The following is a 72089-nucleotide window of genomic DNA, read 5'->3' as shown; positions in this document are numbered from 1 at the left end:
GAACGCCGACGTTGCCTGCTTTCTTCTCGACAGGTAATATTAATTCAGCCTATTTGTGTATATTGGAAGTTTTATTGTTGCTTGGCTAATTATATCATGGTGTGCTGTGCATAACACTAGAACGACGTCTAGGATAGTTTTCCTCGGGTCAATGATGAAAAAGTATTGTTTACCTTATAACATAAATCCGTGTTCTATGACGGATAACATGAGATTAATATTTTAATTGCATTATAATTTGTTTGCCTTACGCTAGTGATGTCGTACAATATACAGAATAACGATAGCACTGATAAAAGTTACGTTACTTTACTAAGAGCTTGCATTCGTCTGGGAACCTGATAGCTGATGTTAGCAATGAACTGGTTATTATTCAGTTCTATTATTCATTTTACATAGATTAACTTGATCATAGATCATTTGGTAAATTAAATAACTGCAAATTATAATAGTTTTCAAAAATTACCTCATCACTTGAGTTGATGCAACACTCACCGAAGAGGTCGAACTGGAAGCCATGACTAAATCGGCCACCGTAGGAGTTGAAACGAAATTGAAATTGAGAGGAACAGAAACTATTATACACTGGATGGTCATATTCCTTTTCACCACTAGATGGGGGAAAATATCACACAGTGTAGCTTTAAATAAACTTTTAAAGCTACAGTGTCACTTTTTTAGTTTATTCTTAGCTAAAAACACTTAGTTCTATCAAAAATGTGTGCTCATTAATGTATATTTACTTCTTTTAAGTAATAAAGTATTCTCGTAAGTTTATAATATGCCATTGAAAATACATACGGGTGAGGGGTTCGAACGCCGGTCGCCATGTTGCTCCTCCATCTTGAAAGTACATTAGCCAAAGAGGGACATACCCGTAAATTCAAGCTTCGCATTTTAACACTCGATGGCACCCGTTGACGAGGTCGAACTGGAAGCCATGTTAATCTTGGACTAAATCAGCCACCGTAGGAGTTAAAACAAAATCAGAATTGAGAGGAACAGAAACTATTATTCACTGGATGGTCATAAACCTTTACACCGCTAGATGGGGGAAAATATCACACAGTGGAGCTTTAGAAAAATGTATCCGGACAAGCTAATTTTTTACTTGGACAAGTGAATGACAGATTTACTTTATCCAACAGACAAGCACATGAACACACAGTACATAAACCAGGGCTCGACATTAAGTATTTTTGCAGAATGAGAGATGATTGCAATTGATCTCACTATTCACCGGGCAGGAAGGTGGTCTGTGCATTCGCAGGTTGTGTCATCTGAGGCCAAAGTTTGGTTAAAGAAAATATTTTTGACTAGAATATTTTTTGATGTGACAATACAAGGTCTGTAGTTCTGAAACTGTGTTTATAGTTGTGAGAACAGTGTGAATTGTTTTATGATTTGTGTTAGAAATAAAGCAAATGATATCTACTTATCTTTGAAAATATGTGCATTTCTATTAATATAAATTTTTTGAAAGAGTTCAATCGCAACATCTGAAGCAGGTCACATGGGGTGCGTTGATTTTCTGTTCAGATACAGTAGTTCTTCCAAATAATCCATGCATACAGAAAATGAGTAGTGCACTGTTCTCTACTCTCTCGTACTCTAGGGATGGATATGAAGATATTTGTCGGAGAAAAACACACAGCACTCTTGTCAGGGCAGTGTGTGGGCCGACGCAGAACTGAAGTGCAGGGGGACTAAAAATACAGCCGGCACGCCACTCACGAGGTGAAATTTCAATTAAGACACAAGCACTTCATCATTATTCCACTTGGCTGATGATTACGATCTGACATTTTAACGCACGCAAACACACTGATATATATTCTGCCACTTTCTTAGCGAGAGGAAGAAGGCAATCGTGCAATTATCACTTCAACCAGTCAATCATTTAACCTTTTCTTTGATAGATTGGCACACTTTTGATGAGGCCATAATAAGAGGGGGTCAAAAATGATACGCCCGGAAAGAAAACAACAGCTTTGAAAGGAAAGCGATCACGGATGCGCCCAGTAAAATGATAGAGGAGGGTTGTAAAATGCAAAGCGTATAATAAAATGGCCTTTATGCTAACTTTATGGTGGGTTTTTTGAGAGGATAAAAGGCGGCTGGCTTGATGCCCGTTTTAAGGAGAATTTCACTTTCTGCTTTAGGTTAGACTTGCTTTGTACAGTTGATGGCAATGCAGCTCTTCATGTCCATTCTCCTGATATCAGGGGTTTAATGCCTGACATACTGCTGACTATGGAGGTGAACCAAAGCTGATAAGACTGTGTGTGTGTGTGTACTGTAATATCTCTCACTGAACAGAAGAGCAGTGTCTCTCCTGCACTGCAGCAGAAATGGCACCGATACTTTAACTTAACTTGTGAAATCAACACTGTGTAAGATGAATAAATACTGTAGAGGTACAGGGCTTCATCTATGAAACAAATGTAGAATAGAAAACGGGGCATATGGCTGTTTACACGCAAAACTTGGCATTTATCCATAAAGAAATCACTTAAGTCCTCATGTTCCCCATCAATCCTCGTGTTCTGTTATGACCTGCAGTGCTTCTTTGAACCAAGAACAATTACATTAACTAGGTTACATTAAAGGAATAAAATAAATAGGCTTAAGTCCTCATGTTCCCCATCAATCCTGGAGTAAAGAAAAAAGTGGAGTACAGAGCCTAGTGAATAATAGTTTAGCAACCAAAAGTTACATGGCAAATATGGAAGTATTTGGATTTTTGCCGAATGAGAGAGGTGAGCCCAATGCCATTTCAGTAAAGCTTTAAATAAATTCATTCTGGCTTGATGTTTGTATGTCATTTATAATCAATGCCACTATGTTTTATTTTATATTTTAATATATAATGTAGAGCTACTTCATTTTCATTCCTGTTCTGCTCTGAATACCATTAAATTTGAAGGATTTGTGCATCATTCTTAATCCCATCCGGACAAAGTCTTTGACAAAAACACGATTTTCTCAGTTTTTGTTTAAAATGTTTTTGTTTTTTTTAAGTCAAACTTACCTACATTCAAATGTTAAAAAAGGATGCATGACACTATAATTAAATGTTTTTTAAATGGAAAGAATTATATTTCAACTAAAATTAATATCTAAATAGGAACATTGGAGTATACTTAAAGTGCAAAAATATTATATATATATATATATATATATATATATATATATATATATATAAAGTGTGATGTTATGTTCATTTAAAGAAAACTTTAAACAACTAAACTAGTAGTTTACTGAGAGTACAGTTCATCGTGTACTTTCATAAACTAAATAAAAAAATGTGCTACAAGTATTAAAATAGTAGTTAGTACAAATGCCTTACAAGTGAGAAATGTATATTTGTGCACTTAAAAGTTTACTACTGTTACACATAGTAAACATACTTTTATAAACTAAAGAGTGCCAAGCAGTCCCAAGCAGTATTGAAATACATTTACAAGTATACTATTAGTACATTGATAATATTATACTTACTTCATAAAGTAAACTTTGAGTTGATTATATGAAGTCAAGTTCAAGTATACTCAGTTTTCGCAAGGGAGTTGCTTTATGGTTGACTGTGTTTGTTGGTTTAAGACCTTTGCTAATGTAATGGAAGAATGAGTTGATTTGAGACGCATGTGAACAAGTTTTGGTGCGTTTTGAATGTGAAATTAACTGCAGTGCCAATCTTAAAGTTGGTTAGGAGAACTGTCTGAAGAGTTTTGAAAAAGTGACCCAAGGATTGAGAAATGTGTCCTAAACTCAGAGGTGGACAGTAACTAAGTACATTTACTCGAGTACTGTACTTAAGTACAGTCCCTGACAAAAGTCTTGTCGCTTGTGTACAAACGGACCTAAAGTGCCGCTGAAATATATTTCTAATCAAGATTTTTTTACAAGAAATGGTTCATTTTAATCCCACCAGCTTTTGTGATAATGTTTCAGTGAAAAACTAAACTTTCAAAAAGTATTCTAATATTCACAGCTTGGTAAAGCCCATTGAGCCAATTTTTGCAAAGACATAAGTGTTGTCACCTTGTCATATGAGCTTCACCTGTGACTAATAATGGATCAATTAGGTCTCAAGTGTGTATAAAAAGAACCCCAGTACGCTAGACCTTCACTCCAACTAGACCTCTGCAAACATGCCTAAGATTCACCCTGAGACTAAAGTTTTGATTATCAAGAGGCTGAAGACCAGATCCACTGCTGATGTGGCAGACACCTTCAATGTGTCTCAGCGTCAAGTACAGAGGATTAAAAAAAAGATTTGAAGAGACTGGAGACGTTTTTGACAAGCCCAGGTCAGGCAGACCCCGCAAGACAACTGCTCGAGAGGACTGTTTGTTTGCTCGAAAATCCAAGGCCAGCCTATTTTCCACTGCAGCAGAGCTCCACTAGACCTGGTCACCTGAAGTCCCTGTGTCAACCAGAACTGTTTGTCGGATTCTGTCTCGAAATGGCCTCCATGGTCGAATCAGTGCCCAGAAGCCAGCACTAAACAAAAGACAATTGAAAAACCGTGGCATTTGCCAAGGCCCACAGCCTGCTAAAAAGATGGACGCTGGAAAAGTGGCAGAAGGTGGATTTTTCAGATGAATCTTCTGTTGAATTACCCCACAGTCGCCGCAAATATTGCAGGAGACCTACTGGAGCCAGAATTGAACAAGATTCACCCAGAAAACAGTGAAGTTTGGTGGTGGAAAATTCATGGTCTGGGGTTACATCCAGTACGGGGGTGTGCGAGATCTGCAGGGTGGAAGGGAACATCAATAGTCTAAAATACCAAGAAATCTTAGCTACCTCTTATTCCCAACCATAAAAGAGGCCAAATTCTGCAGCAGGACGGTGCTCCATCGCATACTTCCATCTCCACATCAAAGTTCCTCAAGGCGAAGAAGATCAAGATGCTCCAGGATTGGCCAGCCCAGTCACCAGACATGAACATCATTTAGCATATGTGGGGTAGGATGAAAGAGGACGCATGGAAGACGAAACCAAAGAATATTGATGAACTCTGGGAGGCATGCAAGACTGCTTTCTTAGCTATTCCTGATGACTTCATCAATAAATTGTATGAATCCTTGCCAAACCGCATGGATGCAGTCCTTCAAGCTCATGGAAGTCATACAAGATATTAAATTTGGATCTCACAGCACCACAACTTAATTTGCTGACATATTTTTGTATTTGCAGTAAATTTGTTCAATTTCTGTATAGGCAACAAAACTTTTGTCTTGCCAAAATTTGACCTTTCTGTCTTGATTAAATAATAAATATTTTTTCTATGAAAATTATTTATTTCAGTGCATTAAACATCATTTGGGAGGGTTTTAGCTTTTTATATGAGCTATTTCTAACACCAATGAATTAATTAAAAGTCAGGTTAATATCAGGTATTTCTAGAAAATAGATAAGCGATAAGACTTTTGTCAGGGACTGTACACTTTTTGAGTATCTGTACTTTACTGGAAACTTATGACTTTTACTTCACTACATTTGAAAGACAAATATTGTACTTTTTACTTCACACAATTTCTATCAAGATCGAAAGTCGTTTCTGTAGCAGCTCTGAAAGTCAGAGGGTGATTTTTTCCATCTTTAAAAGGTTTTTTTGTTGTTGTTGTTGCTGACAGTCTATCAGGAATCACTCTTATAGAGTCATATACATTTCCCCAACTTTTTTTGAACACTGATCAGTTCATAGCAAAATGGAAGAAGACTGTTCTTAGGCACAAGTGTGTGCACCCATAGCCATACTTTGAAAGGATGTTTCAGTTTAAAACATTTTTTTTTTCACAATTTGTTTAGTTGGCATACACTTGATGTCTTATAAAATATACAAAAATATAAACGTCTGGGAGAAAGAGGAGTAAAGTTGTGAGAATATCAGATGTGTATCAGTGTATTGGATCCGTGCATTCGGCCTTAGAGTGACAGTGTTTATAAAGAGCTTTGTAACTTTTATACAAGTATTTAAACGAGTTTAAGTTAGTCGTATGCTAGTACGTCAGATGGAGCATCACTGAATGGCTTAAACCATGATGGCATAATGTGCATTTATACAACAATAATATAGGAAATTAAAAAAGGAAATTTACTTTGATACTTAGGAACTTTTAAAAACAAATACTTCTATACTTTTACTTGAGTAAAAATCTGTTTTTACAACTTTCACTTGTAATGGAGTATTATTTAACCAGTAGTACTTTTACTTTTACTCAAGTAATAGAGTAGTGTACTTTGTCCACCTCTGCCTAAACTTAAGGTGAAAATATATTGTCATGCAGTAGAGATTAAGCCTATATGATACAGGCTCTGTACTTTTAATTGAAAATAGCTGGGAATATTGCTTCAAACCTGGAGATGCTTCTGTTTCTTATATCACGTAATTACGTAATGGACACAGACATTTCTGTAACACAAAAAGGAGAAAATCTGCTTTTCAGATGAACAATAAAGCTTCAAAAGCAGCTCTATTCTACAGTTTTGTCACTTTTTTCTCATTACGGCCTCTACATACACAATCACATACAATTTACTATGAGCAGCCTGATGAATATAAATCACACACAAGACGATCGCTTGAACATGTAAAAACCCTCGTGTAACGTTTAGAGGAACTGTAGATACTGATGTGTTTGTGTTTCAGCACGATCCTGTACGGAAGAGTGAACTTAACAAGCTCGAGCGGACCTGCAGAAATGAAGATTAATCCAATATTTGCGCTTTCACTGCGACACACACATGAATATCTGACAGCAACGCCCGCTGAGAATGTTAAACAGGCTCAGGTTGATCAGACACAGGGCCGTTTCTCCCTTCTTCTTTAGATGGATTGTGCTTCAGTTCAAATGCAGTCTATTAAATGTTACAATCTGCAGTGGTGGACGTAACGGTTTACTTTGTTAGTGTGTAACAAAAATTTTCAAGTAGGCTAAATGGGGAAACTTTTAATTAGACTTCACTATATTCCAAAGCCAATTATTATATTTTTCTACTTCTCTACAGTTCATAAAAACACATCATTCCTCGTTATTTTGAACTGAATAAATCGCCACCCCCACTAAAACACAAGATGACGAGAGCACAAGCTGATTCTTTCAATTAACCTGTTGAAACAGTTCACAACTCACACTGACAAATCATCTGCGATTAGGACTGACCCTGCATCCCAATGTTCATACTATCAGGGCTTGACATGAACTTCACTGTGTTCTCATCAGTCACTGTGGCTAGTGGTTTTACAAAGTTACTAGCCACTCAGTATTTTCACTGGCCACAAATTTGGCAATCGATACCATGGGGGAAAACTGCCATATACAGTATTGTTCAAAATAATAGCAGTACAATGTGACTAACCAGAATAATCAAGGTTTTTAGTATATTTTTTATTGCTACGTGGCAAACAAGTTACCAGTAGGTTCAGTAGATTCTCAGAAAACAAACAAGACCCAGCATTCATGATATGCACGCTCTTAAGGCTGTGCAATTGGGCAATTAGTTGAAAGGGGTGTGTTCAAAAAAATAGCAGTGTCTACCTTTGACTGTACAAACTCAAAACTATTTTGTACAAACATTTTTTTTTCTGGGATTTAGCAATCCTGTGAATCACTAAACTAATATTTAGTTGTATGACCACAGTTTTTTAAAACTGCTTGACATCTGTGTGGCATGGAGTCAACCAACTTGTGGCACCTCTCAGCTGTTATTCCACTCCATGATTCTTTAACAACATTCCACAATTCATTCACATTTCTTGGTTTTGCTTCAGAAACAGCATTTTTGATATCACCCCACAAGTTCTCAATTGGATTAAGGTCTGGAGATTGGGCTGGCCACTCCATAACATTAATTTTGTTGGTTTGGCACCAAGACTTTGCCCGTTTACTAGTGTGTTTTGGGTCATTGTCTTGTTGAAACAACCGTTTCAAGGGCATGTCCTCTTCAGCATAGGGCAACATGACCTCTTCAAGTATTTTAACATATGCAAACTGATCCATGATCCCTGGTATGCGATAAATAGGCCCAACACCATAGTAGGAGAAACATGCCCATATCATGATGCTTGCACCTCCATGCTTCACTGTCTTCACTGTGTACTGTGGCTTGAATTCAGAGTTTGGGGGTCGTCTCACAAACTGCCTGTGGCCCTTGGACCCAAAAAGAACAATTTTACTCTCATCAGTCCACAAAATGTTCCTCCATTTCTCTTTAGGCCAGTTGATGTGTTCTTTGGCAAATTGTAACCTCTTCTGCACATGCCTTTTTTTTAACAGAGGGACTTTGCGGGGGATTCTTGAAAATAGATTAGCTTCACACAGACGTCTTCTAACTGTCACAGTACTTACAGGTAACTCCAGACTGTCTTTGATCATCCTGGAGGTGATCATTGGCTGAGCCTTTGCCATTCTGGTTATTCTTCTATCCATTTTGATGGTTGTGCTCCGTTTTCTTCCACGTCTCTCTGGTTTTGCTCTCCATTTTAAGGCATTGGAGATCATTTTAGCTGAACAGCCTATCATTTTTTGCACCTCTTTATAGGTTTTCCCCTCTCTAATCAACTTTTTAATCAAAGTACGCTGTTCTTCTGAACAATGTCTTGAACGACCCATTTTCCTCAGCTTTCAAATGCATGTTCAACAAGTGTTGGCTTCATCCTTAAATAGGGGCCACCTGATTCACACCTGTTTCTTCACAAAATTGATGACCTCAGTGATTGAATGCCACACTGCTATTTTTTTGAACGCACCCCTTTCAACTAATTCAACTAATTGCCCAATTGCACAGCCTTAAGAGCGTGCATATCATGAATGCTGGGTCTCATTTGTTTTCTGAGAATCTACTGAACCTACTGGTAACTTGTTTGCTACGTAGCAATAAAAAAATATACGAAAAACCTTGATTATTCTGGTTAGTCACATTGTACTGCTATTATTTTGAACAAGACTGTAGATATTGTTTATATTATATCATAATTTGTCAGCAGGTTTATTAGTCTACTGTCACTAAGACCTGACGCACAGATCCATTACACGGTTACAACTTTCGCGTTCACTTAAAACAGAACTGACTGTGTTTATGTGAATGCTCGCCAAGACTGGCATTTTGACATGATTTAGTGTGTATTTGATTGTTTAAGAGCAATAAGTAGTGAAAAATAACTCAATTTAGTGCTGAGAGGCGGCTTTATGCATTTATGCTGTAAGGCTGGAAAAAGCTAGTAGATGCCGAAATGTCTAATCGCTCTGAGAAAACAAAGGAAATTAGCATCTGAACTTATTCATACAGTTAGAGTCTCTGTCCGAGACGACATCACACTGAGTGAACCATCTATGAATGACTCTAATTTACATGCCTTTCCTTTCACATGAAACTTCCCCCAAACTACTGCTCCCCCAAACTTGAGATCACCTGAAATGCACCAGAAATCTCTTTGTTACAATGTCAATCCTCACGATACAGTATTATATGTGTTTGATATCGTTTGAAATGTCTCAGTGCGACTGGTACAAATATCTCTACTCCACAGAAGTACACTAGAACATCATAAACATTTAAAGAGTTTAAAGATATCTTTCCTTGGTGTATGGTGGGTGTGGCTTTCAGCCATTTGGCCTCTCTTCTAATCAAGTCTATAGAACTTGATCAATGCAAATTCCTATTGTGATGGGTATGTATCTGGTTCTGGGTATTTAAGGAAATGTTGCAAAGAGCTCAGGGCTTGACACTTTAAACCGGTCAGCCCGTAATGCTGGATGTCTCAAGATAGCCAGCATTATGTAGTTTTCAGAAGTCAGGTATACATTTCATTCTTTACTTCAGACTATTTGATGTTATATATGGATTACCTTTGAATTGACTATGTAATTGGCTTTATACATTTACCTGACTGTTAAATAAATTGTTACACTTTGATTGATTCTGACTTGCTCTGGAATTATTCAGGTTGGGTATAATTTCAACAAAGGGTTAAACGGAATAATTAAATGTGTAGTTAAACTATTAAAATTGAATGACCAAATAACCAATTGGCATTCTAACCTAAATTCTAAATTATGATTAAATGGAGTCAGATAACGAGGAATTGGAATAAAATCCCCTTTTCCCCGCTGAAAAGACGAACCCGCAGCGACCTTCACCCGCCGATCGTTAGCCTCCATTGGGACGATTTGGGCGGCCTTACAATGCTTTGGGTGTGTGAACAAAATCTGTGGGAATTAGTTAAATTATGTGCAATACTGCATGAAATGCACATAATTTAACTAATTCCCACAGATTTTGGCGAAATTCAAGCCCTGTAACAGCAACAATATTTATCCAGAGCAAATATAGCGAGCGAGTGAGTGGAAGGAGGAGGGTTTGTGCGTCACTCGCTCAGAGAGAGAGAGAGAGAGAGAGAGAGAGAGAGAGAGAGAGAGAGAGAGAGAGAGAGAGAGAGAGGGAGGGGCTGCTATCTCTGTCTATTCTGAGGAAAATTAGTATCGGAAGGGTTTTCGAAATTTCTTCACTACGCTACATTACACTTATTATTTCAGATGCTTTTTACAATTAAAAACATTTATATTTTGAATAAAATTTCAAGCTACCGAAGTGGATAGAAGGAGTGCCTGTGTTCAGGGGCGTGGGACTGGGGGGATAAAGGGTACTGAGTAACCAGGGCCCGAGGCAGGGAAGTCCGTTTTCTATACATACACATACATGGTACGGGGGCCCAGCAAAATGGTTTGTACCCAGGGCCCAAAATTTTGTGCTACGCCACTGCCTGTGTTACCCGCCGCTGCAAAAATGTGGATCCAGGAAGACTTGGTGAAATCACATTCATCCGGATCTTAAGAGACTAGTTGTCCTGCGTCTCACAGTTATATGTGTCGCAATAGCCAACATTACATTGATTGGGTCAAATAAACAAATAACAAATAAACCATACATCAATAGAAAGCTTATTTCAGATGATGTATAAATCTCAATTTCAAAAGTTTGACCCTCATAACTGGTTTTGTGGTCCAGGGGCACATATGTTAACATAGCATTCATATTACCGTAAAAGCATTTTGCCCCATGTGAAATCTGTATATTTTATTTTTCTTTAGGCACCAAATAAACCCCAACTTTGTTAAACGGACCATTCACTCTCTGACCGCCTGATGAATTTTGGATTCAAAACTGTTAAGCATCTGATTTAATATGATAGATCGACTGCAGCGCAACTTCTGAGAGTCAAGCACACAGGTTTTAATCAGTCCGCTGGGAAATAAAATCATGTTTAAAAGGTACTGGGTTCATATTATGAATACTTATGAAGAAGTCAAGAGGTAGAAGATCTTTATCTTTATAATACTTTTTTTTTTAATCTGTCAGATTCATCGGCCCCTACATAAGGACAAATCGAACCGAGGTCATGCGACAAGCAAAGCAGCCTCTTTTCTCTCTCTCTCTCTCTCTCTCTCTCTCTCTCTCTCTCCACGTGGGCGTTTTTGGCCGGAATAAGGTGCAGTGTATACGGGTCTCCTTATATCTCCTGCTCACTGCGGTCATCAGTGCAGAGGCATGTGTTTGTTTGTGGAGATGAGTCAGAGGCGATCATCAGGAGCTTTTTCTGCAGAGCTGCTCTTCTCTTCTCTCACATCTGAACTGTGCGAGGCGAGAAATTGTTAAGGAGCATGTACGAACCTGAGGGTGAATTTTCAAAACATCACTGCAAGCATCTTTCCCTTTTGCTAGAAAATCTTCCAGAATGTCTGTACTTGAAGGTCATTTTTACATTTTACATGCATTGATCTTTTGGCCTACACATAACTTAGAGTTAATTTACAGGATGACTCTAGTTTAAATGGGTTCTGTTCTGCTGTTAGTGTGTAATGTTGCTGAGTTCTTCTCTATATCAGTGTCAGTGTTTCCTGAACTCCTGAAATGCCTCCATTGTAGTTTTGAGTTTCTTCCAGGAACAAACACGTCACAATATTCCTCATTTAAATCATTTATATGCAGAATAAAGGGGCCTGGTTAAGTTATGGCACTTTCACACTACAGGTTATAGTTTGGTATGGCTCGGTATGGCTTGCTTTGGTGTGTTTCCATTTGATGATACAGTTCGGTACGTCTCTTTTGATCACTTTTCCACTACACGGAGCGGTTCGATACGACTCAATACGGTTTACTTGGTACCACTTTAGTATGGGGAACACATTTCGAACACACGAAAATGCTATAAATCCATTTTAATCGTTTTCATGAAAATGTAATTTTTTTTTTACCTACACCCATACATTTTGTTAAAGGTGCACTATGTAGTATTTTTGCAGTAAAATATCCAAAAACCACTAGGCCAGTGTTATATATGTTGTTCAGTTGAGTACCTACAATATCTCAAATGTTTCCAACTATTTGTAAATTGTGAGAAAATTGCTATTTTAACAAAGAACCGGGACGTGTCAGCATAGTGTCTGAGGGAGTCGCCTGTCAATCGTTAGGTAAAACAGAGCTGCTTTACCTAACCGGAAAAAGCGGAAGTGGCGACTGTGTCCCGTCCCGTCATAATAAAAGTCCCGGTGCCCGCGAGCCATGTATCTGTTTAACAATCGCTCCAGCAGCCGTGCTCAGCTCCTCAACACTCGGTCCTGCTCTCCTTCACTACAGTAACGTTAATAACCGCATTCATGAACGTGATTTCTGCCCGAGTCCTATTTTCCACCGGCTGTGAGGTGAAGACCACATGTCCCAAGATACTGCGCTCACACTTCAGTTCATCAAACTACGCCTTTGTTTAGAATAGGCGCCCTCCAGTGGACGGAAAGTTGCATAGTGCACCTTTAATATTCGATTTATCCTGTGAAAATGGTCTATTGGCTCAATCTGAACATGTTACACAATGATTGTTAAATGAACAACAATATTGTTGATTATAAATTAAAAGTTACAATTTTTTGTTTCACAAATCCATCCTTTTTTATATGTAATTGGTTTATGTCTTTAAAAACACGTCACATGCAGCATATGACATCAGGGGTTGGGATGATTGCCGGTTACAATCGCGTTCCGGGGGGCGGGGTGTCGTAGATTTCCGGTAAGAATCGCGTTCCATACAGGATTCTGTTCCGGCCGGGATCGCGTTCGCAGGGGCACCGCAGCGCGATCGAAAAGGCACTTTCACTTTCAAAGCGGTAGGGTCTCAAGACGAGGATATATCGCATTTAGGCTAAAAACAGGCTTTGCATCTTGCAGTACATTTAAACAAGAAAATATAGCGATTTGGAACCAAAGATTTATGGAGTAGAGAATAGGTTCAGTACACAGCAAAAGGGCATGACAAACTCTTTTTTGTTTTTAAATTTGGTGTTTATCGCGTTTTGGAAAAGAGCTCTTCACATATTCACTATTACCTATGACTTTTGCCTCAATAAACTCCTAATTTACTGCTTATTAATAGTTTGTAAGGTAGTTTTTGTAGCATTTAAGTTTAGCTATTGGGTAGGATTAAGAGATGTAGAATAAGGCATTAATATGTGCTTTATAAGTAGGCTACTAATAAACAGCCAATATCCTAGTAATATGCATGCTAATAAGCAACTAGTAAATACATAGTAACACCTCGGTTGAAGTTCCAAACATGCCGTACCGATACTAAAAAGTGATGTATAAACACTGTTTTGCTGCTATCAGCCTCCTTTAAAAAACTTCATCTTGTATTTAAAAGCATCCACATGGTGAGAAGTAGAGGCAGCACAATTAAAATTGGTTAAAATCATAGTTTCTTGTTAAAATGACATGGACTCAAATAGATGGTGCACTCAGGCCCTAGATAGAAAGAGTCCTGAAGTACTGAATCTGCACAGTTTTTACAGCGTTCTGTTCACTGCATTCAGAGACAAGCAGCGTGATATACAGTCCTCTGCACTAGCAGGCTTTATAAAGGAGAATGCTGTGTGATTTGTTTTGTAGGTGTGTAATCAGAGATCCACATACACAAACAGTACAGACACATTCATTCTGAATAACAGATCTGCTCTAATTAAGCATGTGGAAACGCTGAGATTGCTCTAAGAGCTCCACACTACAAATGTTGCTCTGAATTATGCTGAACAGGAGAGAGGCGTAATTGGTCAACACATCAGAATTTGCAGTGGATTGCCTAAAAGGCTCCATTTTATTTAATTCCGGCCATCTCATTTTCCTGAACTGATTGCTTTTGTATTCCATTATCTAAAACAAAACCAGGGCAAGATATGGCTGAATGCAAATGTGATGCCTATTTGTGTCAAAACGGAGGAGTCCGTCCTCAACAAAGAGTTTGATTTCAGGTTTAAAATGTAAATGTAGCCTACATCTGTTTAAATAGATTTGCACTCATTTAAAAGCAAAGAAAGGACACTGAAACTAGTATTCATATGTTTTTAGTATTCATATGGTGTGGTTTTAAATTGCATCCGAAGTTCACGCTCAGGGATTAGTAACTACTACTTAGCAGCCTACTTAATTTGGTTGAACAGTTTGTTCCTAATGAAAAAGGCCAGAGAGAGTCAAATTTGTACTTATTTGCTTACATACATATGGGATATGCAATAAACAAAAACTATAATAATTTGCAGTTTTAATAATAAATATGCATGGATTATATGCAACTTAAAATGCATTTATATTTAAAAAAAATTTTAACCTGATATGATTGTGCACTTTCATTACTCAACATACAGTAAATTGATTTTACATGGAGCTACAAGTAGCACAACTGCTCTATGGTTCAGAAATGAGCTCATATTCATAATTGCTTTCAAATGACACGCTGATCAGTGCTTTTGTGTCGTTGGAGAATGAGCAGGTCTGTGTAAAGTATATTAATCCATCAGTAATTAGGGCCTGCGCTCCATGCCGCTCAATGTATTATATTCCAGCATAATGAGAGTCTTAATTCATCAGACCTGTATGGGCGTCCTGTCGTCACGTGCACGTTGTTCAGCAGCTCTTTATTCTCTAACGGTGTGTCATTGTGCGGTATGTCACAGGTCTGGTGTTGCATCTCGGATAAACCACTGCTCGTCTTGCGGTCACAGTCTCAAATCTGCAGAGAAAAAAGACAATGAATCAAACAGAAATACTGCACATTATCGCATGCATTATTATTATTGCATTACATCACAGCTTTAAACTTTGTAATAAATCTCCATTAAAAATAAACTCGTATTATATATATATATGTGTGATACGATATATATGATATGATACGATATATTTCAAACTCAAACTCAAAAACTTGAGGCAATAAGCTTCAGGGCATTTTTGAGTATTCTAAAATTATGTAAAAATGTATGTATCGACGTTAAAATTGGTCAAACATAAGTTCTGTACTCGACTCAAAAATACTTTTTTTACTTGTGGATCCAAACTCAATGAGCTTGCATTTTACATTAAAGGTGCACTATGTAGTATTTTTGCAGTAAAATATCCAAAAACCACTAGGCCAGTGTTATATATTTTGTTCAGTTGAGTACTTACAATATCTCAAATGTTTCCAACTATTTGTAAATTGTGAGAAAATTGCTATTTTAACTAAGGACCGGGACGTGTCAGCATAGCTTTTGAGGGAATCGCCTGTCAATCACGTCATATCTGCGTTACCCTCGGTTTCGAGTTTTATTTGACAGGAGCGATTTAGCAGTGTGAACAAGTGAACGCACGGAGTAACGTCATAACATAATTTTAAACACACTTAAATGTATCTAATATGATAAACAGAGCTGCATTACCTCATAATCATAACCGGAAAAGCGGATCAGTGCAGGCGCCCGGCGACTGTGTCCCGTCCCGTCATAATAAAAGTCCCGGTACTCGCGAGCAGTGTGTGTGCGTAACAATCGCTCCAGCAGCCGTGCTCAGCTCCACAACACTCGGTCCTGCTCTGCTTTACACTACAGTAACGTTAATAACCGCATCCATGAACGTGATTTCTGCCAGAGTCCTGTTTTCCACCGGCTGTGAGGTGAAGACCACATGTCCCAAGATACTGCGCCCACACTTTGCGTCATCAAACTACGCCTTTGTTTAGAATAGGCGCCCTCCAGTGGACGGAAAGTTGCATAGTGCACCTTTAATATTCGATTTATCCTGTGAAAATGGTCTATTGGCTCAATCTGAACATGTTAAACAATGATTGTTAAATGAACAACAATATTGTTGATTATAAATTAAAAGTTACAATTTTTTGTTTCACAAATCCATCCTTTTTTATATGTAATTGGTTTATGTCTTTAAAAACACGTCACATGCAGCATATGACATCAGGGGTTGGGATGATTGCCGGTTACAATCGCGTTCCGGGGGGCGGGGTGTTGCACCAGTTGCATAGTGCACCTTTAAGCTGAGAATAATGTTACATGATAGACGGAAACTCAATAGATATTGTAATCATTAAGTTCACAACATGTAATAATTACTTTAAGGAGTTTTTTCAGCCTAAATTAATGCATATTTAAGAACTGTAAAAATGTTTTTAATTGTAATGTAGACATACATCTGTAAGGCTGCTTTGATACTGCTTATGAAAAGCGCAATGCAAATACAGGTACTGAATTTAATTAATAGTGACACATTTTTGTGAACTTTTTTGGTTTGTCAGCTTGCATATGTTTATTGTTTAAATGTATGTTTATATATAAACACATGTATACTCTTGACTTTTACAGCAAGATATTAAAAAAGCATGTTTTAATTATAATTAAAACATGCATTGACCTAAAACACATGATTTAAAGGTGCACTATGCAACTTTCCGTCAACTGGAGGGCGCCTATTCAAAACAAAGGCGTAGTTTGATAACGCAAAGTGTGAGCGCAGCATCTTGGGAGATGTGGTCTTCATCTCACAGCCGGTGGAAAACAGGACTCTGGCAGAAATCACGTTCATGAATGCGGTTATTAACGTTACTGTAGTGTAAAGCAGAGCAGGGCTGAGTGTTGTGGAGCTGAGCACGGCTGCTGGAGCGATTGTTAAACAAATACCCGCCTCGCGAGTACCGGGACTTTTATTATGACGGGACGGGACACAGTCGCCGGTCGCCTGCACTGATCCGCTCTTCCGGTTATGATTTTGAGGTAATGTAGCTCTGTTTATCATATTAGATACATTTAAGTGTGTTGAAAATGATGTTATGACGTTACTCCGTGTGTTCACTTGTTCACACTGCTAAGAGTAAAGCGCTCCTGCTAAATAAAAGCCGAAACTGAGGGTAACGCAGATATGACGCGATTGACAGGCGACTTCCTCAAACGCATTGCTGAAACGTCCCGGTCCTTAGTTAAAATAGCAATTTTCTCACAATTTACAAATAGTTGGAAACATTTGGGATATTGTAGGTACTCAACTGAACAAAATATATAACACTGGCCTAGTGGTTTTTGGATATTTTACTGCAAAAATACTACATAGTGCACCTTTAAGGGCATCATTAGTGCTCAACAGCCTGTTATTTGAACCCTCACCACCAAACTTGACATTGAAAGTTCTGGAAGTTATTTTAAGAATATAACTGAACTATTGAATGTAGGACTCTTTCTTTTTTACAGTGAATTTGGATTAATATAGAGGATTTTTTTTTTAAGATTAAATGGAGATCCAAATGCATGATTCATCTCATATCCGTGTCCTTCAGCTTCTTAAAGCATTTTTTATGTTGCATCTTTTGTGCATCAGTCCAACCGTTTTACTTTCAGCTCTGAACTGTTATTAAGAATTTCAGCTTTTTTACATCCAAATACAAATGAAGCATATGTTTAAGCCTAAATACAATCTGTTTCTCATATAAAGCGACAGACTAAACCGCTCAATTCATATGAATTTGTTTTACAATCTCTTGATGAACTTTTTAAAGAACCAGTTTTTGCATAGCTGTCAATGGAGTGACAGATTTCATGATCAGATTTCATGAAAAAGATCTTCATTTGTGTTCTGAAGTCTTACGGGTTTGGAGCACCTTGAGGGTGAGTGATAATTAATGAGAATTTCCATTTTTGAGTGCAATATCCCCTTAAGACATTCCTCCTCGTTTCGAATCTTTTTGGTCCTATTGTTGAAAACTGTTTTTGTCATGTGGGCGTCGTGTGCCAGGGATGCCCTGAGGACCAGGCATTGGTGTGACATCTATTTACGCATTCAATCTTCTCAGGAGGACATTATCTGAGCCGACAGCAGTCTATTTCATAGGCAGCTTGAGCTTCGGGACTGAATAAACACTGTAGATGGGTTTAGAACGGGTCGAGACCTGGGATGTCAGGAGGCCAAGCTAATGCAAACCGGCCCGGGTTTCTACATCTGGCATGACGTTGAATCTCTACAGCTTTGTGAGAGCTTCTCTCTGACTCTCATCTGCGCCGCACTTACCGTGGGATTTGCTTAATATTCATTAGAAAGATGAATTTCTATTGCACGTAACAGGTGCGACTGCTAACGTTAATTGTTTTGGCAGCGACGCAGACTCATAATGGATCAATATTTGTCATTGGGATGGATTCCAGCGTTGAGATTACAAGCGTCGGCGCTGGGAGAATTACAGACTCTGAGGAGCAACGAACACATTGAAAATGATTGTTAATACACTGCATGAGCAGCTGCAGTCCAACAACCTGCGGCCCAGTAATGTCGGTGTGAACAAACCGGAATTACTGATAGGAACAAACATCCATCAAAATGCTGCTGGTTGCCAGAGCAGAAATGAGCAGCTACTGAGACGTTCAGGTGGTTTATAGTCGGTTTCTTACAGTCTGAAGTGAAAAGAGTCATGCACCCTCAAGTCATATTCTGATCTCTTGATATGGCTCATTGTTTTATGTATATATCAGCATTATATTCTCTCTAGATGAACTGCAAACAATGTACTTCCTCTGGTTTTCTTAAAGCAAGATACATACAGTTGAAAAGCAAAATGACTTAAGATATTAAAGTGTTAGTTCACTCAAATGAAAATCATGTCAGTAATTCCTCACCCTCATGTCTTTCCAGATCCCTCTGTCATCTTTGGAAAACACAAATGAAGATTTTTTAGGATGATATCCGAGAGCTTTCTGGTCCCTCCATAGACTGCAACACAACAACCACTTTCAAGGTCCAGAAAGGAAGTGAAGACATCGTTAAAATAGTCCATGTGAGGCCAGTCGGTCAACCTTAATGTTATGAACCAACAAAAATACTTTGTGTGTGAAATAAAACTAAAATATTTTTTTTTTTTCAAAATTTAACATAAAGTTAAGTTTGAACCAGTGGGGTCACATGGACTATTTTAATGATGTCTTAATCACTTTCAAGGCCCAGAAAGGTAGTAGGGTAGTTGTCTATGGAGGGGTCAGAAACAGGCGTAATTTGCAGTAATTTAAACGGTAACACTTTACTTGAAGAGGTGTGCATAATCGATCAATGATTCGGATTGCCAACGTCACGTGATTTCAGCAGTTTGGATCGTGTGTCAAACTGCTGAAATCACGTGACATTGGCAATCCAAATCATTGATCGGTTCACTGATTCATAACTGTTTGAATCTTTATTTGAGGAACACTGAAGAGAAGACAATGCTGAATAAAGTCGTAGTTTTTGATATTTTTGGACCCAAATGTATTTTCGATGCTTCAAGAGATTCTAATTAACCCACTGATGTCTCATATGGACTACTTTGATGATGTTTTTATTCCCTTTCTGGACATGGACAGTAAAGTGTGCATAGACTGCATTTGCTGGGAGGAGTTTAGGGGGAGGAGTTAATGACATCATTTTTGGGTGAACCCTTTAACCCTATAAAGCTAAGTAGTTTCTTAAATTTGATAATCTGCTATGTCATGTTTATGAAAGGTTGTCTTGGTAATTTCAAGTTGTCATGACAAAGACACTGATAGGTTATGATGTATTGGTTTATGTCAAGTTGTCATAAAGACTTCTCACAATGTCATCTTTGCATTCAAAATGACATAACCGAGCGAATGACACTTAGTGACTGTTGTCATAAACATGCATAAAAACTCCTTAATATTCATGACGTGTCATGTGATTTTGAAGGTTTCATGTCAATCTTATGCACACCCCATCAAGTAAAGTGTTACCGAATGTTTAAATATGTGTACTAGAAAATCAGATGGAAATACTGAGGAAGAACAGCATGTTTTGCTGTGCAAGTCACTGAATAACTCATATCAATCGCACTGAAACATTTCCTGAAAACATTATTAGCTCACCTACACTACCTTTCAAATGTATATCATATAATAAATATAATTCAGACATTTCCTGAAAACATTATTAGAGGACCTACACTACCTTTCAAATGTATATCATATAATAAATATAATTCAACGGTGCTGGAAAAGTGGATGGGCTGTTGCACTCATCTTTTTAGAGCTTTTCTAAGAACTTTTTCCTAACACTCCCAATTAAGTTATAAAAACACTTTCTAAATGTTAAAAGTCCCCTCTCCCCTCTCGCTCTCTCTCTCTCTCTCACTATATATATATATATATACATATATATACACACACACACATATATATATAAAATAAACAATAGTGTATTTGTACATGTTAACCTGATATCTTAATCTAAAAAAAACGCTGTCAAAGCAGAATTTGTGTCTGTAAATTTAAATCCAATCCCTAATACACACACACACAGGCATCATGCCACATTCGTACCGCCATCAGGTTGTTCTTTCCATTCCTCCAGATCCAATGACGGGATGTTCCCGCAGAAGAGAAAGTCCTCCGGGTAAGTTTCTACTCTGAACGGATCAACAGGAACCTCCGTCACTCCGCTGTTGTCACAGATGACACGAGACAGAGAGTGCCTTTGTAGTTCCTCTCTTTGTTTTGGGGAAAAGACACCAGGATGTTCCCACCAGAATCTAAATCACACCAAAAATATCAACATTTTGATTGATGCGACTTGTTATTCTTATAATTTTGACATGAACTCAGGCAAGTTAAAGGAATCGTTTGACAAAAAACATCTCTTGTGCTCCAACCAAGTTAAATAAGGGTGACAACGAGAAAAGCAAATCTCGTTTTAAACATCTAACCTCTGTCATTTGTAGCAGTCATAACAGAACTGCATGACTATTTATTGAACTATTGTCTTCCACTGCTCATAGCTAAGCTGAACTTTACACAGTTATTAAACTGAATAAACACTGAACTAAATTGAGCCGAATAATGACTCTAGAGCACAACAGTCGGGTTCCGGAAGTAAAAACTCCATTCATTTTCTCCATAGGGGACCTTATAAACACACAACTTATAAACCTTTAAAGAGATAAACCTCACTGTCAGCTATGAGGCTGTTAATCCATGGTATTTGCTTCCATTGAACCTGTTGGCCTGCATTATATCAACTTAAAATTAGGGGTGTAAGAAAATATCAATACACGTGAATATCGCGATATTATGTTTGGCGATACTGTATCGATTTTCAAAAACACTGTATCGATATTTCTATATTTATTTATTTACATTCAAGATTTGTGGCTTTATAACACCCAACCGCTAGATGGCAGTGTGTTATCTCAGAACGCAGAACTGACGCAGAGCCGGAGAAGCGCAAAGTGAAGGTGCGCGCATCGCTAGTGTTTGCATTAGCAAACCCAGCTCTCAAGACGATAGCATTATTCCGCTCCCGCAGTATACAGAGCTGAAGTGTGGACTCATTTTGGCTTCGGCTAAAAAGAAGCCACTAAGGAAATCGACAAGAATCATTTTGTTTGCAAAATAGGCCAAGTTACAATCTAATACTCGGGGAAACACATTGAAACAGAGCTCGCTTAACATCCTGACGTCACCCGCGCTGCTGAGCAGCGTTTCGATAGAATGTACTGCACGCTTTCCTCTCAGTAACAAAATAAACACACAGCGGTGGCAGCAGAATGAAAGATTACAGCGATGTGGATATGATGACCAGCTCTGCAGTTCAGTAACGTTACTTGAAATAGCACTTTATACAATAGACTGCTTTATAGAAAATAGCTTAACTGTATTAAATATAAAACAAACAGTCATTCAGTCATGAAATGGACTGCACTTTCTGTTGTTAAATAGCCACTGCTATACTGTGAACCTTTAAAACATACACAAAGAATCCTGCAGTCACTTTACATTTCCCTTTACTCAGACTGCACAAAATAGTGACTAGTGATATAAATTATACTGTATTAATTAAATAGAATACTTGTTTTAGGCATATGGTTGTGTTCTTTATTCTTTTAAATAAAATAAAAACACAAAAAAGAAATATTGCAATATATTGCCTCTCTTACAATATCGCAATATATTACTATATATTGTATCGTAACCCCTGTATCGTGATACGTATTGTATCGTCAGATTCTTGGCAATACACAGCCCTACTTAAAATACTCATGCGTCACAGAGAAAAACTACATTACCCATGATGCTATACAGAAAATCAACCAATCAAAAGTGCCAAAAGATCTCTTTAGCTCCGCCCACTCAAATGAAGCACTGTGAATAAGAATATTGCATATTTTGCAATTAACTTAAATATATTGTTTTTAATAACATTTTTAAATTAGTAGTTTTTTTATTTCCGCATCATTTTTATTTCGATTATGGTGTTCGCAGTGCTTCATGGGATTGTAGTTCTTTCCCTCACTAAACACAGTTTTGTTCTTTAGTATTTTTGTCTGATTTTCAAATACTTCAACATTTTTATTGTTGTGATTCTTCTTGATGGAAAAATACTTGCACTCTATTGTCTTCCCTGCTAATTAAATATGTTCTAAGAACATTTTTTCTAACGTTCCCATTAAGTTATGAAAACTTTACTTTAAAAACATCCATGTTTTTTAACGTCTTAAAACCTTTTTTTTTTTGGTTATGTGAACGTTAAGGAAATATTCCCTTTCATCAAAATTACAAATTCCATTTTATTAAAACTAACAAAAATATGTTTTAAGAACGCTTTCCTAACGTGTCCACTAAGTTTTAAAACGTTATGTGTTTGTTGTTGTTTGAACATTAAAACCGTTCAGTTTTTTTAAACATTTTAAAAACTTTTTTGGTTATGCAAAAGTTTAGGAAACATTCCATTTTATCGTTCTTCAAACATTATGGGAAAGTCAGTTTTTAGTAGAAAGTTTTTTAGAAAGACAGAAACAATTAGTAACATTTAAAACAGGGCTGTCAAAGTTAACGCGTTAACGCAAAATCATTTTAACGGCACTAAATTTATTAACGCACGTTAACGTTTGATCCATGGCATAGCCCGTAATTGGAGAAAGTGAGAGCAGTCAGACGCAAAGGAGGCAGCAGCAAACGTTAATAGGGAAATAAAAGGGTTGACATTAACATTACTATTCTAAACCAAAAGTGCAGTTCTTGCCTAAGCCACTATATTTTCTGTTGAACTTTTATTAGACTTCAGGTCTATAAGAAAGAAAAGTGCCTCATTCTGAGGTAAATCATTTACACCATCACCAATTACAGAGTACATGTGTTTTACTGTATTGAATTGTATTGTATTGTATTGAACAAAATACATTGCAATCGGCTAAAATTAATACGCAGGTTACTTTTCTGAACAATAGCGCTCCCGAGTACGTCTTCTTCACAATGTCCAAGACTCCAAGTGAATCGCGGCACAGTTCGTCACACATACAAAATACCGAGGGAACGCGGATCTCTTAAAGGGGCCGCACTATATTCCTACTGGTGGAATATGGACCTCCTCCAGGTATGGTGTGGTACTGGTGCGCTCACCGGTCCGCATTACAGCTTTCACATTACCAATTTTTCATTCGAACTGTGCCCTGCTCTAAATTAAACTGCCAGTGTAAAAACTCCCTTTATATTCTTAAAATGAGAGAAATCACTGCTTATTCTGAATTTTTAAGTTTAGGTTTAAGAGACATGAACATTGACCTTTGATATGTCTAGTCTTCATGCTGTATTGATTATTATTGAATAAGTATGGTTTCACTAATAATAAATGCACATTTGCATAAAGCATGCATATATACCCCTTCACGGGTGACGTCACAGGAAAATTCACAGTTCGCAGAGCGCAAGTCGGGGTCGGAAAGTTCGTTCCATCCCATTGAATTGTATGTTAACCAGAGAATTTCTCGTCAAGAACAAAATGCCTACTTGCATCGTGAACTGTGAAAATCGCACCAGTTGTGAATTAAAGTTTTTCAGGATTTTCACAGGATCTCATCCGTTAAAGAACATCAACGACATGTGGCTGCAAGCTATAACGGGCTGGGGTGTGTTAATGTCACGCAGGTGGTGGAGTAATAACTGCTTTTAATGAATTAGCTTGAGATCGAATTCATGCTAGAGTTTTTTTGCTATAAATTATAGACATGACATCTGAGGACTAATTCTCTTTTTTTCTCCGTTATTTTGCTTTATTTCCAGATTCGTTTAAGATCGTTCTTAATGTACGCACATGCACTCTTCAAAAAAGGTGCATTGACAAACTAAAAGACATAAATTACATTTGTATGTATTCAAAATAAAATATATGATCGTACTGAATGTCAGCTTGCTTTATTTTGCTCAAGATAAGATTAAGTCCACATATGTCATGCAAACAAGACAATCTACTGCACAGGTCGAAAGCTATCGTTGCGTTCGAACGATGATTTCGGGAAACACAGACTCGAACTATGTTGATAATGAAACTAATAATGCTTTTGGCTAACGATGCTTTTGTATATTCATTTAATCTAGCACAAACAATATAAATTGGTACGTTTATAGTCATTGTCTGTGTTTTATATGTGCATTATAAATACTTGCCCTTTGTAGTGAACCTAAGCTGGTCCAATTACCTGACTTTAGCCAAGGTAGAAAAAAAATGTGGTAATTTAACGTCAGTAGTTAGCCGCAGGCTAGCACCAACATTGTGACAACGACTGTAGAGTTAAGCCTTGGTAAGTAAACAAAATGTTTTCTGTAAACTGTAGCCTGATTCAATAGTTAGGTGAAGTTTGATATCTGGCAATTCGACCTGTGGCATGCTGCAGACTGTCTTTACATTAGCGCTTTCACTATGACTACAGTAGACCGCGTTGCTTTTCTGACCCCATGCTGCGCGTGAAAGAATCCAAAATAATCAAAGATATTTTGATATTTTTCTTTGAACAAAGACATTTGTTTTACTGTGTTTCACCCCCCTCTCTCTTATCAGTGGGGCTGTTTGGGATTCCTAAAGACAAAGAGATGTTGAGGGCCTGTAGGCCAAATGGTGCCACACCTGTAGTACAGTGGGGGAAGTTTGGTCTGACTGGTCCGTTTGAATGTCTCCGGGTTTCAGTCACATGGTCAAGGGATGTATAAAAGAAGATTACAACTGTTGCTCGAGGTCTTCTTCCTCTGACGGTCTCTCTTTTTCTCTGGGGGTCTCTTTCCTCTGACGCTGTCTTTTTCTCTGGCTGTCTCTTCTAGGGCCTTCTTTGGCTCTTCTCTTTGGCTCTTCTCTTTGCTCTCTCTTTCTATCTTTCTATCTCTCTCTGTCTCTCTATCTCTCAGGTAACATTCTACACATGCTGGGTACGATTAATGGTATAAGTTTTATCATCTCATTCATCTATTTTGTAACTATTTTAAGTGTAACCATAACCGGATTTTGTCATTAAATTCTTTCAATTATAAATGATTTGCTAACTAGTTTTTGTTTGGTATTGACTTTGAAGTGCTCCCTATTGCAATACAATATAGTCACATTAAAGCAACGCTCTCCCACATATTGCTATTGTAACTGCGCTTATTTCCGTCGTTGGTATAAGTTGCAGTGGGTGGTTATAGACAAGAAATGTACAGTTTTCTACCACCACGCTGATCACGTTTCTTTAGTCGTTCGGCAACCCTGCAGTCAGAACCACTGTAGGCGATCCACCCTTACAGCGCGCAACTACGATGTTTACAAAACATTGAAGGGGTCTATTTGTCCAAACCCATGTTGATTAGAGTATTAAAAACTTCATTTAAGATACATTTACAATTGCTAAAAATGTGCGATTAAATTGTGATTAATCGCGCGTTAACTCATGACAATCATGCGATTAATCGCGATTAAATATTTTAATCGATTGGTCCGATTATATATAATCGATTAATTATATATAATAAAAATAAAAAAAATGGCGACAAATGTTCCAACTAAAATGTTTCAGAAAAAAAACATTCCATGAACGATTCATAACATTTTTTTTGAGAAGATTATAAAAGACCAGATAACTTTGAATGAATGTTCTATTAATGTTAATGGAATAACCATCCCAGAAAATTAGCCAAAGATCTGGGAATATTCCCTGTTAACTGGGTTTTATAGCAGATTTTGAAATGAATGTTATTTCCCTGTTTATTAATGTAAAGCTGCTTTCAATCTGTATCGTATAAAGCAATATGGAAGTAAATCCATACTCGAAAAAATCCAGACTCGACGAGTGACTATATTGTGGTGATTGCAGGTTAGCTGTAGTTGAGCAGTGTCTCTGCAAACACAAAGCTCACCTGTCACCTTCCCTCAGCGTCTTCATCTGTTTTCCGATCAAGCATGCGAAGAGCGGTCCGGTCCTGGCACCAGACAGCGCCTGCTCCAGCAAACCTCCCAGCCACACGTCGATGTTGTTAGGGTGTCCATACACATCCATTACTTTCTCTGCCAAGACATCACTGCCGACCACTTCGGCGAGATCTGATCTGGTTTCAACTCGGGCAAATCCACAGAAAACCCTCCAGTCATTGTAACCTGTAGGAGAAGAGCCGGTCGACTTTTAGGCATTTAAGTTGGGATTTTAAAAAAATTAATAAAGTGTGTAAATAATGACTGCAATCTTGTATTATTTCTGACACTGTTTTTTTTATGTAAAGTAAATGGAGTTGAGGATGGAAGCAAGCAGACAGTCTGCGAGAGTTCCCTGGCTAAACATTTTGATCTTTTTTTTTTCCTGGTGAAAGAAATGCATTCAAATGAAGAAGAAAGCCAAAATATTATGTGTCATGAATGTATATTTACTGAGTAATCCACTGTTTTGTAGAGGAGGGTCAAAGTGCCAATTTTCACCTGAGATTTGGAGCCAAATTACAGGGGTGTAAAAATGACTTTAGAAAGATGACAGCATCATTATTTTATTCCTACACAGAGATTGGGATGTCTATTAGTAAAATCTGTTGACTTTATCAATCTTTGTTTTATTATATGCAAGGCAAGGCACGTTTATTTGTATAGCACATTTCATACCCAATGGCAATTCAAAGTGCTTTACATAGAAATTAATTAAAACAGTGGTAACAAATGCATGAGAAAAAAGAATACCATATGGACGAATAAAAAATGTTAAACAAGCATAGTTAAAACAGTTGTAAAGATAATAATAATAATAATAAAAATAAGATAAAATCAAATAAAATGGTCAGATCGAAAATGATGATCTGATATGAAATTAAAACATTCTTCAGTTTACAGCCTACATACATGTACCATCTTTATTAGAACACCTCTCCTTCATTTCTTTCTCAAACACGTTCATAACATCCATTTTAATCACTATTCCCTGATTTTTACTCAGGAGACTTCTTCTTAAACCCATTCTCACTCATCATACCCTCCACAGATTTACACATACTCAAACCTTATTGTCAAACTTACTATTTCCATCAAACCCAGTTTTCACTCATCATATTTAACTCAAAAGAACATATAAAATAAACAATAACCAGAGATAAGAACAAAGGTAAACTAAAACAATTATAAAAAGAATAAAGAGATAAGATAGGGTGCAATCAGTCGGACATACAGTGCTCAGAGCTCATTCAGTAAATGCTCAGCTGAACAGATGTGTTTTGAGTCTGGATTTGAATGTGGCTACTGTTGGAGAACATCTGATCTGTTCAGGAAGCTGGTTTAGCTGCGGCTGGCATAATAGCTAAAAGCAGACTCTCCTTGCTTTGAGTGAACTCTTTTATTTTAACTTCTATATTACTAACTGACTTGATCCTGCTGATCTGAGTGATCTGTTGGGTTTGTATTTAATCAGCATATCTGTGATGTATTGAGGTCCTAGCTCATTGAGTGATTTATAAACAAGTAATAGTACTTTAAAGTCGATCCTAAATGTAACTGGAAGCCAGTGTAAAGACCTGAGGACTGGTGTGATATGCGAACAATAACAGTTCAAAAATGGGGGAAAAGTACTTCTTTTGTGTTAAAGATCTCTTAATATCCTTTAAGATTCTGGTTCATAACAAATATTTCTATTGGTATCTTCATTTTAAAGGCTATATATGGATCAAACCCCAGAGAAATGGAGATCTTAAAGCGGCTCCATGGGTAAACTGGTCAACTGTACACATTTTCAGTGGACAAAATCCAAATGTGGGTCACTTTGTTTGCACACAGCTGATATAATGTTGAAACTAGAGATGTTTTCTTTTGATCAACCCACCTGCATACAACATTCCTGTCTGAGTGCTAAAATATTCATCCTTGTAACTCACGAAAGTATTAAAGATATTCAAATATCCTTCTAGATTCTCATTCTTAATAAACGTTTCTTTAGGAATCTTAATTTTTAAGGCCCTATATGGTATATCATATGCTGTATTTGACTCCATGTTTAAACTTGAATTTTACCCATTTTCAATGGTCAAAACAATACTGAAAATAGAAAAGGCTCTTGTTTCCATCTATCAAAATAATTGGATACAGCATACCTCTCTAAAAACTAAATGAAATGAGAAATGATGCCTCGGCAACTAGCTGAAAGCTTAATGTTATGTCAGTAATAAAAGTGTTTTTATGATTTAAGGTAACTAAGTCAAGTCACATTTCTATATTGCAGTACTGATTGTTTCAAAGCAGATTTACAGTGATAAACAGGAATATAATGATTGCAAAACAGATTCAATTCTGCTGTAAAGCAGCTCTAAAAAAAAGACAGTCATTATTCAGCCGAACTTAGTTCAGTATTGATTTAGTCCAGATCAATAACTGTGTAAAGATCACCAATTATAAAATGAGCTTGATTCATCTATAAAGCATGTGATGTCATCCTTCAGTTCAGTTCTTGTCCAATAGTGTCATTGCATTGCCTGACGTGGTCATACTCAATTCTAGTCAGAATATGAGTCTGATGCTCCATTGGGCTGTAATTATGGGGCATGTTTCAACCGAACTAGGAAAGACAGCAATTGGATAGACCAACAACCAATCAGAGCAACGGAGCGGCACATAACGTTAGTTGTCAAACGTCAACAGAACTCAACTGCACTGTGTTGCTAAGTCTGCGGTTTTCCCGCGGGTTGTTTTCCATGTCCGTGGGTTGAAGCGACTATTATGTGATATATAGACCCATGAGTGTACATTTTAGCAGGCGACCTTGCCAAAATAACACACATTTTACCCCCTAAATGCCTTTTTTTTTTCCAGAGAACCCCCCGAGAAGCTATTGTTTTGGGCTATTAGTTGGCGGGTTTTGTTGTATAAACTTGACAGTTTATACAACAAAATACAACTTGTGTCCAGACAACCCTGTCTGCACACGCGCTGGAATAAACGATCTTTGCCGGAAAAAAAATGTAAGGATACACTGAGTACTTACCAACACGATCATCATTTCAGAAAGAAATAGTGAAGGTAAATGCAGATACAAACAAGCTCTTCGTTTAGGATTTGAACAAAATCATCCAAGCCCCTTTGATGACGTGATTACGTTACTCTTGATCATCTGTCCAAATCCCGCCCTGATGATCTCATTGTTCAGTTTCCGTTCGGGCTTAATTACTCCTCTACGGATCAAGTCCAAACAGACCGAACTACACCGAGCTCAAATGTTGTGTAATAACATTGTAATAAATAATATTGCCAAACTAAGGGTCATGTGAGGTAGTCACCTGGTAAGCCGTGATCTCGTCCCCGCTGCAGGTTCAGAGCAGCCAGATCCAAAGTCTCTGGGATGTTGAGCACCACGAGTCTTTCTGTCAGTTCTTCTGTCATCAGATAGTCCTGGTTCTGCAGGGCAGCCGGCCGGCCCAGAAGCCCCCGCAGCACCGGATCCAGTCCACCTTCAGAGCACAAAACATGCCATGAAACACTGGCCGACAGACAGTGCAGCCATTTTTGATCATATTCCCAAATGTGTGGATTACAGTACTGAGGAGCAATAAACTTAATGATTGCCCTTGTAAATAAGAATACCAAATTGAATATATCATGTAAAATGGAGCTTAGCAATGTTTCTGTAACAATTCTTGTCCGGTTTAACCTGTTTTGTGTTATTGTCAAATCCGATTTTTCCCCGGTTTTCTCCCCATGTGTGGATTTATTTTTGTTGTTGTCAAGTTTTCTATAAATCAGGATGTATGTAAAGATTAGGGCTGGGTATTGACACACATTTCAAAATTTGATTATGATATATATATATATATATATATATATATATATATATATATATATATATATATATATATATATATATATATATATATATATATATATATATATATATATATAAATAAATATCAGGTAAAATACACAGCAAATTTTGTATTTAAATAATGTAATGCTGTAAACTATGAGAGTCAGTTGTGGCCTACTATAATACTGAAGGTAAAAATTAACTGATTTGTATTCAGACACTTAAATTACACTGTTTTTTTTTCAATAATAAAGTTGTAATATTAACTTTACAGTTTTGTAAACTGACAAAAGTTTTTTGACGTCTTTCTGTGGTTGAAACACTGAGCGATTCCATGTGACATGGATTTCGGTTAGTTGTACTCTATCCTTTAACACACTTTCAGATGCTCATGTTTTTCTCTGCTGTAACTGGTATTAAGGCAGAAGAGAAGATCCGTTCATGTGCCGCTTCTCTTGAGCTGAGCCAGAGCGATCTCACGCCACAGCACCAAAACACTAGCCTGACAAGCCAGACCCACATCAAGATGTTTGGTCTGGAAACTCACCATTGACAGCTCAATCTGAGGGGCGGATAAACGGTTGTCTTTCAAACTCCCTCTGCACGCGATAGGATAGTGCTACAACCAACCAGAGCAACGAAGGTGAAGCAGAGCTTGTTGACAGATTAAACATTCGCCGTATCCGGTCGGCTAAACTCCGAACACATCTTCCCTTTTTAAGAATGACTTCAGTGCCGTTCTTTGTTCTTTTCTCAGAGAAAAGCTTAACTCCAAGTCTTCCAGAGTCGCGGTCAAAGCTGATTCGAAAGACCTCCGCCGTCCACCAGTTTCTGTGTTTACTAGAAGCACGCAAATGCAACTCGGCCGTCGTCATTATAGCCCCGCCCACCGACTCTATACACGATGTGATTGGCCCGTCCAGAGTGTGAGGAATACAGCTCAGAAGGGTATTGAGAGTTCCTAGACGACACTCGCGGGCAGATTAGATTTGCTGCCGCTAGGGTGCGTCTAGATTTCTAGGCTAACCAAAACACTATGTTTTCGAATTTCATAATAAAATGGACGTCATTTGAAATCTGAGACGGTTTCATTTCAATAGTAATAAAGCACAAAGATTATTTCGATTTATTGGATGAGAGGCACTACAATGGTCAGTTCATTCATCAACTAAAAACAGGATGACTAATCGATTATTGGGATTTAAGAATCGATATTGGTTCGTAAAAATGAGAAACGATTAAAATCGAGAAATCAATATTTTGTTTTACCCAGCCCTAGTAAAGATTCTCTAGATGTGCAACTGATTTGAACTTCAAAGGATACATTCAGTTAGAAACCCAATGAGAGGCACTATTCAGTGATTCATTAATGAGTCTGCCAGTTGCAGCAGTAATAATTTAATAGTGACATATTCAATATGTCTGTCCCTTGCCTGGACATGTACGCATGAATCAGCTCTATAATGAAGTCAGCCTTTCTCTGAAACACTTTTACTTCTTTCTTATCAACATGAGATGCATTTTAATATTTTGAAAAGAGCATCTGGCAGCAGTCTCCATCAGCACACACAAATACGGAACACACACTCTCACTCACACACACACGCTCACACATACACACGTATACACACTCTCACACACACACAATCTCGCATGCACACACGCACACTTCAAGCTCTTAATTGTCAAAAAATTACTTTTTAATATGTTTTTGCTTTTTACCTTGTTTTCCAGTTAAAATATCTAAACACTGTGAATAAGCAACACTGCATTTTATCTTACTTTCACTTGTTTTTACTGTATTGTATACAATTTAAAACAAGTCAAAATACCTGTATTAATAGCTACTTATAGATAAAACCTATAAAAACAAGTCTTAATATATGTTCTTGATCAGAATAAACTGCACAAAGAATCTGACTATACAGCGATGATCAAAAGTCTGGCTAGATTATAATGAAAAGAGCATAAAGAGCTGCCGCACCTTCTTTTATGAGTCTCCAAGGGCTGAAGAAGGTCTGATGAAGACTCAGAGAAGGGAAGCGCTCGTGTTCCTGGAAGCTCTGGTTGAGTCTCCTGAGAGCCGGTGAGATGGTCACATGACCAAAGCGAAACGCAGCCGTGGCGAACACGTTTGACACAGAAGGATTCACAGAGTCGTTATAGCCCTCGTACGGACCGATATGCTCATCAAACGCTTCCCGTCCAATGATTTTTGGAACGTAGTCCCTTATGGTTATGATCTGCAAGAAGAACAATGTAAAGAGAGTCAGTATTCCTGCCTACACAAAACACAGAGACTCGATGCTAAAATAATGACACGATGGGCTACTCTAGAAAAACAATGCACAGCCCACAAACATGGCCTAAAATAGCCCATTTTAAGCAGTCTGAATTCTCGTTATTGATATTTTCAGTACTGTACAAATCAGATCAGTTAATTTCTACCTAGCAGGCTATAACTGACTCTCATAGTTTACACCATTAGTTGAGAGATTTGTTTTCCTTGAGAAAATTTGCCATGTATTGTACCTGATATACATCCAAAATAACCGATAGTGAATTTAATAAAATTGGAATGGAATCGTATTATGAAATGTGTCAATACCCAGCCCTAGATAGAGAGATAGACGGACGGACAGATAGATAGACACTGAACACACGTCTATATGCCCCAGGGTGCATAAATCTAGAGCTCTGCTTAATGATACTCTGATTCTGAAATCTGTAGATGCAAACTCGAGAAGCGGTTCATTTGCTCACTAATGCGAGTGGGACTCGTCTATGGGGGATATTGTACAGTACATATACTGAGCTGTGTGAGATGGCCGTTTGGGACATCCTGTGCCTGGAGATAAGATGAGATTGCACGGCTTTTTCTCCCTGTGATACGCCTCAAAAATTCATCCAGTCTTATCGCTGTTTATGAAAATAGTCCAGCATTTCACCTCGAGAAGCGCGGCACCCCGCACAGAGATGTTACGGCGGGGTTTCAGAGGCATGTCTGACTGACGGCTGGCCCTCCACGGAGGGGACGTATAAATCAAAACCCGCTGTCCATAAAACCGTAATACAGCAGCTTCGCCGCCGCTGACTGGAAACTGTTTTTACTGGTTGTGTGAAGTCGGCCCCTGCGGGACTTTGTTAAAACACTGCACTCCGTTTGATGTAAGCCTTTTCTGTGGCTTCTGCACTACTTTAGAGTCACTTTCTCTGCCACTTTAATTTACGGGGCCCGGGCAGCATTCAACCTTAGAGATGCTTGTGAGAGCGATCAAATGTCTCTTTGATTCGGCGAGGGCCGCTTTGAGAGGAGGAGGGTTTTACATCCACGGCTCAAGGCCTTTAATCCCTGAATTTCTTCTCTGCCCAGCGAGGAGGATCTGTTTTACTGTCTGTTCGCCACAGAAAGCGACCGATGCCGCCACATTCATCAGGTTCATCATTTAACTGCATTTAAAGTGTCATTTATATACTGTAACATGGCCTAAAGTCTTTTAATCAACAGGCTTCATGAATACCTTGATGATAAAATATAAAAGAATGAACATCTCATCTGATCTCATATGAGCTGTAGGTGAACTGCCCCTTTATTCATTGCAATGACATCCTATTTTTTTGTGTGTGCCAAGTATATACTGATTTGATTGCAAAAATAAATGATATCATCTGCCATTTATTTCAGATATTAACCCCCTTATAGCTTCAATGCAGCTTTATTTTATACTGTTTTATACAGATTCGATTTAACTTGATATCAATTGATAAAATTAAAAATGATAAAATTAATAAAATATGTAGATGTTGAAACAAAAAACTAATTAATAATAGTAATAATAAAAATAAGTCTCGCTTATTCGTTTTTCTTATACATGGTAAACTAATTAATATTAATATTAAAAATACTAATAATTAATAATAATTAGAATGATAATGCGAAATAATAATTAGTTTTGTTTTTGTTAGACATGTTTAAAAAACAAAAACGAATTAATATAATAATAATAACAACAATAATAATAATAATAATAATAATACGTTTGTTATACATGTTTAAAAACAAAAATTATAATATAAACAATAATATTAATAATAAATAACAATAATATTTTTGTTTAAAAACTAATTAATAATAACAGTACAATTATTAAATAGAACATAAAAAAATGATATATATATATATATATATATATATATATATATCATTTTGTTATGTTCTTTTTTATCATATATATATTATCTCGCTTCTCATTTTCATTTAGTTTAATTTCCTAAAATAACAAAAACTTGAATTGGTTGAAAATGAATAAAAATTATATGAACATATTAAAAATACTCAAAAATTACTAAACCTTTAAAAAATGAAATATATAATATACAGGTAAAATGTAAAACAAAACATTACCATGAGCTGTAGTAGTATGTCTGAAGGATAGTAAAGCAGCAGTGCTCTGAATCATAAGACACGAGCCGGTCTCTCCTGAAGCAGCTGTCAGGAGAGCTGCACTAATATAAAGGAGTTTTCAACCCCTAAAGCTCAACATGTTTCTCAAACTGAAGATGAGACTTTAATTGGACACTTTCAGACAAGAGAAAAATAGCATACGTGACCATGAGCAACACTGCTAGAAATTTACGGCCGTTACTGTACGGCTAAAAAAATAAACAGCCTCAGATCCTGATCGCTGCGGGAGCTGAACACTGACCATATGGGCAGAGGACTCACTTTTTATAGGAATTGTATAGGACACGATCTGTTAAGTTCATTTTAGGCAACTCAAATGGTTAGTGCTTCAAACACAGTTAAAGGACAACTCCGGTGAGAAATGACCCTAGTGGTAATTAACACAGGGTTACAGAGTAGATGGTTCTCTGGGATGCGTTTTCATGAAAATCAAATGTAAAGAGAGAGAACTTTGTAAGTGTACAAACAGTTTAATAAGAAGATACTTTATAAAGACAGTATATTATGCGTATACAGACGGCAGCCATCTTGGAAAACAGTCTCGACGAGTCAACACTGTACTAAGTGAGCTGGTTGCGTTCAGTTTTTTAAACAAAATGTATTTATTTATTTTCTCTGTTGCGTTCAGTGTTTTCTTCCAGAAACAACGGACCATATGAGATTCCAAGTCACAGTTCATCACTTAGCACAGCGCTCGTGGCTCGACTCGTCGAGACTGTTTTCCAAGATGGCTCCTGTCTGTATACGCGTAATGTACATAGACAGTAAAAGAAATGGACAGAGCAATCCCATAGACTTTAACGCGGAAAATTAAGTCAATTAGAAGCACTCACTTCCTGATGAAAGTGAAATCTAAATCACGTTGTTTTAATGTTTTGTCCCGTTGCTTTTGGCTCACTATCGGCTTCTCCCCATTCTTCTCCCTTGTGTCTCCCCGTCCCCCCGACTGTCTCATAGACACTAAAGATTGCTTCTGAGCATCTCCTCAGGTCTATACGGTAATTTCTCAGCTGTGCGACAGAGTCGCGTTGGTTATGACGCAATAGTTAGCCTATTTTTACAAAAACAGCTTCTGCGGGGCGATAGTGTAAGATACAAGGTAATGGAGCCTTTTATGCATTGGTGTGTTTCTTTAGAAATAGACAATGGACAAATGGAGTCTTTAAACGCCTCAGATGTAAAGTTATTCACTGTCAAAGTGACTCAAAAATGAATGGGAGTCAATGGGATGCTAACAGCAGGTGATGGCTTGGTTAGCAATGGCCGCCCCTATGGGTGGAACGCTTTCCGAGCGCTAGATTACCCCCTTGGTAATGTACTGTCTTTATGAAGTATCTTCTTATTAAACTGTTTGTACACTTACAACGTTCTCAATGCTTCGTCCATTATTCCTCTCAAACGTAAAAGATCCCAAAAAATGTCATTAAAGGCATCGTAAAAATAACTAATCGAGTGTCTAAGCCAAATCCAAGTCTTCTGAAGAGACACGAATGATGGCTATGGCGAACAGATTTACAGCAACGCACATACTGTAGTAAACACGGACGTTCAAATGATTGTGTGACAAGCAAAAACGGCATGAGAGAGTGTAAATGCAGAATTAAAGTTCTTTTAAACATTTACAGTTTGAGAGCGGCCATTTTGACGAGCTTTCTTGCGATTAGAACTGTGACGGATTGCATTGATCATCTGAAGCACACTGGTGTTGGTGTTGTGCCGAATTTTTGCCAAATTATTACCCCCTCGTTGAAGTCACTACCTGATTGCATAATTCTAACCCCTCCCCGACATCTAACCCTAAACCTACCAATACTAGGGGAGTAATAATTTGCCCGGGGTCAGAATTCGGCACAACACCAGAATGACACTCCTCAAAGTCAAAGCGCAAACAGCATTTAAATTACCAGATCACATTTAGTTTTCGTAGCATGATTGTTCCAAGCATTTTAGATGGTTTATTTTTATATGTATAGTGTATTAATAACAGGCCAGGCAGGACCTTGGTCCGACAGGGCTTGACATTAAGCATGTTCATGTGCTTGTCCTTCGGACAAGTAAATCGTTCATTCACTTGTCCGAGTAAAAAAAGTGCTTGTTCGGAAAAAAGTGTGTGTGTGTGTGTGTTGTAACTATAATTTATTCTGAAGCAATATTCTCACCAGTGTTCAATCAGCTTTGACTTTAAATCTGCATATTTGTGATTTTTTTTATCGAATCATTTCAAATTTGTGATATTTTTACCTTTTAGGGGGCATTTCCCCCCTATTCTTATTAAATATAGGCTATGCTTCAGGTTTAATTTTATATTGTTCAATTTGATCAATACATTAAATTAAGACAAATTAAGGGCTGTTAAATTAAAAATTTGAAAATCTGAAAAATTACAACTGCATTAAATAATGTTTTGAGATTTGTAGTTTTGAATAGACAAATAACAAATATTGGAAAGTATGTTTAAACATGAAACTAAACCTCCAGTAGGTGGCAGCAGGTGGCCGTCTTAATGAGTCAGCCATTGAGTCATTCATTCAAATGATTCATTCGAACACTGAATCGTTCAGTAACACACTTGTTGCTGTGAGACGCGTTACGGTTCTGCTGTGAAAGATTTTCGCTGCTGAAATCGAACAAAAGCACTCAGTATTGCATCTAAAATGTAAGTGACTTTAAGTGAATGTAAATGTAAGTGAATGTTAATTAATTGTTTATGAAACTGTCATATGAAAGCAGTGTCATTTGAAGTCGTGATGATGGTATTCAGGAAACGGCTTAAACGCTCTAGTGTTGTAATTTCTCCTCGAGAGGCTGCACGAGTGCCAACAGCGGGACCTTGTTATCGTCAGTTCATCATATAATATTATACACCACTATCGCTCGCCACTTACACTAAATTAATGCACAATCATTTGTGCGTTTTGGTGATTTGCTAGTTATTTTTTGTTTTCAGGCTCTTGTCCGTTGGGCAAGTAAAATTCTTTTTCACTTGCCCCTTCAAAAAATCCACTTGTCACTTGACAAGCGTTAATGTCGAGCCCTGCGCGAGTAATGCGTGCGGGAAAAAACATGAACGTTTACAAAGTTTCAGTGACATTATTACATTAAACGACTATATATAATGTTGCATATAATGTATAATAATGCAATGGGGGAGTATTTGTGGGTCCTGATAATAATAATATTATTATTTTAATAAAAAAAAATAAAAAAAACACTATTTTGGCTTAAAATGTCAGATACATATCGTGAGGTCAGTATCGCGATTTATATTGAATCGTGACACTAGTGTATCGTTACCCCCCTATTATTCATTGATTGAGCCGCTTGCGTGAGCCTGTAGAAGCTCATCAGTGCCGTGTTTTCCGGCCGTTAGATCCACACGCTATAATTCAAATGTGCACATATATTACACAGGACATCAGATCAGACGGGATATCTTCCCTAATCGGCCATTTTCCTCTGGTTTTTATTCATTGACAAAAATTACAGTAGATTTTCATTATAGTTTTTGTCATCTTAAACTGGTTTTTGTTTAGTTATCGTCTCGTTTTCATCAGTGAAAAAAGGTTGTTGACAAATTATACCGAAAATTACACTGATTACAGATAATGCAAGAATAAACGGTCACTTCAATTACTTCTTCAGTCAAATCTGATTTCTATTTAGCACAGGTGAAAACATTGATCCAGACTCAGAACTGACAGTGTGTCTCAGTACTGACGGGTTTTCTCTTCTGCTCTTCATGCTGATGTGTGGCTTAAGGTCAGTGGAGACAATGAGACCCCAAAATTGCAGCCATTCAAAATCAGTAATTGCCCATCAGAGGTCACGTTTGTCAAGTAATTCATGGAATATGTTTAGCATAAATTTACACATGTATTCAAAGTTTCATTGTTTCAAAGAAATCATTTTTGTAAAGGCATTTCCCCTCCAGACAGTAAATTTTAAAATAAAATTGAACTGTTGTCAAAAAAATCAATATCATATTTGTGATTGTGCTAATATTTAAAGGAACTGTATGTAAGAAATGTATTTCAATTACTCATAAAATGGCCCTGATTTGTCTCTAGACATTAAGAAATCATGTTAATTTCAAATACTTATACCACTGACAACAGTAGTCCGGCCAGGATATTGTCATTTAAAAGCTGTTGTTGCAGCCCTCAACTGATGTTGATGATGTCATATTGTGTTTTGGCCTGAAGCTCCGCCCTCCACCTATCGACCAATCACAAAGTCAGTAGTGTTTGGGCATCCGGGTTGCCAGATCTGTTCTAGTTACCACAGCTGCAGATCTACAAACGTTCCTGCTGGATTCTGCAGCCTATCTGGCAACCTCGAGTCAGGGGGAGAGAGGGACACCGCTCTACAGTCATCTGAAAGTGATTGCAGTACCAGTTTCGTCTAGCCTGGATGAACTAAATGGCATTTAAGGGGGTAAAATGTGTGTTATTTTGGCAAGGTTGCCTGCTAAAATTCACATTCCTGGGTCTATATATCACATAACATGAGGTCGCTTCAAGCCGCAAACAACCCACGGAAAAACCGCAGACATGGCAACACAGTGCAATTGAGTTCAGTTGACGTTTGACAACTAATGTTATGCGTCGCTCCATTGCTCTGATTGGTTGTAGGTCTATCCAATTAATGTCTTTCCTAGTTTGAAAATGCCCAATAGTTACAGCCCAATGGAGCATCAGACCACGTCAGGCTAAGTTTTGGCCACAATCTTACATACACCTCCTTTAAAGTTAAAAAAAACCCAGCACTCTTTGTGTGAAACTGATTAACTACAACATGCTAGTTTTTTTCACAGTGTAGAGGTGGTTGTTACCTGATGCAGCGCCCCAATGATTTTGCGCGTCTCCTGGTAGAGGATCTCTGACCCCCAATGAGGGTTGAGTCGTGTCAGGTGTTTGGCCAGCCGGTTGTGTTCTCTCACCCAGAGTGTGTGGAGGACAGACAGGGGCAGGATCTCATTTACCCTGCTGTCACCCGCCGCGAAACACTCGACCCGCTCCGACCCAGGATCCTGGAGGCAGGCGGACGGCCGGACAGAGACAAAGGGCAAGTACGGCCGGCCCTTATCTGTGTGTTTACTATTGACCGCCAGCAGACCTTCGGAGCTGGAGAGGTTTCGGAGGGTTTTCTCGAGGTCTGCCGAATGCCCGTATACGGTTGATGCGTCTATAAAAGACGTGACTGAATTCATCTGTTGTCTCTGTGGAGCGTGATGGACGTCTGTCTGACCGCTTAGGCAGGCAGGTGAAGAACGGAAAAATGGAAGACAGCTTTTATTTCTGGAGAGCTTATCATCCTTTGGAATCTGTGTGTAAGAGAGAAGATGACGGTGTATACACAGTAAAAAAAAAAAGACAAAGAACAAAAAGTTTACTGTCACTTTAACTTCCATTTTTGTGATAGGCAAGGCAAGTTTATCTGTATAGCACATTTCATACACAATGGCAATTCAAAGTGCTTTACATACAAATGATTTAAAGGTCCCGTTCTTCGCGTGTTTTCGAAGCTTTGATTATGTTTACAGTGTGCAATATAACATGAGTTCATGTTGATAAGGCAAAATGTCTATATTGCCTTATCAATTTGAGCCGGAATCAGACCCGGAGAATATCGAAGAGGATCGATTACAACCTGCTCAGGAAAGACTTTTGCTGGATGTTTCAGAATGGTCAGCTGTCTATTCAGTAGTTTAAACTGATCATTACAAACACCAACAATCAATGGTGTCTGAATGAATTACACTTTTATATACTAAGTTTTTCTGATTAGTTTCAATTACCATCTAACGTTAGTTAACAAAGCTAAACAGCGTTGCACTTTGTGTCATGAGTTACATAAACTGTTAAACGGACCGACTTTAATAATAAAACACACTTACCGGTTGTGGTCCATAAACAACGCCTTCTCCAGACAAAGAGGGAACTGCGTCATCTTTTATGAATAATCTTTCTGCGAATCCGGCATTAAACTGATTGAGATTGAGGAAGCAGTCCTCAGCAAAATGTGCTGCACAGTTTTAAATTGTGATTATAATTTTCCGGAACCGAGTTAACCCTAAACTGTAGCCATTGATCTCGTACAGCGTCCGTGGGAAGGCCAAACAAAGGTGATTTGACTCCGGGATGAAAATAACAGCGTTTCAATGGCATGGCGACAAACACACTCTACAAAAACAACGCTTCCTATTCTCGACCTGCGAGAGCAAAAGGACAACGCCCCTGAATTTGCGTGTTCTTGTGGGCGGAGGGTTCGTCAACAGACGGTTTTAGTTGCGTCATTAAAGCAGGAAGTGCAGCGGTGTAGTCCAAACCGGCCGCTCGCTGTAGGCTTTGAAAGGGAACTTCTGTTAAATAAAATATCTCGCTTGGCATTGATCTTTGAGCTTTATAATTTTACAGGTATTATTTATGCTCTAACAGCAACATTACACACTAACTAAAGTTTGAAAGATGGAATCGCAAAGAATGGGACCTTTAAAACTCAAAACTCCAAACTGCGTCTCTCAGAAAGCGGTCAGAAACAGTCTCCTGCGCAAATGGAGAAATGAGTCGTCTTTCGCTGCTGACTTATTATATTCACCATGAATCCGCCCTGGCTACCAACTCATCAGATCTAGACAAATCACAACAATGACCTTATTTTTGATTGAAAATGACAAATTTCACAGAAAACTGAGAAGTTTGCACCCCTGTGTTTTTCCAGTTTCTGTGTTTGATGGAAGCAGGTTGTAAAAGGCATGAGGGTGCACAGAATATTATTTACTGGCTGAACTATATTCCTCATATGAATCTATTCGTGCAACTTATCATTGAGAACTAAATCGATGAAGTATGCAATTTTGAGCTGAAACTAAAAAGCATATTTGCACATAGATTCTGAGTTTATTTAATTTAATTTACATTTCCATGTTACTGATTTGGGTCTCGGATGTGCTGCTAATTTGTTTTCTACAAAATGCACATGCACACAACATCCATTCTGCTTTATAATGCATTGCAATAATGAAGTTGACAGTTAAACGTCCCTCTTGCGAAATCTCAATGTATAAAATCTCATTATATAAAATCTCGTTTTTCTCATTATGGATTTTTCACATTATGGAAGCAAAATGCAATGGCATGGAATGGCATTTCATGTTGAATAAACAATTAAATGAATAATGAAACTGAGCTTTGGAAGAGCAAAACATGCTCCTTTAGGGACGGACAAAACCGATCACAAATCTTTTCGTTTATTTTCTGTCTGTCATTTACGGGGCGGATGCCGAGAGCGGCCGGTCTATCATGAAACTCTGAGTATTAGTATGCCGTATGCGTGTATGGCTCAGGGTGGGCAGGAATAAAATGCTATTTTGTATATCTATGAAAGTGTCCTTCTTGCCTCTGGCTGGGGACAGTGAGATTAGTTACAAACCAGCACAAACTCCCCATATTTTTATGAGCATTTCGAGCCCCGGAGGATCCAGACCGGCCAACAAAAAGGTGCTGCCGTGACCCCCATTTTCAATAGCGTATGAGGTTCGCCGGAGATAAAGAAGTAATCAATGAGATATATTTTCTTTTTAATTATAGGGCTCAGCCACATTCCTCGATTCATCTTCGTTGTTCCGAATCAACAGTCCCGAACTGTCCTCGGAGTCAAATATATTCCCACCTCTGACTCACCGGAGGCCGTCAGACAAAGCGAGCGCTAGACAATGACGTCGCCCCTGAGGAAACGCATGGCATTTTATCTGTTTAAATGAAATGAACTTCTGTCAATGATTTCTAAAAATGAGAACAGTCACCTACTCCTTGACATTGGATGTCAAAGCGAGAGATAATTCTAATGAAATGTCTGGGGGAATGTCTTATCCAGTCAATAGCAGAAAACTAGCTGCTGGTGACGCTCATATGAAAATAGATGTTGCTCATGATTAATAATAAACAACACCAGAGACAGTATGAGCAGGAGATGGACAGAGCCCTCATAGAATAATTAATAAGAGCAATCGCAACGCTCAATATGCTGGCTGTAGAGTAGGGATGTCAACGAAATATTCTAAGTTCAAATATATATTTGAATAGTTTAACAAAAAAGGGTTATTTGGAAGGTGAAAAAAATTATTAAAAAAGAATTAGGGCTGTGCCATTTATCTAAATTACCGAAATATCGCAAATGTACATATCGCAATATGCATATTGCAACGGCACGCAACATCTGAATTATTTTAATAGGCTACTTCAACATTGTGAAAAGTTTATGTTTTAATACAGGGTAAATGCATGAATCCTGAAGTTAATTTAAATATCTTTTTAAGACTTTTTTAAGACCTTCTCAAAATATTTTAAGGGTGCGTTCACACTTGTCATGTTTGGTTGGATTAAAACAAACCCTGGTGCGATTGCTTGTTTAGTGCGGTTCATTTGAACATATGTGAACGCTCCATCCGAACCTGGAGCACACCAAACAAGCGGACGGAGAGCGCTAGAAAGATGAGTCTCGGTCCGCTTCCAAACCAACTCTGGTGCGGTTCGATTGATATGTGAACACAACACGGACCAAAGACATGTAAACGAACCAAAGACCGGACGTAATGTCACAAGATGCGACGCATAGTCAGCTGATTTGAAGACGCGGAAAGATTGGTGTATCCAAAATGAATAACTTTAACGTTAGAGGGCAAACGTAGAGCAACGAGGAAGTGCCTCATCAATATTTGGTCCGACGAGCATTTTTTGAAAATGCTAGAAGAAACGCACAAAAAGCACACCTGGCTCTTCTCATCAGAGGACCTGCAGTGTTGCCCATTATTAGCAGGTACAGACGACAGAACGGCCGTCTCTTTTCTGCACAACGGAGGAAATCCTGCTGCTGTTTTGAATGTTTTGAACATTTTATGAGCTCTTCATGAGTTCTCAGCGGGAAAAAATAATGCCATACGCATAAAATGATGGCGTTTAATCCGGCACACAGCATTGTTTTGAAAGATCGTAAGCATTGTTTTGAATGTTCGGTAAACGAGCTCCGACATCATATAAGCCGATCAATCAGGTTGTGAGCATCTCCCTGTGCCTTTGGTTCGGTAACTTTAGGTTCGCAGGTAAAAATGCCAGTGTGAACGCTAAGCGGACCAGGACTATATGTTTTGTTTTTGTTTTTTGGTCCGGACCAAACGAACCAAACGAACTACACGTGTGAACTTGTAAGACCTCGTCGCACTTCAAGTTCGAATCAGCAACAAACCTTTAACTTAATAAACAGTTTTAGTAGAATGTAGAATTAAAATCTCTATCGTAGGCCAATTTTGTATCGTTTATATTACATATCTGTTTCACCACGTATGGAGGGCGATGCATCACCTAACCGCGCATTTCGCAAAATACGTGACATCACCCGTAGACGGTGCCGCCCGCGCCCCGAGCCAATCTCAGAGTACCTCGTTGTTTTTTAATACTTACGGGGATCAAAATAAATATATTCATGCATACCTTTTGGAGTCAAACTCATTTGACAAAGCTTGAAACTAAATTTAATACCTCAAAAAATCGTAATTAAGACTTTTTAATACCTTTAAAGGGTCTTACTTTTCCCAAAATGGATTTATCAACTTTTAATACTTTTTAAGACCCCGCGGACACCCTGTAATAACATAGAATAGACTGATTTTTAAACATATTTAAACAAATTTAAACAAAGTGTTCATGCTTCCTTAACATTTTAAGTTTAGACAACTCAAATATCCAAGTAGTTACAACTTCACAGAACTTGAAATGAAGATAACATCATTCACTGTCATCAACACTGTCACCAATGTGAAAAATACTGTTTTCCAGCCTGATAACAATTAATGTAAAAAATATTTTTTTTTTTTTTGTGAATTGACATAACTCGGTCAAACGTTTGTAGCTTGGCTGTAGTTGAAATGATTCGTATGTTGTATCTTTGGAAGCTACAGTTCCAGCGTGGCTGTCTCAACACTGACTTGCATGACTAAAAATGTTGTTGAGCAGATCTTGAGAGGTTACCTGCATCGGGAAGCAGGGGTTGGCATTGGTGCAGGTGTGCAGACAGTCCAGTCCCTCAGAGAATGCGGTTTGGCTGGAGCTCTGAGGTGTGAAGGAGATATCATGGTCGATGTATTGGCCCCAGTCCACCAGCATCTGGGAATAAGCGTTATCCTCCAGGATGGATGTGCTGGAGCCATGCATGATTCTGTGACTGACTTCTCGAACCTTAAAATACAGAAAAGAAATCAAAAGAGGCCAGATACATATTCTCCCTGCGCCATCATTCTGATCATTTTTACACGCAAACACTAAAATCAGGCATAACCTGATTTCACATTTTATGAAGGTGCTTTTCTGAGCGAAACTCACTGCCACAATGATTTAAAGTCAGACAATTTCACCTTCAAGTCTGTGTCTGCAGGATGGGCTATAAACTGAAGGTTAAAACTTGATGTTTAGGGGTTTGTGCAAATGATTAACCTTGGAAATCCTGACATGTGCCACAGGTTAACCTGTTGATATAAATTTGGACTTGCAAACATTCACCCATTTCACTTGTACTATGCATTGCCGGCAATATTTACATCTGTGTACACATTAGAAAGATGTTATGGAGTTGTTGTTTTGTTCAGTCTAAAATTTGTTTGTGCTATGTTTTGTTTTAGTTTTTAATTTGTACATTTTTCTTAAGTTTTTCATTATGTATCTACATAAAATGCCAGAACACAATAACTAATTACCTTTTATTTACCCCACACTATTTTTACAAACCTTGTTGCAGTTAAACTTCCCGGTTCACCAACACACTCTGTACAATCAAACCTTTTGTTTAGGTGAAACTGTCTTTAAAAGCAGCAGCCGCATCACTTCCTGTGGAAGCTACCATTTTGGTGTGATGTCAGAGGGCTAGGATTTAGGAACAGATGTTTTGCCATTTAATTGGATGTTAAACTCCTTAATGGCTGCTATATTAGCTGTTTGGAAGATTGTCTTGGTAAAATGGGTAACTATAGTATTTAATTGTATTGTTACAAACATTTAAATTTGTTTCTATTCCTTGGTATGCCCTGTAGGTGGGGCTTCAGCCTATAAATAGGCTTGCTGATTGAGAGGATTTCAGTTCTGATTATGGACTCAGTGGAAGCACATGATGAGCAGTGGTGCAAACTAGTGGTGGCGAAATGAAGCTTTGAAGCTTTCCAGCCTGATGTGTTAAAAAGTGGTTCATTTCTTGAGGCTTTGAATGCACACTAGACACCTGCTGGTCAATAAAAAAAAAAATTATATATATATATTATATATATATATATATATATATATATATATATATATATATATATATATATATATATATATATATATATATATATATATATATATATATATATATACATTTTTATTAAAAATAAATGCCTTTCCAATCTGATATGTGATGTGAAAAGGGAGTAGAACAAGTATGGCTACATACGCCAAACTTTATGTCATGCATTTTACCGCTACACTATAGCCACGGTTAAAAACTTAGTGATTTTCGTAATTTTGTCTGCCCCAATCAGTCGTTTAGTAAACGGCAGTATATTTGTATTTAATGTAAATATGGCGTCAAACGTTAAACGGTAGTAAAAAATAAATTACCCACCCACCCACTTTTTATTTCCTTCCGACGCCCAAGATATATATATATATCATTCATGTATTTATGCTTAGTGTTTCATAATTTTGTAACTGGGGAGTACTTTTGTTTAACAGAGGGAAATGGAGTTCTTTAGATTAGGTGGACTTGAGAGAGGGCAGTGGTAGTGCTTGTGTAGTTTGACACGTCATATAGTCAAAGCATCCCTCCAAAAGTGAACCCTTTCTCGAAGCGCTGCACTCAAACGAGGCTTCGAACGTCATCAGTGACGTCACGTCACTAAAACAATACAAGCCTCGATACGGAGCTCCGATGAGAGGTGCCTGACGTTCTCGAAACACGCTTCGAAGCCTCGGTATCAGGAGTAGCATCACTAGTGCAAACTTGGGCCTTTTGGTTTAGCCAAATTAGCACATTGTTGCTGTTTTGTTTTCTTTTTGTACAGTTTTTATTTATTTTCATTTTCTCCTGCACTGTAAATATTTTTGCACCTTCCAATAAAACACCCTTTTTGGATTTCGCAACTTTTTGTACAGCACATCATTTCCTTTTCCACTCCAACTGGTTGGCCTCCCTACAATGAGAAATAATGGTCTGAAAGTTTAAAAAAAGATATACATATTTATGGATTTTAATTCAATCCACGTGTTCTGCATTACGAAATCATAGGCCATGATTAATAACATAATACTTCTCCAATTTAAGAAATTTTAAGGCCTTAAATTGTGGAAGATCAAATTAAGACTTGCAGAAACCCTGTGTTATTGGTATCGTGAGTCATGTATTGTATCGTGAGGTACCCTTTGATTCCCACCCCTACTTAACACCGTACTTTAATCTGATGCAGTTGTGCTTAAGCATATCCAAATTGGGATTTGCTCTGATAAATACAATAAATGCATGAAAACGAAGCCTGATCTGTTGCTGTTTTGTGTGTGTGGGCAGTCATGGAAATCTCATTATACCCCTCTGCCAGAGTTTGTTTACCTGTTAAAATGTCATTAAAACCACTAGCAATTAAACCGGGATAGCTAAATTAGATGGCAGTGTTTTTGTGAGCTCTCTCTGCACAATGTGAGATGTGACGATATGAACATTTGTCATGGCACTTCTTGCACTGAAGCGCTGCTGCCTTTGCCTCATTAAAAAAAAAATAGTTTCAGTGAGGCGCGATGGCAGAGATGCTCGTTTTTCTTTGAATTTGGGAAGAAGAGGTTGTGCATATTTAAAACAGTGCGCATAGCTTTGCATTTTTAATGCGATAATAGAGCAGGGAAAGGCCAATGTGTCACAGGTAAATGTGAGATCGGGCTGTTTAATATGTAACGGTTTCTCAAGCTTATTGGCAGACGTTCACAGAGTTTTTATTATAAATCTGCTTATATGCATGCAAAGCTATGTATGCTATGATTTGATCTACTTCAACAACATACTCTAATGCTCACTCAAACTCGCTCATCAGACCATTTCCTGAAAATAAACGGCAAAAACAGCTTGTTCAAACATCATCATGATTATGACCACCACCATGAGTTCATTACTGCACAGCAGAAATTTTTTTTTTTTTTCCTTTTCTTATTTGGTATTTTTGTCTTGTTTTCCAGTATATCTAAACATTATGAAATCAGGATAGAAGCTAAATGACTTAAGATTAAGTTTATGCTTAAAACAAGTTTATCTTTTCTTCTGGCAGATATTTGTTCTTTCAGCAAAAACTCAATTTTGATTTTTCAGAACACATTTTTCACAGCTCTGCATTAACGCTTGTCCGGGACAAGTGGATTTCTTGAAGGGAAAAGTGAAAGCGAATTTTACTTTTCCTATGGACAAGAGCCTGATTAAAACGCCAATGACAAAAAAATAACTAATGAATCACCAAAATGCAAGAATGATTGTCCATTAATTTAGTGTAAGTGGCGATAGATAGTGGATAATATAATATATAATGAACTGAAGGTGAATGTGAAGTTTTTATATATAACATATGATACAATTAAACAACATTACATAACCAAACGTGCTGTTTTCCTGAATACCATCACGACTGAAAATGACACTGATTTCATATGAAAGTTTCACAAACAATGAATTAACATTTAGTCACTTACATTTTAGATGCAATATTGACTGTTTTTGTTCCATTTCAGCAGCGAAAATGGTTCCAAACAAAGATTCCAAGCGACAGTGTGTGTGTGTGTGTGTGTGTGTGTGTGTTACTGAATGATTCAGTGTTTGAATTAATCGGTTGAATCAAAGATTCAATGAGCTTTTCATAAACAACTGCCTTGTTCTTGAATGACTGTCGTTTGAATGAATCATTTGAATGAATCGACTCAATGACTCACTCATTAAGATGGTCACCTGCTGCCACCTACTGGTGGTTTAGTTTCATGTTTAAACATACTTTTCAACATTTCTTTTGTTTATTTAAAAATACAAATCTCATAACATTATTTAATGTAGTTGTATATTTTCAGTGTAAATTATTTAATGTGACTGGTAACAGCACTATAGTGTCTTATTTTAATTTAATGTATAGGTCAAATTTAAGAATATAATATGAAACCTAAAACTTAGCCATAGGGAAAAAATGCCCTTTATAAAAGGTAAAAAATTAATCACAAATATGCAGATTTAAAATCTGTCAAAGCTGATTGAACACTATTTACAACACACACACACAACTTTTTTCCGGACAAGCAATTTTTTACTCAGCATGAACATGCTTAATGTCAAGCCCTGTTATTAGAATACAATTAAAAATGGGCCAAAACAATAAAATCAAATAAGTATTACAACATGATATTCTTTCACGGTCTATGGACCCCCTAAAGTAGCCCTGGCCACCACATTTATAAAAGTCTAGTTTCGCCACAGAAACCAAAAAACCTCAATGAATCGCCCGTAGGTGAAGCTAGCGATAACCTTGCATTTGTCCACTGGTTTTTATTTCATGATGGACAAAAGCAAGTTTGTAGCGCAAATTAGACTGTTCTTTCTCTTCTAAAAAAGACCCTGCCTTTTGCAAATTCTCTTTAAAATGTGTATGCTACTCATTATTTGGTTATAATTAGCCAAATCTTATAGTATTTCTTTGTTATTGAAAGAAAGAATAAAATATAGCTTGGCTAAGTGATCCAACTCTTTAATACTGTAAGTCTGCTTTTTTAATTGTATTATTATTATTGTTATTATTATTATTATTATCATCATCATCATCATCACTTGGCCCTTATCCTCTTCTGTAGAAGGGATGTGATGTGAGGACATTTTCCCACTGTTTATTTGACGTGTGATAACACCGGTATTAGTGGTATTACCGGCAGGTTCTTTTAAATTGCTAATTCTAAACTGAAAGTAACATGTGCACGGCCGCTCAGACATTCATAACGGTGCATTCATAAAGTGAGTGTTTTCAATGAATTCCTATGCTTAAGCTTGTTAAGCTCCCATAGGCATGACCTGAAAACGCTCCAGTGGACACGAACCTTGAATGACAATGGGGCCGTGCGCATATACTTTCAGTTTATAATTATATTGGGGGGCGGCAGATGCTTGAATTGTGGGTTCATTAGCCTATTATTCTTAATGAAAAACACAACAACAAATGACAAATCCATTTAAATAGGCGCTTTTACATTTAGCTTTGAAACCAAATCTTCCACGATCATCTTGTCTGTCAGCTCTGCGCTCTCATGACTTCTGTCTTGCTGCGTTTGTGCTGAGACTCTCGTCTAGCTCACACTGTATTGAGCAGACACGTTTAATTGTAGTAAACTATCATTTTAATACTATAAAAAAACGAAGGTGAGGGCAAGTCCTGAAAAAGGGGCAGTGCTGGTGAGAAAGGTGATTCGCCTGAACACCAGACTATTGCAGCAAGCCTATTCCGTAGTATCATGATTTAAGAATGATTAGATACTTGTACTGGGGAAAAAAAAGAGAACTAAAATAATAAAATTAATAAAAAAGAATAAAATATTACATGATATATTACATTTTACTTGGCAAATAACTGAAATAAAATTTTTACAAAACTGTACTAAAACTAATGTACTAAAACTGAAACAAAACAACAACAAAAAAAATCATCATTTATGTCATCATTTTTTATTTTATTTTAAACAGGACCATAACCACCACAGATATTGAGGGGGACCAAATAATTCAAAATGGCCAAATTGAAAATGTTGACAAAAAGTTTTACAAGGGACATGTTTAGGCTGGTCAACCAGTGCTCAATAGACCTTTTTAACACTTCCGCATTTTAACCGGAAGTTAGTTAAGGACGTGCAAAGACACTTCCTGTTACCGTAGTAGTAGCTAGCAGGAAATGCAAAAATGGGTGAGTCAAAAAACAGGAGTTTTTGTTGTGTCCCGGGTTGTTCGCGTTGTACCCAAAAACAAACATAACTGTCTTTTCACTCATTTCCGTCTGATCAAGCAACAAGAAATGTGTGGATTCATGCTGTTAGAAGAGAAGAAGGGCCGAATTTCTCTGTGAAAAAAAGGCAGCACTTACGACTGTAGCAGACACTTTGCCAAGGAGGATTACTCCGGTGGAACAACCATCAGTCGCCTTTACAATGGTGTTGTCCCAAGCCTTTTCCCTTGGAACAATTTTACAGTACCACTCAAAAGAGAGTCTGTATTTTGAAAGGGTGAACAAACGTCAGCTGGTCCCCTCCCAGGCGGATGACAACGGTGCAGCTGCTAAAATGGATCACGAATTTGTGACACACCCACCCGCAGGTAAGGTTTAAATAACGTCTAAACATTACAGTTGTGTTATAAATATAAAATGTACACATCATTTGCAAGTTCTTGCCATATTGACGCTTTTTATTGTTAGTCTTTGCAAAACAACATGTTTTAAGTGGTTTAAAATGTGATACATCAGCATCCTCTAATGGTATTTATGATGTCTGCGAAATTTGTAGCCTTTGTCCAGTTTATTGGTCTTGGTGGAGGAATTTGCGTCAACTATTTTCACCACATCAGCAAAGGTGACCTTTGGCAGGTTGAAAAGGCTCAGAGAAAACACTCTGCCGGTATACATTTTGCCGAGTATAAGCGCGAAGCGGAAGAACGCCTACGCGTCAGTGACGTATTTACATTTTTTGTGAAAAAGGTCTATATCAAAATGTTTGAGATGGCCAATCAAATCAAAGGAGGCAGGGCTTAACATTCAAAGAAGATGAGTGCAAAATTGAGCTTCTGTAGCTCAAATCAAGCAGGAAAACAGTACTTTTCCCACATTGCTGACAGTGTTGCTTTATTACTTATACATCATAATAGTATTTATTCACAATTTGAAAAGCACATTTTTTTGTGCTTTTGTCATTTTTTTATAGCTTAATTTAATTTTGCATATGTCATTCAAGGTAACTTGTCCCCTTCGTTCCCTCTATTTTTCATACCTAATAACATAGCAAAGGGACTACCAATGAAAACTAGCCTTCAGGCCAATTTGGGTACATTTACATACATGAATGTTGATTAATGTACACTGTCCTCTTTTGAATTTCAATAAGTAAATCCTACAGTGAATCATTTTATTCTGCACCTTATTTTAGTCATTTCTTCCATGCATTCAGTGAATATTTGTGTGCAGCTCACCAGAGGAAGTTGGAAGCCGCTGTATTGGCGTCCAGCGTTCCAGCCTTTGGGTTGCTTTTCTCCATCCTCGTACTCCGCGGGGAGCCATCTGGCCAAGCCGGTGTTGGCTGCTCCCCAAAGCGGGTTCCTCCTAAATAAAAAAGTATGAATGGATGGGATCTAAAATGTCTCAAGAAGAATATAAGAGAAAAGCCAAACAAACATGTCTATCTACTGTACTGTAGATTAAAGTGCTGTATGTTAATAGTCAATGCATTATTCTGTCAATGCACAATGCAATATTCTCACATTATTGTCCTTCCTTGCATTGGATAACTTTGCATTGCATGACCTGACTGATAAGAGCTTTGCATACATATCATATTCTGGCTCAATGCAATGCATAAATTCTCACTGATTATAAACAAATATTCTTTTTTTGTGTGTGTTTTTCACCAGTCCACAGGTCTTTACACTGGCTTCCAGTTACATTTCACGAATTTGCACTTACATATAATTTATAGAGAGTAATTTAATGCGTATTTTGCATGCTGTCCGGGGGGAGGGCTTCGATCTCGGAATTAAGGCTTTAACATACTCCACAAGAACAGCGAAAAAAGTTCTCGCTCCCAGGTTTGAATGACGTCATTTTGTTCTCGCAGCCCTGGTTTGGGAGTTCTCTCAGCTTGTTCTTGACACACCGCCTCAGCAGAACTTCTTTCTTGAGGGTGTTTGAGAAATATAGTGTGATCGGTCATACATTTAAAGTGGGCGTGGTTAATGTGGAGAAACGTAGATGATCGGCACCTGCTTTTCTCATGAAGTATGAATGTACTAGACCAGGGGTTTTCAAACTGAGGTCCGGGTTTAATTTCTGTTTAATTTCTAAATGTCAATACTTGGTGGGGAATCCTTTTGCAGAAATGACTGCTTCAATGCGGCGTGGCATGGAGGCGATCAGCCTGTGGCACTGCTGAGGTGTTATGGAGGCCCAGGATGCTTCGATAGCGGCCTTAAGCTCATCCAGAGTGTTGGGTCTTGCGTCTCTCAACTTTCTCTTCACAATATCCCACAGATTCTCTATGGGGTTCAGGTCAGGAGAGTTGGCAGGCCAATTGAGCACAGTAATACCATGGTCAGTAAACCATTTACCAGTGGTTTTGGCACTGTGAGCAGGTGCCAGGTCGTGCTGAAAAACCAAATCTTCATCTCCATAAAGCTTTTCAGCAGATGGAAGCATGAAGTGTTCCAAAATCTCCTGATAGCTAGCTGCATTGACCCTGCCCTTGATAAAACACAGCGGACCAACACCAGCAGCTGACATGGCACCCCAGACCATCACTGACTGTGGGTACTTGACACTGGACTTCAGGCATTTTGGCATTTCCTTCTCCCCAGTCTTCCTCCAGACTCTGGCACCTTGATTTCCGAATGACATGCAACATTTGCTTTCATCCGACAAAAGTACTTTGGACCACTGAGCAACAGTCCAGTGCTGCTTCTCTGTAGCCCAAAAGTGTCTTGACCTGGGGAATGCGGCACCTGTAGCCCATTTCCTGCACACGCCTGTGCACGGTGGCTCTGGATGTTTCTACTCCAGACTCAGTCCACTGCTTCCGCAGGTCCCCCAAGGTCTGGAATCGGTCCTTCTCCACAATCTTCCTTAGGGTCCGCTCACCTCTTCTCGTTGTGCAGCGTTTCTTGCCACACTTTTTCCTTCCCACAGACTTCCCACTGAGGTGCCGTGATCCTGCACTCTGGGAACAGCCTATTCGTTCAGAAATGTCTTTCTGTGTCTTCCCCTCTCGCTTGAGGGTGTCAATGATGGCCTTCTGGACAGCAGTCAGGTCGGCAGTCTTACCCATGATTGCGGTTTTGAGTAATGAACCAGGCTGGGAGTTTTAAAAGCCTCAGGAATCTTTTGCAGGTGTTTAGAGTTAATTAGTTGATTCAGATGATTAGGTTAATAGCTTGTTCAGAGAACCTTTTCATTATATGCTAATTTTTTGAGACTTTGGGTTTTTGGGTTTTCATGAGCTGTATGCCAAAATCATCAGTATTAAAACAATAAAAGACCTGAAATATTTCAGTTGCTGTGCAATGAATCTAAAATATATGAAAGTTTAATTTTTATCATTACATTATGGAAAATAATGAACTTTATCACAATATGCAAATTTTTTGAGAAGGACCTATACTCCGTTTGCAATGCGTATGCGGTACATATTTTTTCCATACCCATGTTAACAGAGTAAAGCTTTCACACTGTTTGCTGATGCTGTCTGTCAGCCATTTTTTTTGCATTAGTGACAGCACATTGTTTGCATTAAAATAAACATGTACCGAAGAGAAAATCTAGCAATTTCACCACAGATGCATACCATTTAAAATATACTCGTTTCAAAGTCAACACATGGCTTTTTTTTCTCGGGTAAAGCAAGGAAACGACACCTTACCTGACATTTAGGCAAAAAATGTGCCATAATGGAGAGCACTCGTTCTTTCTTGGAGGTGGAAAACAAAGTTCTTTATGATCTGCAGGATTTCTTTGAAAAGGGGTTAAAAACGAAAGAAAAGACGAGAGTCGGCTGTTTTTTAAATAGCCTATTGTAAGTTTCTATTTTAAAATGTTTGTAATTTTAGGGTATCACCTATGTTTAAATGTTTCGCCACTTGTGAGAGCTAAATCTAAAGCACTAGGCTATATAAATATGAATTCATGAATGTAATAAATGTTGTTTAAATGTAGCACGTTAAAACCTGACTTCTATGAAAGAGTGAACAAAGAGAATTGCAATTCTGACGAGCCATGTTCAGTTACAACTTTTGGATTTTAAATAAAAAATTATGTATAAAGGCTGTGTTTGTTGTATGCAACAGCGGAACAGTTGCGCATGTGAAAGCACAACAAGGCATGCGGCTCCTGCACCGCAAACACACTGCAACACACACCGCATACTGGCTACGCACTGCAGACGGAGTGTGTGTGAAAAGGGTGTAAGGGTATAAGAGGTCGCTGGTAGCACACCACATTACTACGGGCAACGGTTAACATGTAGCAGACAGCGCAAGACACGAGTCCAATACAGAGGGGCTCATTGGGGGCCATTGGTGCATATCTCTTCCAGATTCAGATTATTTTATTTAATGCCATGTGAGCATTCAAAGCTATTTTCATGGGAAAAATTAAACTACAACAATACAAATATCATATAAATACAATAAAAAACAAAACAGCAAGTCATATTATACAAGATGTTTTAAATTAACATATGATAAAAAATCCAAAACCTTTTCAGGCATAATCTCATTAAATACGTCCTTAAGTGAAGTAACTTCATAAAAGAGCATTCTGCTCATATCTCTTCCATATCAGATCCACAAATTTAGACAATCTATTTATCATCATTTTATTCTTATTTTTCTTATTCTCTTTACAACTGCTTTAATTATCCTTGTTTTTATTTTAATTCTTCTACGTGGTATTCTTGTTTCTTCTACATGTTATCATTAATCAATTTTTAAAATCATTTTAATTACACCATTGTGTATGAAATGTGCTCAAAATAAACTTGCCTTGCCTAGCGGTCAATGCATAATAGTTTAGCAATAACCATTTTCCTATATTTCTTACAAAAATGTGACATTCTTTTCAATCTTCAGATTTGTATGCATTTCACTTATTTAGTTACAAACGTAGTACACACATTCCCTTTGGTCTCTCATAAAAATGCATTTCCAAAGAAGTTTGGCTGTGCACAGTCAAAGTAGTTTATTTAAATAGCACTGTTCACAATACAGATAGTGCGAGCATTTCACTCGCATTTGTGACTGAAAATAGATGCACAATGTATTTTGGAGCACGTGTGCGAATAAAAAATCCCAGTGGATCAGTTTTCTTAAATGTAAGATCATAAAGTCTTCAATACCATAAATGGTATAACAAACATCTTACTGATCATTTTAAGGCATCTTAATCTTAGCTTTTTGAAGTTTAATATTCACATTAGGCAGTATGGCAATTTATGTTTTTCCATCCCTAAAGATTGCTATGATTTCATTAAATAAATAAAACCGTGCTTCAGAGCAGCTTGCAATCGACGAATAGAGCACATTTATGCCAAGCAAAGGCTTATGAACCAATGCTGATCCATTATGGCAATGTTTATATTGTAATATGTTGTATTCAGTTGTAAGAACGCAAATTATATCTCCTTGAATGAGCATCCTGCAATAATAAAGCATAGATATTTCATGGTGTATTCAGGTTTGTTTATTAAATAAAATAATAACCCCGGTTATTATTTGGGTACACAAACTATTACATTTAATTTAATTTAAAGTAAACTATTATAGCTTCTGTCTCGGATGAAGGAAATACTAAGAATATTATTTGGCATAATATTAAATACATACATTTTACTAGCATTAGTGTTATTATAGTCGTCAAAAACTAAAACCATGAAAAAAAAATTCCTAACTTGAAAATTTAACATTTTTTATTTTCATTAGTTAAAATTAACCTGATGTACCAAACATTTACTGAAAAATATACACACATTTTAAAAAGCAAAATTGAATATAAACGACTAAAATAACACAATTTAATTCAACTACATTTAAAACAGAAAATATAGAAATTAAATTGAATTCAAAATAGTAATAAAAACTATAATAATAGTAGCAACCAAAATAACACTAGTATGGCAAAATCCATATAATATTATATATAATAATAATAAAATTAAATTTTAATTAAATTATTATTTAATTAAATAATAAAATATATATACATTGTATATATATATATATATATATATACATTGTATATATATATATATATACATTGTATATATATATATATATATATATATATATATATATATATATATATATATATATATATATATATATATATATATATATATATATATATATATATATATATATATATACACACACACACACACACACATATATATACATTGTATATATATATATATATATATATATATATATATATATATACACATATATACACACACACATACATACATACATACACACACACACACACAAATATGAAATAGTTAAGGCAGAAATAAATAGTTGCGCCCCTAAAATTTCAAAATGCCCTCCTAAATTTGCTCCTAAAGGTGCTCCTTGGGAATCAAGTAAGCGTCCAGTCCTGCAATAGTGTCATTATTCAGCTCAATAACAGTGTCGATGTTGCATAAGGTGTTGCCAGGGTTTTGCTGGGATATTCTGGGTAATTTTATATGGTCTCAAGTGTAAAAAGACTCCCTACTCTAAAGTCTTCTAGTCTCTAGATTTTGGATCGACAGTCTTTATAAAGTTGTTCAAGCTCCAGTAATTATACAAAATTTGTAGAAATGTTTAAAATCGTTTAAAATGAAGTGCAGCATGTCACACCACATTCAACTACTTATTCAGCTACATTTAATCAGAACTAATGATGTTTTTGCATTAAAAATATATAATTTGATGCCTCAGAACTGGACAGACATGGTACATTTCCTCCAGCAAATGTAAAATTAATGCTATAAATCTTGCAAGCCGAGCCAGTGCAGAGAACTGAAAATAATTTCCATTAAAAACTAAATCAATCATATGCATCATAAAGAAAAAGTTGAGTTTATTCTGATTAAAATGTTTTGTGCACAGCTCTATCAGAGTATCAGCTCAATGCAACTGCATTTTAACTCGTAGTTGAAAAAGCAAAGATCCAGGTATGAATACTTAAGGTTTAGACATTGTTTAGTGATATTCGTCTGGTTAAAGCTCTGACCCGTCTTAAGGCGAGCGTTCACTGCGAATTCGGACACTCGGGAGGTCGTGAGATATTGCAGACGCTACGAGCCAGTTAATTTGATCATCGCATCAAATCAGCTGGTACACGACACGACCGTTTCCACCGCGAGCCGGCGGCGATCACACAAGCTTTTGAGTTAAACACAGAGACTGGAGCTTTCAATGTTGCTGCTATAGCTTCAGATACAAATAACGAAAAAATATGTGTGCAAATTTGATTTGTTGAAAAGCAGAGAACAGTAGCCATTCTTTTAAACCGGAACAACCAGAGGAAAGAGAGGGTGTGAGAGAGAGAAATAGTGGTGTAACGGATCTCAAAACTCACGGTTCGGATCACGAGTCACGGATCGGATCAGAAAAAAGGGGGATGAGACTTTTTATTTGCTTTCCATTTATTGTATGAAAAATGTGGGTGTTAGCATAACCTATGTGGTTATGGTTTTAACAAATATAAAATAAATAACCAGCTGAATAAATCACATTTTACTCAGTTGTTAAAGTGTAACATGTGAAATACAACCTGTGATGTGAAAATGGCCCTGAGCAGAAATGAAAAAAAAAAAAAAAAGATTAGGATGTCAGCATTCAGGGGAGAGAGAAGACCTCACGCCTGTTTAACACACAATCATTATTGTTATTTAAAATCCAAAAGTTGGTATTGAACATGGCTTGTCATCATTGCAATTCTCTTTGCAGGTCTACACTTTTTTATAGATATCATGTTTAAACACACTACATTTAAACAATGTTTTATTCATTGCATTACTTTATATTTATATAGCCTTACCTTAGAAACCGGCTAGACTATGTTAAAATAAACAAACATTTAAAAATTGGAACTTTCAATAGACAAAAACAGCCAACTCGTTTTTTCTTTCATTTTTTTAAAATCTTTTTAAAAGAAATCCTGCAAGTCATAAATAACTTTTTTTCCACCTCCAGAATACTCTCCATTATTTCACTTGTTTACCTAAAGCTAAAAGCCATTTTTCTTGCTTTACCCAAGGCAAAAAGCCATGTGATGACTTTGAAACAGAGTACACTTACATTAGGCTATATGCATATGTGGGGAAATAACTAGATTTTCGCATCAATACATGTTTGTTCCGCTGTCCCTTTAATTCAGCGCGTTCAGCACAGCAAAACTAGCCTGACAAGCCAGACCCACATCAAGATGTTTGGTCTGGAAACTCCCCATTGACAGCGCAATCCGAGGGGCGGATAAACGGTTGTCTTTCAAACTCCCTCTGCACGCGATAGGATAGCGCTACAACCAACCAGAGCAACGAAGGTGAAACAGAGCTCGCTGATAGATTAAACATTCGCCGTATCCGGTCGGCTAAACTACGAACACATCTTCCCTTTTAAAGAATGACTTCAGTGCCGTTCTTTGTTCTTTTCTCAGAGAAAAGCTCAACTCCAAGTCTTCCAGAGTCGCGGTCAGAGCTGATTCGAAAGACCGCTGTTCGCCAGTTTCTGTGTTTACTAGAAGCACGCAAACGCAACTCGGCCGTCGTCATTATGGCCCCGCCCACCGACTCTATACAAGATGTGATTGGGCCGTCCAGATTTTGAGGAACACAGATCAGAATGGTATTGAGAGTTGCTAGACGACACTTGCGGGCAAATTAAATTTGCTGCCGCTAGGGTGCGTCTAGATTTCTAGGCTACAGCAAAACCGACTCGGTGCGGAAACGATCGCCGCACTTCGCACTGACGGACCGAAACTGCGTGCAGTGTGAAAACTGTGATCTGTTAACATGGGGATGGAAAAAACACGCACCACAAACACACTACGCTGTGTGTGAAACGGGCATCAGCAGATGTCGCTTCAGATATCCATGCTCGATGTATTGCCACTTTCATACGGCTCTCTCATGCTGCCACAGTTACGTTACCGACTGTTACAGTTTTGTCCACCACCCTTCTTTCGTCTTCATTATATTTCACGGCGAAGCCAAAATGCTCTCACGCGATGTGAATGACGCGGGAGGCTTTTCAAGTGAAACGGTCTTTTACTCTGCGATCGCTAAACAATTAAGATTAATCCGCAAAAAAAAAAAGCACAATAAATCCGCGGGTCACGTGCGTTCCGAACCGTGGATCGTGATCCGTTCGGATCACGGATCAACTACGATCCGTTGCACCCCTAGAGAGAAAGAGTGTGTGTGTGTGTGTGTGTGTGTGTGCGCTGTATATTTGCAGCCACTGAGCTATAGCCTAATATTACTCATAGATCGAGCCTATGTGACATGGTTGTGCATGATTTGGCAATCGGGGACAGCCATACGCTGATGAAAATCGGGCCGACTCCCCAAATGTTTTAAACATGCTTAAAAATCATCGTTAGGTCGGGAGGTGCTCGGCTCGTTTCTCATTTCCTCTCACACGAGCCACGACCATACGACCATCCACGATGTCCACACCATTTCTCCCGATAGAAAAAAAAACATCTGCGAGTTCGTACGACAGCAAAAATCGCACCGTGTACGCCTGCCTTTACTGGTTGCAGGTCATTTTATCACATTGGCCTGATTCTCTTCACAAAGGCTTACGGAGCAGTTAACCAAGTTTCTGATTTCTGTGCTTTCCAACAGTGAGATGTGGCTCCTGCTGCATTATGGATAAATTATTAAGAGTGGGAGTCAGATACCTGTTATTGCAGACTCCAGAGATGCTGCGGTATTTTCCTTCCGTGGCGCAGGTGGTGGGCTGTAAAGTCTGAGGGCATCCAGACAGGTTTGCTATCCACTCCACTGCCTTCACGGAAAGGAGTTCTTGAAAAGGAGTTAATGTGTTTACGGGCACAGCTCAAACATTGAAGGGTAAACAGTCTGCTGAGGTTCTGCGTAGATGCGGCAGCTCTCATCAACTCTTGTGCTTAGATTAAATCTGACATTTAAAGCGCTTCGGAGATGATGCCGCTGCATTATTCCACAGTTATAGAGCTTGACTGAATCTGCCGTACAAGATAGCATGCTAATACCCCGCAGCGGCCCCAAAAACTGTTTAGACACTTCACTCACACTTAAAAAATGTCGTTACATTACATCAAGTGTCATCTGGGCTCAAACGCTGCAAGAGCTTTTACTAACTTAACTTCTGTTATCTAATGCGATTTACAAACTCATAATCAAATATGACAAAGGGTCATAATCAGACAAGTCCCTCGCATAATGTAAAACATCATGATCAATAAGATAAGAAAACATACATTTTTACATTGCTTTAACTCATAAAAATAAGTCAAGTAATTTTCAACTTTTGTGTAAGTTATACAAGCTTCAACAAAATTTAAGTCAGTTTAGTTTAATGTAATTAAAAAGGGTTACTTCAGTGATTTAGCATTAAAGGGATAGTTCAATCAAAAATGAAAATTAGATGTTATCTGCTGACCCCCAGTGCATCCAACATGTGGGTGTGTCTGTTTCTTCAGTCGAACACAAATGAAGATTTTTAACTCAACCGTTCCTGTGTGACAGTCATATAATGGGGTGAATGGGTAACAAGTCTATGAGAGGAAAACATACAAACAAACAAAAACATGCTTAGGCAACGTGCACAAAAACCCTGCTGCTCCTGACGACACATTGATTTATTAAGACACGAACCAATCGGTTTCTGTGAGAAACACAACAGTATTTTTTATTTTTTTACCTCATATCCCGATGAGTCTCATCGCCAGTAACTTCCGTTAGGTGAGGTCAAGCTGGTGCGAAAATAGACGCATAGATAGATTCTCATTTGTGCCTGCGCAGATCGATCGAATGAGGCAAGTTTGGTGAGACTCATCGGGATATGAGGTAAAAAAATAAATGCTGTTCGGTTTCTCACAGAAACCGATCGCTTCATGTCTTAATAAATCAATGTGTCGTCAGGAGCAGCAGGGTTTTTGTGCACGTTGCCCAAGCATGTTTTTTTTGTTTGTATGTTTTCCTCTCATAGACTTGTTACCCATTCATCCAATTATATAATCGTCACACAGCAACGGTTGAGTTAAAAATCTTAATTTACATTTACATTTTACATTTATGCATTTGGCAGACGCTTTTATCCAAAGCGACTTACATTGCATTCAAGGTACACATTTCACATTTTTGTCAATTCTTGGCAAGGGATTATTAAGAGTAATCTTAATAATTTGTGTTCTGCTCAAGAAACACACACCTACATGTTGGATCCACTGGAGGTCAGCAGATACACATTTAATTTGCATTTTTGGGTGAACTATCCCTTTATGCTTTGTATTTAAACTGGGTCATTAATGTAGTTGAAATGAGAAATTTGAATTTGGTGCCTTCTAGACTGAGAAAAAGAAAATGTATTTTTGGCTCATGTAGATGAAAGACAATAACTCCCAGAATGCACTTGCTTCGTTGCCCTACGTGGCCACTCCAAAACACAAACATTTGAATATACTGCTGGGTTTCTACTGATACAAAGCTTAATGCTAAATCACTGAAATAACCCTTTAAGTTGAAATGACTTAAACATCCAAGTTCATTGTCCTTAATTTAAAGGTGCACTGTGTAAAATGTATCGCTAGCGGTGAGGTTGTGAATTGCAACCGCCCACTTTTCACCCCTCCCTTTCGAAGCTCATAGAGAAGCTACGGTGGCTGACACAGGACAAAAATGTCTGAGACAGCAGAGAGTGACTAGCGCTCTGTAAAGCAGTTTGTCCGTTTAAGGCTACTGTAGAAACATTGCCTCAAATGGCCTAACCCGCAGTGTGTGTAGAGAGAAATGGCTCATTCTAAGGTGATAAAAACATAACGGTTCATTATGAAAGGTCTTTATACACCAAGCATAGTTATGTATATTATATTTCTGTCAATATATTGCATTTCTGTCAATAGATACTACAACTGAATAATAAATACTACACACTGCCCCGTTAAGGCAGAAACTTTTTTACAGTGTGAAATAATTAGAAATGGCCAAAGTGTAATGTAAAGCGTAAAACTTCTAGGCTAGAATGCCTCATTCAAGACACGGTTACAGCCTTGAGTCAAGGTACGTATAAGAGTCTCACCGGACACAGGAAGTGATCTTTTATGTCTCCAGCTCGCCTTCTCCTTTAAAAGCCCTAAGGTCATGTGAAACACCTCTGCTGATTTGGAGATGTGCTGCGTTTCTGAAGATGCCCGTCTGGAGAGCCTGTACATCTGTGAAGGAGGCAGCTGAGGTTCGAAACTGTTACTCAGAGAAAAAGAGGGAAACATCAGCTTTCCTGACTATATCGAGAGATAAAATTAGTGTAGATGATAACAATGATTATAGACTGTTGTTTACCCTTGTGCAGTTTGATTCAGTGCAGTATTGACCATCTGAAGACTCTCTTGGAATGAAGATATAATTAAGCTCTCCGGAATTACTAGTTTTTAGAGAAAGAAACAACATGATTTCCAGAAAAAGTAAAAGTACATACACACACACACACACACATTTATATATTTTAGTCTACAAAGCCATTCATGGCCCTGCACCACTATACCTTGCTGAGTTAGTTCACAAATATGTTCCTGCCCGGACCCTCAGATCCAGCAATGATAATCTGCTTGTTGTACCAAAGTTTAAACGCACTACTATGGGAGGTAGGGCTTTTAGTGTTGCTGGCCCTACATTATGGAACAAGCTGCCCTTGACTATCCGTAACGCACCGACTCTGCAGTTGTTTAAATCCCAACTTAAAACTCACCTGTTTTCTCTGGGCAGTAAATAATTATCTCTCGCACCGCCTCAGCCTTTAAAGTGATCTTACACCTTTTCATGTTACACTAGTTGCTGTTAATTGTTCACTTTGATTATGTAGCTTCTTTGTTGTTGTTGTCTATCTGGAGTTGATTGTTGTACACCTGCTTGTTTATGTGTTATCATGAACAGGCCGATTGTTTTTGTACTACATTGTAAAGCGACCTTGGGTTCCTGAAAGGCGCTATAAAAAATAAACATATTATATATATATATATATATATATATATATATATATATGTATGTCGTTTACAAACTTTTGACTGGAAGTGTATGTGTGTGTGTGTGTCCTTGTTTATATCATATAAACATAAAAATACTAAATTATGTTTTTTTGAAAAACTAAAAATGCAGCATGTTTCCTGTGTTGGGAAGGTTCAGGGGCAGGGGCAGTGTGTGTGTGTGTGTGTGTGTGGTAGGTTTAGGGGTAGGGGCAGTGTAGGGGGATAGAATGTATAGTTTGTACAGTATAAAATTCATTCAGCCTATGAAAGGTCCCCACAAAGGCAGGTGTGTGTGTGTGTGTGTGTGTGTGTGTGTGTACTTGGTGCTTTTTATTAAGTTGCAGTTGTTACACAAGGCTGTGCCTGTATTATACTGACATCAAGAAAAATCCTCCCAGAAATCCACATTATCATTGCAGAAAAAAATGTGTTAGTGTTGAAAATTTAATTAAATTGCTCATGTCCTTTAGTGATATGAAATAAAATGTAAAAAATCCAGATTCACTCAGGTTTTACATTAATGTAATGTCTCTAGGGTGGGCTTATGAATACAGGCCATAATTTGACGTCTTGGCATCCGTGCCTAGTTAAAGAACGCAGTGTTTGCGAGAAACGTCCCCATTTCACCTCTGATTATGCGGCCCGCACAAGCGCATCAAAGCCACAGTCTTCCTGCGGGGCCAAAACAGCACAAACAAACTACGAGACGAGTCTGCAGCCCGAAATCTGGACCGCTGTGCGAGTTAATTCAGCCTCGGAATGACGACATTCCCCAATGGGAATTCTTCTACAGAGAATCAGACGTTATATAACAAGTTTTCTAATACCAACCAACAACCCATCTACTTTTTACGTGAAGACGGTAACATAATGCTGTCTCGTTCGCCATCTGACCTTCCTATTATGTGTCGAGACCTGCAATTTCCTGGGAAATATCCCAAGGGCCAACACAGGAGATGTCATTACAAAAATTTGGCTCCAGATGTCAGGTACCAGATGTGGTTGGAACATTGGGTATGGGAGCGTTCAAACTAAATGTCAGTAGGTACAAAATAACCCGTAACGAATCTGTCACCAGCTGGCTGTAAGAATAAGACGCCGTGTTGAGTTCTGGTAATTGCTACAGAATCCCACTCGAAAGTCTTTGCTTAGTTGCTACAGTACTTGTTGTCAAGCGAAAGGCAATTAACCAAACCAGCAACATCGGGAGTGGCGTGTGTATGTTACAGAGCATCTTATTTATAGACGTCTCTATCACATATAAGGTGAAATGTGCAATAAGTGAAGACACTACATACGCTGAGGTGGATCTGTGCTCAGATTGCAGCACATCATGACCGAGGATAAATGCATCAGAACACCAGCCATGTCCTCTCTGACCTGGAATAAAAGAAAAATGCTTTTAATAAATTAAGAATAAGGCAAAAAAAGTCAGAAAAAGACAAAAGCAGTTTGAGCCGCATACAGTGTACACACACTCATTACCAAATGATTTAACACTATTTATTCTGTATCTGTGGAACTAAAATGATCTAAATAAACAATATTAAATGCATTTTATTACTTGAGCACTAGTTTATATGCATTTCAAGAAGCATAAATAATGTAATCGAGAAATGTGTTTATTTTCTGTACATCTAATCTGCTTTTGTTTGTCATTTGCATATCATTATAATAGCATTTGAACAGCTGCTCTTTTCAGCAACAATTAAATTTAGCACAACAAATACTATTATGCACATACAAATGTACAATTAAAATAGGATTATTTTGTGTTTCAGTAGGATACTGTGAATTTGGGCTGTTAATAAGGCTTCATTTGATTATATTCATGCAATATATATTTTCTATTTTAAAATGTTCTGTTTTAAATAAATGTTGTTCTTTTAGAACTTTCTATTCAACAAATAATCCTGAAAAAACAAAAACAATTATCATGGTTTTCACACAAATGTGTTTTCAATATTGATAATAGGGCTGGGCGAGAGACACATAATCGATATCAATAAAAAAATGTGTTCAATCTTTTTTTTTTGATGCAACCAAAGGCACTCACTCCCTGGTAACCTAGTAATGTAGGCAGACACGCTAACAGCCAATCATGTAACAGTATCAAGTTTGGAGATCAACCCGAAAATGAATGCCACAGCGAGCAAATATGGCAGGAAAGAGGAAAACAAGTCAAAGAAATAATGGAGGCACTGCACCTTAATGTTAAGAGATAATTGTTAAATGGTCATTGTGATTTTAGACTTATGTTTACATTTTAATTTGAGTGTTTTCAGCCATATCGCCCAGCCCTTATTGATAATAATCATAAATTAGCCTGGATGCCAGCCTAACTTAGCCATGGCCACAAAGTTAGGTCGGGCAGTTCGGTCTGGCCTCGCTCCATAGAGGAGTAATTATCCCCAAACAGAAACTGTTCTGACCAATGAGATCATCAGGGCGGGCTTTAGACGATGACGGACAGATGATCAACAGTACCGTAATCATCACGTCATCAAAGGGGCTTGGATTATATTTTTTCGAATCCTAAACGGAGAGCTTGTTTGTATATGCATTCACCATCACAGTTTCTCTCAGAAATGATGATCATGTTGGGTAAGTACTCTGAGTATCATTACATTTTTTTACAACACCGGCAAAGATCGTGTTTTCCAGCCTGATTCCAGTGAACGTGCAGACAGGGTTGCCAAGTTTTTACAACAAAACCCGCCAACTACTAGCCCTAAACAATAGCTTCTCAGAGGGTTCTCCGGGGAAAAAATGGTGTTTGGGGAGTAAAATGTGTGTTATTTTGGCGAGGTTGCCTGCTAAAATTTGCACTCATGGGTCTATATATCACATAATGGTCGCTTCAACCCGCGGACATAGAAAACAACCCGCAGAGAAAACGCGGACTTGGCAACACAGTGCAGTTGAGCTCTGTTGACATTTGACAACTAATGTTATGCGTAGCTTCGTTGCTCTGATTGGTTGTAGGTCTATCCAATTGCTGTCTTTCCTAGTTTGGTTGAAACACTCCCATAATCACAGCCCAATGGAGCATCAGACTCATATTCTGACTAGAATTGAGTATGACCACGTCAGGCTAATCATAAATATTTCTTGAGCATAAAATCATCATATCAGAATGATTTTTGAAGGATAATGTGACAATGGGTGCATTTACATATTGAAATAAACTGTTTTCCTCGTTTACATGCAAACCCAGTAAACTGACAATGCAAGTAAACCGTGTTTACATGACTTATAAACCGGGGTATTTCCTTGTAGTGACGTCAAAAAGAATAATGTCTGTATCTGACTCAAGTTTTTCAAATGTTACGTCAGTTGTGATGTTAAATAAAGTGTGCACCGTATCAGCGGGAGATTTACGGCTCATATTATCCCTCATGAAGTTAATAAGTTTGATGCAAAGTCTTGACTGAACCTCTTCTACTTCCACTGCATGCGATGAGAACATCTTTACAATTTTAAAAGAGTCTGCGTTTGTGATATATGTCCTTATTTCATGCAAAACGCTCGCTCGCTCTGTCTGGATGTGTTTAAATCTCCAGTAAGTTTGCGTTTGTCACCTATCACACATGCACACTTCAATAAGCTGACAGAAAGCAGGTTAATGTGTTTACTTGCCGTGCGAAATCAGCTACCTGTCCCGACCGGTTTATGCTTACGCCCGTTTATAACCTTACTCAATCATAAAAAGAAAACGGGTTACCGCGTTTACATGACCATGTTCATTGTGGGCTTATTAGCCATAATCAGCTTAAAGCAGCACTGGGTAACTTTTGCTCTCGGGGTCCCCCTACAGTTGGGAAAAAATAATGTCCTCAACTACTGTCGTAAGCTCTGTCCTCCTACAACAGGGGATGCCATCGCGCGTGCATTTGTTGAAATGACAACCCTGATAGCCCTGAACTAGTGATGCGCGGGTCGTCTCATAACCCGCGGACCCTGTATGTCTATTTAATGGTCGCGGGTGGTAAAAATATATACAGTGGTGCGGGGCGGGCCAAATAACTTCATAAAAGCGGCCCGCGGGTTGGTGCAGCACTAACCGTTAACTTACCCTGAACACTGCAGGAGGAGTTCACATGCAGGTGTTCTTCTGGCGGCGCGTGTGAAATGTCTTCATCCCAGGTAACGTTACAGTCAGTGGCATATGTTTCAGCATGTCATATGAATATAATTTCATGGGTTTTATTTTTTTCAAACGCCAAATAATCGCGATGCTCACGTTTACAAGCCAGCGTCATTATAGTAGTCTATTGGTTAGCGTTTTACAGAATCTATATGATACTTCAGTTCAATGTTTGAGTGATAGCTCACCGTAACAAGCAGGACAGCATCGGTCGGGCACGCCTCCTTCAGCTCACGCCGACGAGCAAACGCTGGTCACATGTTGATCCTCGTCCTGCCTTTAATCACATCACTTTTTCGTTTCCTCTTATTGCTTTCCTCCAACAAAAACTTTTCTTTCTTATTTGTCTCTGCTGCTTCGGACATGACTATATTTTCCGACACACAAATTTAGGCTCGCACGTCCGAATGTAAGGAAGTGTGGGTTTTGGTGGAAGTGACGTATTTGCCGTAAAGCTGTCGAATTTTGTAGTTCTTTTTGTTCTCGGGTTACTACCCGAAACTCGAAGTTTTAAAGTACGATTAAAAACGATACAGACCCCATCAGGCTATGGCAGACGTGTCATTCAACCTATGTATCATCACAAGAGTCTTGAAAAAATATTATGAAGGTTGAAAAGTTACCTAGTGCTACTTTAAGAACGTGCATATAAACGCACCCAATGAACACGGCCATGTAAACGCGTTAACCCGTTTTCTTTTATTGAAGTGTGGTCATAAACGGTGTAAGCATAAACCGGTCAGAGCAGGTAGTTTTTTTCCTCTTACCCAAAATTTGCGCAGCATGTAAACACTTTAACCTGCTTTCTGTCGGTTTATTGAAGTGTCATGTGTGATAGGTGACAAAAAAAACGTACTTAGAGCCAGGCCTTAGTATTTTGCATGAAATAAGGACATATATCACAAACACAGACTCTTTTAAGACCCAGATTTTTTTTAAAATGTGTTCTCATCTCATGCAGCAGAAGTAGAAACGTTTGAGTTAAAACGCTGCATCTGAAACTACATGAGGGATAATATGAGCCTTATTTAACATCACAACTGACGTAACATTTGGAATACTCCGAGTCAGTTACGGACATTATTATTTCTGACGTCACTACAAGAAAATACCCCGATTTATTAATAAAGTCATGTAAACACAGTTTACTTGCATTGTCAGTTAACTGGTTCGCATGTAAATGGCTAAAACTGGTATTTCAATAAGCTGATTTCTTGAGATATCAGCTTCCTGGTGTGCATGTTCATGCTCATTAAAGACTGGAGTAATGATGCTGAAAAGCTTTAATAAATTACATTTTCATATTCACATAAAAACACAGCTGTTTTAAATTTTAATAATATTTCACTATTTTTGATAAAAGAAACTGAATCTTGGTGAGAAGACTTCATTCTAAAATATCAAAATATATATTTTTAATGATATATAGACTTCCTACCTCAGATCTCTGTGGCGGTTGTCTGTGTTTTTCCAGTCGGCTGTGTTCACTCTCCCCTGTGTTCACGTCTGTACTGGGCTTTGCTCACTGACTGTGAACAGTCAAACTCTGCTGAATCCACCAAAAACCCTTGATTTTCAAGGCTCTTGCTACATGAAGCGTGTCGCTGGAGTGGCCCTCTTTAAACACAACACAAACTCATGGCAAGCATCTGTCAGGACCTGGAAATCATGATTATCTGCTCACAGTTAGTAGCTTGCTTTGTACGCAGACTTCAAACATGACATTTCACAGCCTTCGTGATTATAGTTCACCTGAAAAAGTCCATTCTGTCATCCTTTTTGGATAGGATATTCCCATGATCATCTAATTTTCAGGGAAATGTCCATCTGTGAACTCCTTTCTCAACAAATTATTTAAGATGAATGGCTGTGGTAGACGAGAAATGGCCCGATGCTTTTGGCATGAACTCACTTGAATGGTAATTTCTGAAATAAGACATTTGGCTGGACAATGATCCTTAATTAAAGTAAGTCAACTCATTAATCTAGATTAATAGGGAGTAACTGCACTTGATCTGATACCCTTGTACAAGCATAATCATCTAAAAGCCTGTAAAAAGATTTCTAAATCATTCATTTATAAGAATTCATGTCACATACCCTAGAACAATACAGTAAGTGATATATTACATTTAGGCCAACATTGTCTAAAGAAAAACTGAACCACAATATGCTATACATGCAGTTTCTTTGATTGGTTTCTAGGTGGTTTTTCCTGTCATTTTGTTGAACTCATGAACACTAAACAAAGGAGCGGCCATATTAGCAAATTTCCGCAAGGAAAATGGTCCATTATGTATGAGATAATACATGGCTAGCTGTGCATTAAACGTTTTTTACTGTATGATGAGGTGGTAAAGAACCGCTTGACGTGAAGTGGAGTATTATCGCGCTTATTATTATGGTCGTTTGCCAGTATTGACAATTTAAAGGGATAGTTCACCCAAAAGTGAAAATAAGCCCATGATTTACTCACCCTCAAGCCATCCTCGGTGTACAATCCCTGACAAAAGTCTTGTCGCTTGTGTACAAATTGACCTAAAGTGCCGCTGAAATATATTTCTAATCAAGATATTTTTACAAGAAATGGCTCATTTTAATCCCACCAGCTTTTGTGATAATGTTTCAGTGAAAAACTAAACTTTAAAAAAGTATTCTAATATTCACAGCTTGGTAAAGGCCATTGAGTCAATTTTTGCAAAGACATAAGTGTTGTCACCTTGTCATATGAGCTTCCCCTGTGACTAATATTGGATCAATTAGGTCTCAAGTGTGTATAAAAAGAACCCCAGTACGCTAGACCTTCACATCAACTGCAACTAGACCTCTGCAAACATGCCTAAGATTCACCCTGAGACTAAAGTTTTGATTATCAAGAGGCTGAAGACCAGATCCACTGCTGATGTGGCAGACACCTTCAATGTGTCTCAGCGTCAAGTACAGAGGATAAAAAAAAGATTTGAAGAGACTGGAGACGTTTTTGACAAGCCCAGGTCAGGCAGACCCCGCAAGACAACTGCTCGAGAGGACCGTTTGTTGGCTCGAAAATCCAAGGCCAGCCCATTTTCCACTGCAGCAGAGCTCCATGAGACCTGGTCACCTGAAGTCCCTGTGTCAACCAGAACAATTTGTCGGATTCTGTCTCGAAATGGCCTCCATGGTCGAATCAGAGCCCAGAAGCCAGCACTAAACAAAAGACAATTGAAAAAACGTGGCATTTGCCAAGGCCCACAGCCTGCTAAAAGGATGGACGCTGGAAAAGTGGCAGAAGGTGGATTTTCAGATGAATCTTCAGTTGAATTACACCACAGTCGCCGCAAATATTGCAGGAGACCTACTGAAGCCTGAATGGATCCGAGAATCACCCGGAAAACAGTGAAGTTTGGTGGCGGAAAAATCATGGTCTGGGGTTACATCCAGTATAGGGGTGTCCGAGATCTGCAGGATGGAAGGGAACATCAATAGTCTAAAATACCAAGAAATCTTAGCTACCTCTTATATTCCCAACCATAAAAGAGGCCAAATTCTGCAGCAGGACGGTGCTCCATCGCATACTTCCATCTCCACATCAAAGTTCCTCAAGGCGAAGAAGATCAAGATGCTCCAGGATTGGCCAGCCCAGTCACCAGACATGAACATCATTGAGCATATGTGGGGTAGGATGAAAGAGGACGCATTGAAGACGAAACCAAAGAATATTGATGAACTCTGGGAGGCATGCAAGACTGCTTTCTTAGCTATTCCTGATGACTTCATCAATAAATTGTATCCTTGCCAAACCGCATGGATGCAGTCCTTCAAGCTCATGGAAGTCATACAAGATATTAAATTTGGATCTCACAGCTCCACAACTTAATTTGCTGACATATTTTTGTATTTGCAGTAAATTTGTTCAATTTATGTATAGGCGACAAAACTTTTGTCTTGCCAAAATTTGACTTTTCTGTTTTGATTAAATGATAAATATTTCTTCTGTGAAAATTATTTATTTCAGTGCATTAAACATCATTTGGGAGGG

At 37.9% G+C, this 72089-nt stretch overlaps 1 protein-coding gene across 1 annotated transcript; it reads right to left on the bottom strand.

Moving 5' to 3' along the window:
• Positions 1 to 14386: 14386 nt before the first annotated feature.
• On the bottom strand, positions 14387 to 65291 carry tpo (thyroid peroxidase). Its single transcript, XM_067454918.1, has 12 exons — positions 65223 to 65291; positions 63242 to 63323; positions 62982 to 63142; positions 60601 to 60724; positions 52137 to 52266; positions 44903 to 45109; positions 39709 to 40200; positions 32397 to 32655; positions 29889 to 30059; positions 26508 to 26745; positions 20673 to 20881; positions 14387 to 15067 (listed from the first exon to the last, which is right to left on the bottom strand). The coding sequence occupies exons 1-12, from the start codon at positions 65275 to 65277 to the stop codon at positions 15054 to 15056; spliced, it is 2142 nt and encodes a 713-aa protein (XP_067311019.1). The 5' UTR covers positions 65278 to 65291; the 3' UTR covers positions 14387 to 15053.
• Between the last annotated feature and the right edge of the window lie 6798 nt (positions 65292 to 72089).

Source organism: Pseudorasbora parva, chromosome 10 (assembly GCF_024679245.1).
Source record: "Pseudorasbora parva isolate DD20220531a chromosome 10, ASM2467924v1, whole genome shotgun sequence".
NCBI classification, from domain to species: domain Eukaryota; kingdom Metazoa; phylum Chordata; class Actinopteri; order Cypriniformes; family Gobionidae; genus Pseudorasbora; species Pseudorasbora parva.
This window is presented reverse-complemented; position numbering and strand designations above follow the sequence as displayed.

Bases quoted from the DNA above. Each gene is read 5' to 3' on its own strand.
- tpo (XM_067454918.1), bottom strand. From the start codon at position 65,277: ATGCATTTATCCTCGGTCATGATGTGCTGCAATCTGAGCACAGATCCA. The intron at 63,143-63,241 runs GTAAACAACAGT...TCTGAGTAACAG, and splicing joins CTGAATCAAACTGCACAAGG to TTTCGAACCTCAGCTGCCTC. The intron at 45,110-52,136 runs GTGAGCTGCACA...CTGTATTTTAAG, and splicing joins GCGGCTTCCAACTTCCTCTG to GTTCGAGAAGTCAGTCACAG.